Below are 72,089 nucleotides of genomic sequence, written 5' to 3' on the forward strand. Positions count from 1 at the left end.
GCCATAGACGTGGGTGAGAGCACTTGGGAAAAGAGTGTATGGTAAGGACAGGAGAGGTGAGAGGCCCCTGAGCAACGGGAGGCCAACAGGCGGCTCCGCCCAGGCTGGGTACTGTTGCTTTTTGATCTACAAGAGGCTGAAGTAAAGGAAACTGTGACAGCACTTGTCACCCTATAGCTACGTGTCTGTTTGTCTGTAAGTCCTTCAAGGGTGAAGGGTGGGGTCATAGCTTCTTTACCCCACAAAACCTCAACACCTAGCGCACTGGGCACCTGAAATGAGCCATGCACTCTACTGAGAGCGCTACATTCATCCTATCATTTAGTGCCCTTAAATGATATTATCCTCATTTAACAGAATGGGAGACTTGAACTCGGACAAGCTAGATTATTTGACCAAGCTCACATAGCTAGTAAATGGCAGGGTCACATTGGGAATCAAAGTCTATCAGACTGACAAGCATGGTTAGTGGAAGAGAAATTTTTCACAGTACCCTATGATATGTGTCATTTGTTGTACAGAAAATTTTTACTTGACAGTGCCCATTTTATCAATCTTTATGTTATGATTTATGCATTGTGTCCTATTTTAGTAATCTTTCCCTTCTCTGATGTCATAAAGATATTCTCTTGTCTCCAAAAGATTTTTATCTTTAGTGCACCTGGAATTTATTTTTGTAAATGAGGTAAAGCAAGAAACTAATTTTATTATTTTGTATGTGTTCATAGTAAAACTATCCCAGACCCATTTATCAAAGGTTCTTTTTAAAGAACTCACTTCCTCCACTGATTTATGATGCCACACCTGGCTTCCAACAACTGCATAGTAAAAGCCTATCTGGCAGGCACTGTTCAAATCCCTGGGGAAAATGTTGAAACCCAGAAGGTGCGTTAAATCTAGGCACAGTTGGGGAACCTGGAAGAATTTTAGTGCAACAGAACAGTTATATGCATTTTGCAAAATATCTTAGATCCATTTTTAAAACTATGTAGTATATAAATAGATACACATGCATTCTCATTTTGGGGGCTCATTTTAGGCAGTCTCAATTCTAGGAAGCCTTTTAAGAGCTCTCCAAGCTAGGCTAAGTTCTGCTTTTTTGGTTTTTGTTCGTGTGTTTTTTTTTTCTTTTTGGTGGTCTTTCAGCACCCTATGGAGTTTCTGCTATCTGCTATAGTGTTGATCACATTATATCCTTGCCTGTTCACATATTTTCCCCAGCAAGAAAAATGTCTTGAGTGCAGCTACCCCGCCTTATTGATCTCAGATCTGTGGACAGGAGCATTGGCTCTAGCCCATATTTGTTAAATAAATGCAACACTTAGTTATACCTGTTTAACTTCAGATGTGTGAAGTGCCTCACCAGGAAGAAAGTGTCTATTTGCCAAATGCAAACACACATGGAATTCAGAGAATGATGTAAAGACAAAACTTGTATCTCTCCCCATCAAGTGCCTTTTGTTTAAGGATGTGCCTCAGCAAAACAAGGGAGAGGAAATACATGAAATCCAGGCAACAGAGGGACTCTACCCCAGAGAGCAAGAAGGAGAACTCCCCAGGAGACAGCTGTGCATTTGGCCTAGCGGGCGTCTGTCTGGTCTGGAGCAGGAGGACAGAGGTCCTAAAGAGCTGCTTCTCTGTTGAAACAGAAAGAGAACATAAAAAGAAAAATAAAGTATCCAATATGAGGATGTTTGAAAGCAATAATCAAAGGATAGGTAGATGGAAGAGCTGATGAAGAGTTTGAAAGAAATTAAACAACTATTATAATGTAAACCCCGATTTTCAGTTGAACTAAAACTATGGGGAAGATTGGGGATGAGAGGGTGGTACAATTATGCTAAATACGTGAGCCCTGGCCAGGGGCTCAGTTGGTTGGGCATCATCAGCCCCTGCACCAAAAGGTTGTGCTTTCGATTCCTGGTCAGGGCACATACCCAGGTTGTGGGTTTGAACCCCCGTCAGGTGCATACGAGAGGCAACCAATCAATGTTTCTCTCTCTCTGTCTCTCCTTTCCTCTTTTTCTAAAATCAATAAGCATATCCTTGGGTGAGGATTTAAAAAATAATAATAATGCTAATTACTTGAATCATAAAAGAAAGACAATAGATGGTGTCTAAATTTGATATAAAAGAAAATAGTAAAATAAGCATATTGTTTAGAAATATGGAGGGAGCTGTCTGGTAAGACAGCTTAAAGAAGGTTGCTTTTGGATGTGAAGCCAAGGGATGGAGAAGGGCTTGCTGTGTCTCACTAGAAGCCTCACGGTACTCTCACCTCTCTCTCTGTCTCCCTTTTATAAAAAAAATTACATGTATGTATAGTTTGATGAAAAAAAAATGAAAACCAAGTGAGCCACTAATGTCTAAGGAGAAGAGTTCTTAGGTGAATCAGCTTCCCATGTAGTCAAGGGAAGCAGACAGGCAGAAAGCTTGCTCGTTTGGAGAGCTGCTTCCTCCCGCAGTGTTATTTTGGCCCCGGGAAACTGTTCTTCTGACACTCACTCCTTGTTGAGAAGTAGAATGAATGTCAAGTGACCACTCTGGGCTAATGACAGTGTCCCCTGTGACTGAGTGTCTAAGGCAATCATGCTTGATCTTGACAACAGCTCTTCAAAGTGGGTATTATTATTTCCATTTAACAGATGAAGAAGCAGATTCAGAGACGTTGCCTTGCCTAAGGTCAATCAGCTGGTTACCGGTGGAGCAGGGACTTGATTTGCTGACTCAGATTTGCTGACTCCAGAACACAGGCAAATCTGAAGAGCAAATGATCTCTAAAGTCCTGTCTAAATTCCTTTTCTGCACTGCCATCCACCCCATCGCGTCTGCCTGCAGCCCCTTCTCTGCCCATGTCCTTACATCCAAGCAAGAGCAGCCCCAGCCCGCCTCCCATCCAGCACTGCCTGGCCCCTCCTCTCCGGCTGACTCCTGCACTCATAGTCAACACTTTGATGGATATATATCCTCCCATTTCTCTTTCTATATAGATACAAATAGATGTCTTTTAAGAATAAATGATACCATATGGTACATATTGTCATAGCCTTTGTTGTTTTTCTCATCCGTCTTGTCCCTCCCCCCCATCAGTTCAGGTTGTTCTAGATCATTTATTTTTCACAGATGACCTACACTATTCCACAGTATAGATGGTCCTAATTTATTTAATCTCCTTTATATTTCTATAAGGTCATTTATCACTATTTATCATTCTAATTCTTTCAGCAACACTTTGGGCAGAGCTATCATTATCCAGGTTTGTAGAGATGGAGAACGAAGACTTAGGCAGTTAATTCTTAGGCATCAGCCAATAACCCGACAAGAGAAAGCTTGATGGGGAGTGTCCACTGTCCAGAAACAACACCCAAGACTCCAAAAAGCCCCCCTTTCTGGGCGTCGTCCTTCGCCGTAGCAATAGCCAGAGCGTACAAGGGCCCGGCCGCTTCGCCTGGGTTTGGCCAACCTCGCAGAGTCCTCTCCGTTGCACGCTCACCGTAGGATCCGCTGAGGCGCAGCTGTAATCACACCGTGGTTCGGCCTCTCCTCTGCCCAGTCCTGCTGCCCTCACTTCCTTACAGGGCTGCTTCCTACGAGCACTTTCCAATCCCTCTTCCCCACGCAGTCTCAGGCTCGAGTGAGTCTCAGGGAGCCTGGACTAAGATACCCCTGTCCTGGAATTCAGACGCATCCATTCTTTAAATAGTTCTCCCTGTACGCTCTCCCTGCCCTTGCTCATAGCATTTACCAATATGTGGTATATTATGTATTTGTTTATTTCTTCCTCTGTCCCCAGGGCAAACTGAGACTCTATTCTGTTCCCTGTTGTACCTCCCACACCTAAAATAGTGTCTGGCGCTATTTAACAATAAATAATTTATAAATTAACTGAATAAATGAACCCTTTGAGAATTGTGGCAGCAGCAGAGAGAAGTGGATAATATCATGCTCTTTAGTAGTAGACAGACTTTTCTAGCTCAACCCCATCACCAGGGACAACTTTGGGCAAGATTCTCAACCTTAATTTCCTCGTTGATCAAATGAGGCAAATAAGACCAACCTCACAGGGCTTTTGAGATCACCAATGAGATAAAGCATACAAAACCTAGAAGAGTACCCAAGGCAAAGCTACCTCTAAGCCCTGTTAGATGATGATTATAATTCTGAACAGACCTCTCAAAAAATGTAATTATAAAAATCACAATTCTAAATTATTTTCTAGACCATTGGGCTAAAATACTGGGGGAAAATACAATTAGGCAGTAATTACCTCTCCAACCTGCTGCAAGAATATTTTCCCTAATTACAATGTACATTTCATAAGCTGGTTCTGCAACATTCAGTGTAGGACACAAAAAACCCACCGGACAAATTGCCACCTTGTGCGCACTAGGCAGAGAGCCCTTCACCGAGCAGCTGGAGCTCTGGGGGCATATTAGCATCGTTTGCAGCAGCAATGGCAGGTGCACCCTGGGAAGCCTGGAAGGCTGGAGAGCTGGTTGTAAAGAGGTGATACACAAGGAAAAACATGGGAAGGTTTGGTTTCGAGTCCTTGCCACTCCATCTGCTGACCACACCATCTTGAACAGGGGACCCATCCATCCACCCACCCACCCATCCAACATTTACTAAGCACTTACTGTGTGAGAGCCGCTGTGCTAGACCTGGCGACAGGGGTGAGCGGTTCAGCTCCCAGGGAGCACGCCCTCTACTGGCAAAGAGAGGAAAGAACAATATTTTACCCAAGGAGCCGGCCCTGAGGTTCCCAACGTGCTGTGGGTCTTGGCCCTGCAATAGGACCAGGTCAGGTGAAACTTGCTGAGCAGCTGACGCTCAGTCAGCCAGGTGCCAAGAGTGGGAACAACATTCCAGGCAGAGAGGAGGACACCCGAGGAGGAAAGGAGCCTTGAGAGACGGGCCCACCACTGAACTAGGAAGAGCCCAGTGAGCCAGATACAGAATAATGCTAGTTAGGAAATGAGCAGTGATGAGTCCAGAAAGAAAAGCTGCGTTGAAAACAGAAGGAGCCACGATAAGCTAAGGAATTTGGAACTCGTCCTAACAATAATGGGACATCACATGGTTTAAAGGAGATGAGGGACACAAATCGGTGTTTGTAAAGACCATGCTGTCGGCATTGGGATGGGTGGTCTAGATGGAAAGGGAGCTAGAGCCGGGTAGGGTAGAAGTGAGACTGGCAAGACAGGAGGTCGAAATAGCACCCAGGCTAACACGTTAGCTCAGGAGAGGCGGCCAGGGCCTCAGCTGACCCAGGAGCAGTGGTTTGGACAGGACTGAGAAATATGGCATTGGGAGGCAAACCTCACAGGCCGATGGCAGGTGGGAAGGGAGGGGAAAGGGGGGAGGAGGGGAGGCTGTCCTGCAAGTTTCTGGCTGGGAGACTAGGTAAGGCAGGCACTGGAACTGGGGTTTAGGGTGGGGCTGAGTCCACTGGGTATTAGGGCTGTGTGAGTCAGAGAGGAGTCTGTGGCTGGGTTTACTGGATCTTTAACACCCCGCCCCCACTAAACTCAGAACTGGTTCCAGAATAGAGGGAAGAGCTGGGTCTGGGGAGCAGGAGTAGCAGGGTGTCAAGTGGCTCCAGCTTCCAGGGTCAGGGGCACCTGGGGCCTTGGGTCAGGCCTTGGTCCCTCTGGGAAGTCGGTCTTTCCCCATGTGCCCTGCGGTCGTAGCTCAAAGACAAATCGATCCCCTAAGAACAGAGCCACTTAAACTCGGGCTGTTCACCGTCGGACCTGTTCTGGTCTCCGAGTCCTTATCTCTGCCAGCGGTACCCCTGTCCCCCCTCCGAGTCAGGCACACGGCTACCTCACCTCACACCTGTTTGCAGTTTCCACATTCTTTCCAATCAGCTTCCAACATGTCCACCTTTTTGCTCCCCATTTTTTTCAAAATATAAAAAAAAATATGCTAATTGAAGGGAGTTTTAAAACAAGGGAAAACCTGGATGGACTGTGGGTTAAAGACAAAGGACAACGTGTGAGGTTAAACATCCCTCCCTGGAGCGTCAATAGAGCACAGCAAGGCGGTGGCGGCTGATTTGTACGGACAGATGTGACGATAGCAGATAAACAGGAGAGGCCTAACTTAGCAGACCTGGGAAAGGGGGGGAGAAGCCCCCCCACAGTGAGGGAAGGCAAGGAGTAACTCGACTTACCTCCTACCCCTGAAGGCTCAGAAATTTACAGCACCCGGCACACCTGGATGGGGGATGAAAATGGGGCAAGAAAGATGAGGATTGGTAAAAGTCTGTGTGAGAAGCAGGGACCCCTTGGTGCTATCCCACTTCCCCTGCAGGGAACTGGCCCTCCCCCACCCCGCTAGGTTGTGGCCTTTCTGTCTCTGGGGAGGGAAAAGCAGATCTCTTCAGAATTGGGGGAAAGTAGCTGATATTTTCCCTAACAAAGGTCAATCTTTCCTCAACTGAGCCTGTCATCTTTTTTTGCATCTATGATAACGTATCTTTGGAATATAAAAGGTATGTTATCAAAGAAATTTCCTTTTGTTCCAGATCCCTCAAAGCATAAGCAATGCACCGGAGCAGAGACCACAAATCCCCTCACGGTTAATGTTATCGTGCTAATTGTTGGCTGTTAGGATCCTATACCCACCTGGGTAGAAGTATACGCAGCCCGGCGGGCGTGGCTCAGCTGTTGCGCATTGACCTAGGATCCAGGAGGTCACAGTTCGATTCCTGGTTAGGGCACATGCCTGGGTTGTGGGCTCCATCCCGAGTGGGGGGCGTGCAGGAGGCAGCCGATCAATGACTCTCTCATCATTGATGTTTCTATCCCTCTCTCTTCCTCTCCCTTCCTCTAAGGAAAAACAGAAAATTAATACTTTTCCTCCCACCTTGTAAGTTCTTCTGGCTGGGCTAATCGTCAAATTAAAGGAGGAAATGAAGTTCTTAACCCATGGCATGGGGAATTCACATAGGCATGAAAATTCCACAGACCGTGAGGCACCCTTGGGTGTCTAAGACATTCTGGACAGAGGAGGAAGCAGGGGGTGGGGTGTAAGCGTTCAGGAGTGAGAGTGGGCGAGTTCAGGTAGTTGAGGAAGAGGGGAACACACAGGGCAGGACAGTCCTTGCTAGGTGACCCAGAAACAATGGGACACGCGCCATCTAGCTAGCTGGCCCCTGCCTGAAGCCCTCTTGTTTACTGTACTTAATTCGAATTAGACCAAGGGAACATCCTAAGATCTTCCTGAAGCAGGTTTCTCTGTCTGAATCAAAGGAAAAGGAGGAGGGTGAAAGGTTCTGAGTCTTGCTTCTTAATAAACAGCTTAAAATCAATATCCCAGAAAAGCAGCTTCAGGATGGCAAGACTTCGGTCCCTTCATCTCCCTTCGCTGGCTGTCCCGCTCCTGCTCTCCACTCAAGAGAGAGCCAGTGGCTGGGACTCCGGCTCCTCCTGCAGGGCCAGGGGGCTGGCTTCTGTGGGCGGGTCAGGAGCAAGGGCTCAGGCTCCCCTAAACCACGGGGCACAGGAGAATCATTTCTTTTTCTCCTGCGCAATGGAAAAAGCCCTCCAGCCCTGCAGAGGCCTGTTTCTTGTTTTGTTACTCTGGGTTGTTTTTCTCTCTCCTAAGGGGGTGAGGGTAACTCCATCTTGGGTCGAGAGAGGCAGGTGTGCCCCCAGCACACTTGTGCCCTCCGCTTGGCCCTGGGCAGAGAAGCCAGCTGGGCTGACTCCCTGGGAAGCTAGAGCACAGGATTTCTTTGGTTGCCCAGAGAAGGCTCCAGCTTCCAGGGTCAGGGGCGTGAGGTTCCCATGAGGTGTAATCCAGGAGCACTTGGCCTTGATGTGGACAAGTCACTTCTCATACCTGGGTATCAGTCCTTTCCACCCAAAAATCAGTCCTTTCCACCCAAAAGTGAGGGCATTGAACTCAGTTGTTCCTTAGGTTCCTCCCAGCTCCGAAACCAAATAGCATGAGAGTCTGGTGAGCTGGTATTAGAATCATATAGGTCTCCGTTTGAATTCTGTCTCTGCCATTTCTGGCTGCATGACCTTGGCGAAGTTACTTAACTACTCTAAGGCTAAGTTTAAAATGGGGACAATAAAACCTCTTGCAGGGTTGTTGTGAGGATTAGATATTATGTATAAAGCATTTGGTACTGTATGAATCTATAAATGGATGGATGCTATTCTTATAAATAGCTTCAAAAAATGGAAAATGGCTAACCTAGAGAGACCATGAAACAAGGAAATCCACCCTTTGATCACACAATGTCAAGGAACTAGACAACTGAATATTTTACAGTGACTACAAATTCAAGCGTATGTGTGATCTTTTCTGACTTGGTTAAACCAGGCAGCCTTACAGCTGAGATAATTGTGCTCATGTACTGTGACAGAGCGCCCTCCAGTGGCTGTAGATATTAACATTTTCATTAAGGTGGTTGAAGAACACTGTAGCTTTGTGGATTTAGAAGCAAGCAGCGAGGATTTGGAGGTTTGTTAATCTTAGATAAAGCTAATAAAGCTAATCTTAGATAAAGATAGTAAAGTGCCATTAATTATATCACTTCCAATAGTAATTCTTTAGTCAATTTTTGCATAAAATCATGTTCTGGGCATTTATCAGATCTTGCCATTCTAAAAGACAAAATTACATTTTAAATTAAAACATAAATTATATTGAACATTTGAATTGCACATAAAATCTTCAGAGTAGTTCTTTATGCCATGAAACTGGAAATAATTTGGAATCATTCAAAAGGGTGGTGCAATAGCAGAACTGGGGGTTTTCTAGCGGTTACCTTGCTACGAACTTGGCTGTGTAACTTTGGGCAAGTTGCTTATTTCTGTGGGCCTCAGTTTCCTCATATTAGAATATAGGACTCTAAGCCTGAACATTTCCAAGGTCCTTTCCAGCTCTAAGATTCTCTGATTTGAGGAGGGTAAATGATCCTTTTATACACACGCATGCATGCACATATATATACACATATATAATGTATATATATACATATACATGTATATATAGGGGCTCTGCTTTTAAAGAAACTTGATGTCAATTTTTTAAATGAACTTGGAGTCTCAAGCACAGAAGTTTAAGGTCTGTTTGAAGATGAGTTCCTAACATTTTACAAAACGCAGCCTGGCCAGCTGCAACAGAGCAGGCTAGGCACTAACAAAGGTTCTTGTTTCCCCTCCATAGTGAAGAGCTTTGCCGAGAAGCAGCTGCACAATCAGGACTCCATTTAACAGCCCCTTGGCATCTGGGTGGATCCTTACTAGTTCTTGCCAAAGGACTGTGAGCAAAAGCGATGTGGGTACTACTACTTCCAAGCCAAGGTACTTAAATATCAAGTGTGTGATCATCCATCCTTTCTCCTTCACCTTGTCCTCAAATGGATGACGCAAGATGGCCGAGCCACCTGTGCAAGAACCTGGGTATCTGAGCTACCTATTGTAGACTATCCGCCCAGGAGAGCCACCCGATCAGAACACCTGCAGTGGACTTTGTGTGAGGGAGCTTTTAGTGTCAAGGCACTGAAAATTAGGGGTGGTTTGTTGTAGCAGCTTGCTTTAATTATCCTAACATACTCTCCAACTCCACAATGCTGGACTCCAATCTGAGGCATTGCATAAAAGCAAACTGATCTCATAAAAGCAAATTTCTCTTTCTCCCCGGAGGGTGGGGTGGGGGTAAGATTAGTCTACTTATTATGTCTTGTGATTAAGAGTTGTTGTTCTGAAAAGGTCTTATCAAAATTTTGTTTCAACTATTACACTTTGTTACATAAACAGAGTCTGATGTAGACAATCTCTGGCTAGCAATAGGTATAGATGCCACAATTACTGCTGAGCATGTTTATCAGGTATTTGGGAGCCATAGAAAGCTCAACAATCACTGAAGTAGATAAGCAGTTTACTGCTTTCTGAAACTTTCCAATTCTTCTACATTTTGAGATGACCTTGTTAATGGGGAGGAAGTGGGAGAGAAATCAGTGGTTATATTCAGTAACAGGTATTAGTTATTAATTGATAAGAAGTTTTTGATTGCAGGAAAAATATGGAAGACAAAGCAAATTTTTTATTTAGCCACATCTTTGCAGATACTGACAATATTCTATTTAAGTTAGCATTCTATGGGAAGATAACTGAGAATCAGTGATGTAGAAACACATCAGCAACACTAAGCAAAACCCATTACAATACAAATAGGACTGTGAGACAATGCAGGTCTGGAGCCACAGGCTAAGTGTGTGATGCTAGCTTCAATCAGAAAATTATAGCAAATGCTTAATTAGTGAGAACCCGTAACAGCTGTACAGAGGAACAAACTTCCAATGAAATAAATGCCTTGTGGAATTAGAACTCTTAGGACTTTATTGTACTTTGCCACCTAAATTATCATTTAGGAACTTGAGTTCAAATTAGTTCTGTAAGCAAGATGTACACGGCTGTGTAACTATGAGGAAAATTAGCTTATATTGAAAACTTTTCTGCAGATACTAACAAAATTTAAAGGGTACATAGATCTTGATCTAGCAACTAAGCTTCTAGAAATCTATTCAGAGAAATATTAGCAGTGTGCAAAAAAAGGTCCATTTCGCATAGAAAAATAAGAACCTAAACTTCATCAATTAAAAATTGATCAGTTACGCAAATCTGTACTACAGAATGTGCCAGGTACCCCTTGCCAATAGATGTGTATGCGCAGCTGTAGAGGGAAGTCCTCAATGAAAGGAGATATATATATATATATATATGTGTGTATATATGTAATGACCCTGTTGTTCAGTTGTTCAGTGTTGTTTTTTAAATTGATGTTTGTATATGCTAAAAGACTAAAAAGGTAAAGACTAGAGTTAATTTTAATTTTAAGGTGAGATTTTTCTTACTTTACACTTAACTGTATCTTTAGTTGACTGAATGTGAATTACCTTCATAATTAGTATCTTCACACTCTAACCTTGGCCCAAAACTGTATTTCTCACTCCTTACATTCATGCCCCCAGGCTAAAGGCACTTTTTTCTGGAACATCTTCCCCCAAACGTCATCTACCCAACCCTGCCAGGCTATTTGAAGGTGCTTTCTTCCAAGAAATAAGTATCAATACTCACATTTTAGAGTCATTTCTCATTTGTCTAAACACCTATTACCAGTGAAGTCTTTTACAGGCATTTATCAATTCCAGTTTCTATCTTAGGGTTTATCCATGTCAGGTTTTATGTGCTTCCACTTACTAGGTAATAGGCTTCTTGTGAGAAGAGACCAAGATTTATTCATCTTTGTGTCCCCTACAATGTTCCACATAAAAGATGCTCAACCAAAGTATGCTAAATTAATGGGACATTTTTTGCCATTAATGTGTATGCTGCTAATAATTTAGAAAGAGACAAAATGATTCACCACTTTATTTTCAAAACTTTATTTATATAGAATCTTCAGAACATTTCCCTTTCATTTTTACCGCAAGATAAAATCCCACTGTTTAAAACCAGATATTTTATGTCACAGTTAAGCACTGGGAGGAGTTCAATCATTTTGAGAAAAAGCTTTCGTAATTGTATAAACATTAATATTTACAATATCCTTTAATATATATAGACAACATGGCATCATATTTAAATGTATAAAATAGCTTAAATTGTATTTTGTTATAGAACATTCCAAAATTCAAGCTACTAAAAGAAATCCATAAACGATAATATTTGGGGAAAACAGCAACAGGTTTATGTAAACTTATACATAATACACGATTTACATGTCAAATTCACAAATTTAAAGATATATGACTAATCTACTTAAATCATGCTAGACTCTAACTAAATACTATTTTACAATTCATAGGCTGAAACAAGTGTTCTTTTGTACCCTATGGAACAGGAATACAAACTATGAAATCATATTGAATATCCTTCTTAATTCCTAAGAGACTACTTTAGGAATCCTCAAAGATAGCAAGTCAGGCATTTTCCCCTAAAATTAAAGTCCTTATGAATATATTCATAAGTACATTCAAGAGAAAATAAAAACAAGATGTCATAAGTTAAATAGGGGGAGACCATATTTATTCTGTCTTGTTCCAGAAAGGACTTAAGATAACTTAAAAGATTCGGAAAATACCAGAAAGCACAAATTACAGGTTAAACAAATAAAAAAACTCAGAGTCTGGGGAAACAGCACACACAAAACCACTTAAGGGAAGGTCAGGGATTAAGTATGTTACATTCTTCTCCATAGCGATTTTCTGGAAATATCGCAAAGTCTGGCATTAATTTATAGGAAAATTATTGAACTACTGGTAAACCAGAAATGCAGATCAGATTTGTTCAGTTTGAACGACCCTGATGGAGCAGATGGTGATAAAAATGTGCTTTTTCTCTGTGCTTCAGTGAGGTTAGGTTTTTCCTAACGGCCATAATGTGACTCTAGATTTAGTCTCTAGCTATCAGTAAAGTGTACACCCCTCCCCCCACACGCACAAAATTTGGTATCCTGACTTAATTTCCACTGAGAAATCCACCAACTGGAATCTGCTGATGACTCGAAGATAGGGAGCCACACCTCGTGTGTTCAGGTGTCATATGGCTCTTATTTAGGTGCAGGGCAAAGCATCACGCCCAGGGCATCCTGACTGTATCAGTTCCTCCAGGTCCTCCAGCTCACCGTGTTAGGACCCAGCAAGATACACAAGCAGGTAAGCTGAAGAGCAGGGGGCCTGCCCAATCAGGTCAGCACGTTGAGGCCACAGTCCTGTGCTGCCCAGAGCTGCAGAGGTTCTGACCCCGCTTGAGTCTGCACGTCACAGACCCTACCCCACTCCTGTGGGGGAGAAAAGTGAGAGAGAGAAGCCTGGGGCAGCATTAATCAGCTTCTGGGAAATAAGAATGGTCTGTTCATCTCTATTCTTCAGGCCCTGCTTTCAACAAACGACAGAATGGACGATCTCACGCCTCTATGCTGACAGGTCACAAGCAGAGGGAGGGGATGAAGACAAGGCTTGAGGGAAATGAGGGAGGAAAGTCGGTAGGATATGCGGTAGGATATGAGTTTCAAAACTACAGACCAAGGATCAGAGCAAAATATCTACCCGAAGACTCAAACTGACTGCTGTCACCTATCTTTTTTTTTTTGAGGATGAATGGTCCCAGCAATACTCCTGAGTTTTAAGAACTAAGTTCAATCTATAATTCTAAAGCCGTGGGAACTGCAATGTGTTCTTAGCTGGGTGGCCAAGCTACTGTATGGTTTGTGAGGTGGGTTTTACAGGGGAGGGACAGCGACTGCCATTTTTCTAAGGACAGCCTTAGGGCCAACTTATCTATTAGGCACCATGCCTCAGGCCCACAATACTTTTAGAAGCCCATGAAAATGTTTTAATTTCCTTTAAATTCAGAAGGAAAAAAAACTTAAATTGAAGGACATGTTTATATATAACGTTAAATTCATTTTATACAAATGCAATTATAACGCATTAATTTTTAATGTAAAAAGAGGTTCAAGAAGACAGAAGTGTCAAAGGCCCACGAAAGTCATAATGCAGCTCTGAATATGGGGCCAATGAGCCGCGCTGGAATAATGGAGAGGGAAGGCGAGTCTGACCTTGCTGATCTTATCCCACTGATTTTTCTTTTTTTCAGTGTAAGTTGGGATTAGGTTTTTCAAGAGAGCTAAGTCTAACAGTGACGAAATACTAGTGTCAATTTCTACCAGCCAAGCTAGAAGAAGAAAAACAATTAAATTCATTATTTTATTATTTGTGCAATAGTAAGAACCAAATCAGGCTGAAGAGACTTGGATGCTCCAAGTCCTACCTCCAATACTGTGACATTACTTGAGGAGGCTTCCCTTGGAGACCCTGCCTCCTGAACTTCCTATACTACACTACCATTGGTTCCAGACTTCCTGTTTCTCCAAGGACCTGCCTGCTTCAACTACCCTCATAGCCCAAGGCTGGCAGGGATAGGAATGTGGGCACCTGCAAAAATATTTTAAGAATATGCTAAGAAAAAAAAAGGAAGCAGGGAGGATGAATGAGGGAGGAGCGGAGGAAATATCACAGCTTTTAATGTTCTAAAATTACACTATCCAAAAGAAAAAAATAGGGAAGGATTTATATTAAAATGTTAACTATGGTTTTCTAGATAGTAGGATTGAGATTTTTTTAATGCTTGTTTTTAAAAAATATTTTATTTAAAAAATTGTGCTCTCAAAGCTCTGAACACTGAGACTACACCTTTGAGTCCTCGTAGTGTGGCGTAGTAAATACAGTCACCCACTGGTGTGCAGAGGACCCAGATTGGAGAACAGAACTTCTAACAATCTCCACTATTTTCCATCACCTAAATTTATCAATAGGATCCGTTCCCAATGTACAATGGGGAAAATATGTCCAAAGGAAGAGCAGAAAGAAATGAATTACACCTTTTACAGAATTGTACATTTTTCTGCACCTGGAAAGAAATATTAAATCATAAAATTTAGACCCTTGGATTCCAGGTGAAGAGCTTGAGGTCCAGACAGGCTGTATGATTTTATCATTGTCACACAGCAAAGCTGGTAACAGAATTAGGGTAAGAACTCTCAGGTTTCCTTATTTTTGGTCCAGAGCTCTTACACTCCGTTCCCCAAAGTAAATTGCTTTTTAAGTTATGTTTCATTATTTATCCTAAATGCATAGAGAAAAATGGAAATAGTACCAGTTTTCTTTAAAAACATTTGCTCATTTGGGCACTGTACCATCCATCTCAAACTATAGAGTTCCAGCTGAGTAGTCCAACAATTAGAATGAAGCATAAGATTTCAGACCTGGAAGGATGCTAGGAAGGTAACTTAGACCTTAGATACACAGGAATTTAGGCCCAAAGAAGTTAAGCTTATCCACCAAAATCACAAGGTTAAGACCCAAGCCATCTAAAAGGGTTCACTGCTCCTCCCAATACTGCCTTATTCTTCCTTGGCTATAAATTATATCCAAAAAGGTAAAAATAAAGGATCACACTCAGATTAGATGTAATAAACCTGTTATTAATAAGATGCTTGGAGAATGGCTATAAATTAATTTGATGGTCAATAGAAATAAACTACAATCTATTAGGATAAATCAGGCAGCATGATTAAGTTTTATTTGAAAATGTATCTGAATGTAAATCACAATTTTGAGTTTTGTTTGAAAATGATGCAACATCTTTCAGTGTCTCAGGCTCATGCATCTGAAAAGAAATTCTAATTATCTGCAATTCTCTAGAGCAGGGGTTGGAAGGTAATGGCCAGCAATGATTTTGTGAGGCTTATGAGCTAAGAATGGTTTTACATTTTTCAAGGTTGTAAAAAAATATAAAACACGTCTGATAGACAGTATGTGTCTTGCAAAGCCTAAGTTATGGACTAACTGCCTCTTTACATAAAAAGTTTGCTGACTTCAGTTGTAGATTCAGAAAGTATATGAAACTGGGCGGCACATGTACTATGTGCTGGAAGGCTTTTTTGTTTTTAAAATTAAATCTCTGACTTACTTAAGCTTTATTGTAATTTGCTTCTTTCTACTGAGAGCAGGCAGTAGAAAAAGAATCTAGTTTGAGGTTTCTGATGATCTGTGTTGCAGTTAAATGAAGTTTCATCACATACATACTAATGTAAGTGGACAGAGTTAAAGTTAATTATTTTATATATCAGAAATCCATACAAAATGTTTCAGATAGCTGAGAAAATGGCATATCCTGTAGTTTTGTTGTTATAAAATAAAATGGAAGCAAATATCTATAATTAAAAAACTGATTTGATTCTCTCCTTTGAGTCTCTTCTCTATTGTTAAGACTTTCTCCTTATGCCTCCCCCTGGCCTCACATAGTATGTTGTTAGATTTACTAAACCAGTAGTTTTCAACCACATTAATTCCTCCGTGACCAACCATCCATATTTCATTTGCAACCATAAACAAATCGCACACCAAAACACATGGTAAGGGTGGAAGTGTTCCTAATGAGACATGAGATACCAAAAATGGAATGACTAGTTCGGGGGGAAATAAAAATTAGACACATTCCGCTTATCAACCTGAATACAACGGAAAAGCAGACAGCCCTCAGTCTGCTGCTCTGCTTGCTGGCGACCACTCTCAGGAGGGAGCACTGTGGCAGACCCCAGTTTACACACTCACTGTATGAAAACAAGTCCTTATCTCTTTTAGTCACATGATTTATGTAGCAAATTTTGTATTTTGTAAACGAGAGAAAAAATATCAAAGCTGTGCCACTGTTAAGTAAATTACAATAATTTCAAGGTTATAAATGACAGTAGGATCTACTGGGTCAAGATTAAAATGTCTTAGTTTAAAATCATTACATTAACAATTCCTTTGGACCCACAGTACAGTTCTCTTCAGCTACTCCATTCCCCTGCTTGCTTTTATAACTGGAAAGAAATAAGTTTTCTATTTGAGTCAAGAATTCTTCAGCAATGAAGCGATTTGTCACTTTGCTCAGAGTTTTCCTCAGACACTCCAAGAGCTAGTTGAAAAAGAAAAGTTTTATATTTAAATTCACGAAAAGTACAAGAAGATTTATATTACTATCCTTATTTAATAATAAATCTCACATTTTCCAATGAAAACATTCTTCTTAAATATGGCTGCAGATAAACTTGTGTGCAATACTTGTATAGCTAGAGTTCAGGAAGCCACTGCTGACTGCTTAGGTTAGTTCCTTTCTGATTTTTATAAGGAAACAGACCTGAGACTGTATGTGCACGCGTGACATGCTTTTTCTTTTGGACAAATTTGTGACTGTGCTCTCATTTAAAAAAAATTTTTTTCGTCCTCACCCAAGGATATGTTTTTATGGACATTTAGAGAGGAAGGGGGAGAGAGAGAGAGAGAAATGTCGATGTGAGAGAGAAACTGCATGGCCTGCCTCCCATATGCACCCTAGCTGGGGCGTGAACCCACAGCCTAGGTATGAACCCTGACCTGGAATGGAACCCACAACCTTTTGGTGCATGGGACAAAGCGCCAACCAACTGAGCCACCCGGCCAGGGCCTGTGCTCTTTTTTTGAGTAGCTACATTTACAAAGCAAAAAATCCCATTAAAAAAAAAAAAAATCTATGTACATACAAAGGACTCTATCATTTCAAAATTAGGATGCTAGAGTCTACTTCCTGGGAAATGTGCATATTAATCTTCCAACAAAGCAAGGATAAAGTGGCTATAATAGAAGGAGGTAAAAACATTAAAAAAGAAACTTAGCATCTTTACATTTTCTATTTCCAAACTGCTACAAAGAGAGAGAGAGAGAGAGACGTTGCCAGTCTACTGGTCTTAACTCATTACACTCATAAACAGAACTAGAAGTGAAATAAAAGAATTCAAGACTCTTATTTCCTACTGGAAAGTTAAGTAAGATGACCATTTAAACTTAATTGCTAGATTTATAATACCATTCTTAAAAATGATCAATTGTTAAAGCTAAATGGAAACATGGTGCTCTTGAATTTAATAAAATGAGAAAAATGTTCTCCATTGTGTACAATAATAACCTGCTAAGAAATTTATCAGCCAACATGGACAAATTTATTTTAAAATAGTATTGTTTCTATATGCAAGTGTGGGCAACAAAACATATTACTAATTATCTCCTAGAAATTAATTTTAAAAAGAAAAAAAAAGCACTAAAAGAAACAGAAAATGTATCCACAAAGCACTAGGCATCATGGGAAAACACTGAGATAAATAGCTTTAGAAACTGTGAACAAAGGAACCAATTAAAATGAAGGCAGCTTACTTTCTGCAAACAAGTCAGGTCAGAATCCCGGCGAAAGATTTTATCCATAGGGACACTGCTGTTGGAAGAAACAGGAAAACACACTGATGAAACAAGTACTATAAACTAATCAGTTCTGCAATAAACTATCCCTGATGCCATACATCACAATTTTATATGTAACTTGGGTTTTCTCTAAAACATAATTTAATGAGAAAGGCTGCAGATGTGCAACCATCTCAAACCACAGCACATACCTATGGGAGAGCCTGTATTTTTCTATGATCCATCTTGTCTTTTCAAATACTAATCCCCACTGAGGTTCTTCTAACATCTGTTGTACTTCGAATTTGTAAGGTACACCTAGAAAAGCATAAAGAAGTATATTTCAATCAACTATTTCTTAAATCTCTAATCTCCTTTTAATTACTTAAAATTTCCTTCACTGTTTTCACAACCATAGCATGGCAGACCAGCTGAACAGACTTTAACATAGTGGGCAGTCATTAAAAATATTTACTGCCTGGCTGAACTTGGTCCACCAAGCATATTAATGCCAAGCAATCAATATTAATAAAGAAAAGTATAAGTGCCATTTACATGACAATTCTATGCAAGGAGCTGTGAGAGGTAAAATGATCGCATAATTTATTATCCAAACTAAGAGACTTTTTGAGTGAAAGGGGTCATTATTAATAACTGAACCAGAACAACAGGCTTAAACTGAGACTGACCTAAGCAAACCAACACACATTCCATTCTAGTGATTGTTTTTTTTAAACACGGGTTATATTAAGGTTTTCAACAAAGTTATAAAGTAGATAGCGTTATTACTATTTAACAGGTAAGAAAATTGAGGCTGAGACAGGTTATACAATCTGTTTAGACTAATAAAATAGAAGAGGTTGAATTTTAAACCTTAGCACATTTGCCTGACTTCTGAGCCCACACTCATCCCACCTCCCTATAGGTGCTAACCTAAGACTAGACAGGGAATAGGATTAATTCTGGAGAGGCAGCACCTACACTTCAGTCAAACCTGTCATGCTAACTCTAGAGGAAAAGAGCCCAAGGGGTAGGCATCACGTACACTGCTAGAAAGAAAAACACGGAAGTATGAGCCTATTCCCCATGTAACTCTACATATTTATAGTGTATTAAAGGAAAAGCTCAGGTGATTCATTACTGTGGTGAATACTATAATAATAACCCTTATATAATGCTTACTATGTGCTAAGTTTAAAGTGCTTTATATATGTAAGGCTAGTTAAATGGAATAAGCTCTCAAAATTGTCATTTGTTTTCTTTTTTTGATGAGGATACTGAGCCACAAAGAGGTTGAATAACCTGTTCACGGGCATATATAGCTAGTAGGAGGTAGAGCCAGGACCTGAGCCCAGGCATTCTGGCCTGAGCTTATGTTCTTAACCTTTCCATTACATTGCCTCTCAACTGGGTTTTTGCCATCATAAGGCTTTTCAAGTAATCAAAAGCCAGCAAATCAGAAGGTGTCCATACTTCCTCACAATAAAACAGTTTGTCAATATGCTCTGAAAACACTCTCCCCTCCACCCCTTTTTTTTCCAAGTGTATGGAAGGAGGGACGGGAACAGCAGGCCTGATGCTAATTGATCTTTTTTTTTTCATTTCTCAATTCTCCTCCATTTCATTTCTCACCTCCAAAAACTTAAGAGTGACACATTATACCTATTAAGCAAACTCCTTTTGGTGATAATCCTTTGATATGCATTGATTACCTACTAAGAGCAGACAGTAGTTAAAATCATAACTACCTATTGAATACCCTAGCATTTGCTAAGCACTTTACACACATTATTGACAATCTTTACAACCCCCTATAAGCATAATAATTTTTTCTCATTTTACAGATGTGGCAGAGGAGGAGGAGAGAGGTAAAGTAATCTAACCGAAGTAAAATAACCAATAAATGCCAGAGCTGGAATCTAAATCCAGGTAAAAAACTCCTAATGAAAGTCAAAAATGAGAGTAAGAGAGAGAAATAAATGCATTTTCAGTCTGCGCTGATGGAAAACAATGAGAACACACACACACATACACAATATACAGTTCTATTTGGTATTAAGGTTTTTTTCTAAGTTAAAAAAATGGCACTAAAACCAATAAAAAATTTCCTTTTGTGATGAATATTTTTATCCATTAAAAAATCAGAAGAAAACTAATCACTAAGTATATTCCTATTACAAGTACAGAAAATGCTTAACCATTATTACAGACATTTTAAAGACGGAATTTGATAACATGTGAGAGAGAGAGAGGGAGAGAGAGAGAAACAGAGAGGGAAAGAAGGAAGAAGGGAGAAAGAATCCAGAAGAAGTACTGTAATACAAAGTATCCTATGGCTTCTAGAAATTCTTAATTCTTGAACCAGAGGGTTTCCAAGAGGAGCAAAGGACCTAAGATTAAAACCCAATAAGCAGTGTTAATAATGGTCAAGTCATTTAGCAGCAGCTCTAGCCATAGGAATTTTCCACAATAATGACAAACACTGAGTACCTGTGTGCTGTCTGCTGTGAAATCTAGTACTGCTCCCTCTCATTCTTTCAAGTGGTTCTCTCTCCTGTCTGGGGCAGTTTCTTCACACGCTCGTGTTGGTTTGTATCTTGATAAATACTAAAATTGTACATTCTACAATCTCCAGAGTTTGCTCTATGTGGCCTTCTGATCTCTGGCCCTCTGGCCTATAAATTTCGCTGCCTTGGTCTCCTTGGTCTCACCTCTATCACCTTAACTCAGAGTCTGCCTGGCTCTGGGTGGGTTTCTCCTCCTTGTGCCGTGCCTGGAAATTCTTCTAAGTCCGTAAGTTTGGTTAATTTGGGGCTATTTTTTCCAGTTTTTGCTTGTTTCAGGCAGGTCCTTGTTATTTCATTTTGGCCAGAAGTGGAATTCTAGGAACTAAATTTTAAATTTCATTTAATTCTAATTAATTTAAATAGTCATATGTAGCTAGTAACTACTGTATTGAACAGCATCAGAGCAGAGGTTCATTCCCAAAATCTATCAGATCATGAAATTAAGAAATTATTTAGATTGAGAACAAGTTAACTGTGATTCCTCCTTTTGTAACTTTTTGTAAAATTATACTGGCTAAAGAGCAATGTATATATGTACTAAAGGCATTTGAACTAAAGTTAATGTAAATATTATTCATCCAACAAATATCTACGAAGTGTGGATCATTTCTTAGGTGCAAGGCAATCAAATGCTACTAGAGATACACAGACAAAGATAGTTCCTGCTCTTTGGGGCTAACAGTTTAGTGAGACATGTTAAACAGATAAATTACCATTTACCAAGACAAGCTACCAAGACAAAGTGACCGGAAGACAGGAAACAAGTGTAGCAGATCCACAAAGAACAGAGCAACTAATAGTAAATGACATGGAGGTAGTGCTGGGAAGTCTTTATCAAAGACAGGGCATCTGAGTGACATCATTAAGAATAAAGAGAAATTAATAAACATTCACTTGGCACCTACTTTGTGCCAGGTTTGTGCTAGAAACTGAGGATAGAAAAATGAGTATAACATAATACCTACCTTCAAGGAGCTCATAAGCTAATGGGGAAGAATACAATGTGCAGTGACAGTGTCTAGAGATGACAGTAAACTAGAGCATTAAGAATAAAGAAGAGAGCCCGGGCGTGGCTCAGCGGTTGAGCGTCGACCTAGGATGTAGGCAATCAGGGTTCGATTCCCGGTCAGGGCACATGCCGGGTTGCGGGCTTGATCAATGATTCTCTGATCATTGATGTTTCTATCTCTCTCTCTCCCTTTCCTTTCCTCTCTCTGAAATCAATAAAGATATGTTTAAAAAAAAAAAAAAGAAGAGAGAATAAATATCCTAAAGGTGTAAGGGCTGCTACACTAATTCCCATCCAGAGTTAACTGGACCATGAGTAGATATAAATCCAAAGGAGCCAAGTCATATGATGGGCTAAACCAACCAAATTCTTTCTTATGATAGAATGGAAGCTAAGAGATATAAAAAGTTAGGCGTTGTTAAGCCTAAACTAAGAGGTCATGGAGAACTGGCAGTGGGGTGGTCATTTTACTTTTTTCTTTTTTTCATTTGTATGCCATCAGAGAAAGCCAGTCTGCATTCATTTTGCTTATTGCAGTATCTCCAGTAACTAACACACATTCTGCTCGGCCATAACTCTACTCCATGTTGTAATCATTTTGCCCAGTGGCCACGGTAACACAGTGGGGACTGGAATCTAGAAGGATATCATAAAAGGGAAAAGGGTGGTTGCACTATGTGACATGCAAATAGTGATTCCCCTGTTGCGGGCACAAACTTTTCCATCAAATAGTTTTGCATAGTTGTAAATTCTTTGATTTGTAAAATTCTAAGAAACAAAGATAGAAACAGGGTGAAGTTGTTTTTGTTGAAAACTTACGATAAGAACCATCTGGGCTAATTTCATCACTTATAACCAGGCAGGTAATCTGGGAATATGGTAAAGGATTGTTTCTATTATAGGGACTAACAATCATTCCAATGAACTTCGCACCACCTCTGGAGAAGTAGCTCTACAATGAAAAGTAAAGTACAATTAGTTTGAACTACATAAATTTAAAAGTCAGTATTTATCCACACTAACATTTTAAACATCTAATGAAAAGAAAAGGGAACAAAAAGATGTGTTAAAACTTCACACCCAAATAGCAACTAAATGAAATGTCTCATACATTCATTCTATACTCTAAATTTTTCAGGCCAAAATGTGTTCAACCCAACCTTTAAAAAATCTGTATTGCCAGGAATATATTTACTAATTATATTCACAACCCATCAGCTATAATCATTCTCAATATGGCAATAATTTACAAACAGCTGCCTACAGCAAAAACATTCACATATTAAACATAAAATTACAGAAGTAAAACTTTCTATTTCTCAGAGATGCAAAATATATATTATGTTCCTGATTATTTCAAGTATTCCCAGTCTCTATCCTAATTGTTCCCATCAACTTTTAAAGGCTCTGGGAGTAATTATCACTGTTACTTTGATGCCTTGTCTGTATTAAACAAAATAACTGATTTTCCAAATTTTTAAATAAACATGTATTACTCTTGTAATCAGGAAAAAATGCAAATTATTTCAAAACTCCAGATGTAAAGAATATAATATATGCAATACTTTGCTAGAAATGTTAAAATTACATTTATGTAATAAAAAGCAATGAGCAGGAAGACTGTGCAATCAATCATTTACAGAACGCATACACATAAGACCCATAAACATACCTGGTATTTGGCCTGAGTATCAATATCTCGTAGGGAAGGATTAGGATCGAAGGCAGGATGAGAATGGTACCATCCAATAACACTATAGCCTCTTACAGCCAAGGCTTCCGAGGCCTGTGTTTGTGAGACAGGGTCCATCTCACACTGCAGTCCTGTACTCAGACTATTACATGGCTCTGCTGCACAGACCTAAAAAGGATTAATCCTTGTATGATTACACTGACATTCTGTTAATTCTATTACTTTAATGTTTTAGTTCTTTCATACATAGATACAGAAACTTTTTAAAGCCAAGCCTTTTATTTTGATTAACTTGCAAATGAATAATACTCCAAAAGTGTGACTAGGTGAGGAACTCAGAATTCTCTTTTCTATTTAAACAAGGTCACAATAACTGTTCATTTTCCAGGTCAGCCCATGTAATACCTGTACAAACATACTCTTTCAGTGACCCCTATTATTTATGATAATAATTTCAACAGAATGATGCATACCAAGCTTCAACTATAAGGTTACACATGCTTCCTGGCCTCGTAGGATTTGTAGCTTTTTATTGGTGAAGGCAATGAGGAAGCAGGCCTGGCAGTGTTCCCTCTTTCTCAGTGGTAAAAGGAAACAGGTGCTCAATAAATAGAATGTTAAGTCACTTTGGGGAATATATAACATTCTACATTTGCATGTTCTCATTCATATCACAGGAGAAATCTGTATTTTAATTATACCCACTGAAATTTATAAAAATATTTGGTATGGCAGCAGGACAAAATACTTCTACAATCTTTAAAATTGAGAACTTACTTCAACTATCTTATTAACTTCTGAGTATCTTCCTCCTAACAAACCAATCACTTCTGCCATAGACACATGAGCATGCTAAAAAAGAAATACAAGATAGACTTAGCCCAAACAAATCACCAGACAAAAAAATCAGAATAAAACTCACATAACAAGTATGGTAATTATGCTTTGCTAATATAAAGTAACATGCTAGAGGAACCAGATGCTAGGCTCAGAGCACAGAGACTTAAGATTTCAGACCTATCTTCACTGCTGGCTGAGAAGCTTTGAACCAAACACTCAAACACTCCATGATGTCACTTTTTCACTTACAAAATAGATACCATTGCTTTCCCTATTAAGGAAAGATATAAGGATACAAAGTAAAAAATCACTCTAGAACCTCCTATAGGAAAAGACCATAAACACACAACTATGGAGTCTCAGTAGTTTAGTACAAACAAGGAAACTACAAATATGAGTAGTGTTTTGTCGCAGTTATCTAGAAGGCAGCAGACAAAGGATACTAGGAAATGAAAATATGGTTAATGATGATAAACAGTCTGCAAAAACTCACATTAATTTATTTTCTCTAAAATATGGAAACATGCAATGTTTGGCTTTTCTCCAAAAGAAAAGACTTATTTTTAGATTCCTTGTAAAAGAGGATAGTTAAGATCCAAAATACAGGTCTTCCATACTCTCTCTTATGCCTGCAATAAAAATACACAAGAATACAAATCAGAATAACTAAGTAAACACAATAGATTATCCTTACCAAATCCATTATTAAAAGTGCTTCTGAAGCCACTTTCACCTGAAATGGCTCCTGAAATATAAAAAAAACACAACAACAAAAAAAGTGGGGGAGCATAAAAATAGAGATTTTGTTCTCCCAACTGGAATGTCCACCCCCTTCTCCTTTACCTGCAACCTTCCATACCAAGGCCTTGCCACCAATCAAAACTCAGGGAGAACCAAACTTCAAAATAGATTTACTATTTAAAACTCTAGCAGAGAAAGTCCCTCTCCTTCCTCACCTGTAGTCCTCATCTGACCCTGAAAAGACCCTGACTCGCCCACTATTTCACACATATATATATGCCTTGCATACACTGAAAAAGAAGTGTTTCATGTCTGACAGGAGGGCATTATTTATGGTCATTCAGTGGTGCATAAGTAGTACCTGCTTTTCTTCACTGAAATAATTACAAGGTATCAGTTGGAAAGGATCAAATGAGCTGAAAAAGAAGAAAAATATTTATTTCTAATATAATCTCAACAAGATTAGGAAAATAACATTTATTTACAAATTTGAAAATGTGTATTAAAAACCGAAACCTACTGTCTGAGAGAAAAATATTCAAATGAGGAGAATTTCTTAAAACATTCCATATCCTTCTGAAAGCAACACTGCACTTTTGGACTTCATTTTTAAAAAGGGGGGGAGGGAACAATAGGACTTTTGGGAGAAAGTAATTCTGTTGTCTTAATTTCTTTTAATACCCAAAAAATAGAGCATTAAAAATAGCCACACATGTCCTACACTAAAAGTAGATTTCAAAAAGTTCAATGGAGATTAACCAATTCCCTGACATGAGACCTGAAAGAAATGTCAACAAAGATGTAAGTCTCTCAAAAACATTTCTGTTGGTATAATAATATGGTCAGCATAGGAACTCAATAAATATTTGTTGAATGAATAAATGACAGACAGTTCTGCTACAGAAATTAATGTATGTAGAAAGTTCTATAATAAACTCATATTTTAAAATGAAGAAAAAAATTTAAAAGAAAGATGTGAAGAGAGGCACCTAAGCAAATCCAGATACAAAGGCATGAGTAAATAAATCTAAGAGAAATGTTAGAAAGGCTTTGACCAGTAAAGAATTGAGGTCTGAAGGATATATTAAGAATAAAAAGGTTTTTTAAGCTATGTTCAGAGAAACAAACAAACAAACAAACATGTTCATGTTAACACAACTGAAAAAGAGCAGAATTATTTAGTTGAGTCTATTCTACCTGAGACTATTAGCTCCAGGAGAACACATATACTACCTTGTTTACTGAATGCTGTATTCCAAGGGCCTCGAACAGTGCCTGACATATTTTAGGCATTCAAAAAAATTTGTTGAATAAAGAAGAAAGATTTTCAAAGTAGAAAGTGCTTATCAACATGAATAAAAAGAAACTAAAGGCCAAGATAGATGAGAAAACAGCAAGAGCACATACGCATCCCAGAGCACAGAAGAACCATGTGAAACCACTGTCCCTGTTTTTGAGGAGCTGCAGAGAATGGGAAAATTACTGGAAGCCTCAGAGCTGGCAATTATTGGTCTTGTTTCAAAACATAAAATAAGCAGATTTTAGAAACAGAGGAATCAGATGTTGAGTATTAAAAAAATTCTAGAAAAAAATTTTCAATAGCTGATTAGTAAGCCTTCAGCAAGTGAAGAGTTGACTAAGAATAAAGGGTTCATGAAAATATAAACTGTGATAAGTAGATCTAAATTTCATTTTTAGATTATAAAAGAACAAAAAACACTTTGCTAACCATCAGCACGACCTAAAGACAGAACCAGTCATTTCATGAGGTTACCTGTTCATAATGTCTCAGTTAAATGACCACGTCAACAAGGCCCCTTTACAACATAGGTTAGATCCTATATTCACTGAACCCAAACAAATTTAAAACTTGTGCTCAAGGTCTCCCAAAATGATAATCAGTGAAGTAAAAAATTTCAAAAGTTTTACCTGTATTTTTTGACTTAATGTGAACAATATAATGCAGCTATTTTGAGTATTTTTCCACACATTTTCTAATCATTTGTGATAAGTTAAAGTATCACATTTATATAATGTTAACTATACCTTTTTGCTGGTCTTTGCACTTTTGAAGATTTAATAGGTTTGCATTTTTCCTCTTCTCTTCTTCTTGCCAGTTCCTCAGCAGAGAGATGCTAAAATATAAAACACCACTTGATCAAGGAGTCCATCAACCACTGATAGGTAGAATAAAAATACTCCTTTAAAACCATATTTAAGGGCATGTGAGAGCAAGACAAGGTTCATAGATATGTCTCCTTCTTGCTACTAACAAACAGAAATGCTGAATAATGTGTTGGAAAAAAAATTGTTCCAGCCCCGCCGGGCGTGGCTCAGGGGTTGAGCGTGGGCCTAGGATCAGGAGATCATGGTTCAATTCCCGGTCAGGGCACATGCCCGGGTTGCAGGCTCACAGCTGATCAATGACGACTCTCTCATCATTGATGTTTCAACTCTCTCCCTCTCCCTTCCTCTCTCTGAAATCAATAAATATATATTAAAAATAAATAAATAAAAATAAAAAATTGTTCCAAAATATACAGCCCTACCAAACTTCAAATTGACTCATTCTCTTAACTTCCTCATTTCAATTAATGGGACCCTGGTTAAAAACCTCAGGATCACCTGAATCCTTCCTCTTTTTTTTTTTTTTTTTTTTAATATATCTTTATTGATTTCAGAGAGAGGAAAGGAGGGGGAGAGAGAGAGATAGAAACATCAATGATGAGAGAGTCATTGATCGGCTGCAGCCCGCAACCCAGGCTGACCGGGAATCGAACCCTGATGGCCTGGATCCTAGGTCGATGCTCAACTGCTGAGCCATGCCTGGCTGGGCCCTTCCTTGTTCTTATTTCCCATTTCTAGTCAGCAAGTCCTACTGTATTGAGTTTTCTTTCACAACTGAGAGACATTCCAGTGGTCATGATAAAGAGCAGATTCCGGAGGTAAAATGCCTGGCTCTGCTGCTTACTAGCTGGGTGACCCCAGAAAAGTTACTAAAGCTTTCTTTGTTTTAGTTTCCTCATATTTAAAATGGGAATATAGAAGTAATAACAATGTCATGATGTTATTGTGAAGATTAAATGAGTTAATGATTGTAAAATACTGACAATAGTAGCTGATACATAGTAAGTCCTATGTAAATATAAATGTTTCATCCCATTTCTGCTACCAATCTTACACTCTAGCCCCAATGAGCTATGTGTTTTTCCATGTCTATACCTTTGTTTATACTGCTCCTCTACCCTGAAACACCATCATCTACATTTTGAGATTCTCCAGCTCATCTTCCTGCCACAGATGAAACATCACATCCTCTGTGAAACCTTCCCCAATCACATCCTTTGGGAGGACCTTATACTTCTTGGGACCAGTGTTATGTAACTTACCACGGGTTTTATCTTTCCTCCTAGAAATCTAAGTTACTTCCAGGTAGGAACCATGTATTACTATACTTGATCTTAGCCAAAAGGCCAAGAAGCGATGGAACCACATATTACCAACTGTTATGCCTAGAATAGTTCTCAGGTGTGAGATTAAGGGGAGTGGGTAAAAAAAAAAAGAGAACTTTTATCAAGTACATGATACATGCAAGGCTTACTGAGTACCTGCTACTAAGACCTTCGTACATCTTATTTATTTCACTGAATTCTCACAACAATCCTTTGAGGGAGGTATTATCCACTTTCATATTTTCCATTTGTATAGAGCATGAGCAGAGGGGAATTTTTGGATACCTCTGACAATCCAATATGGAGTCACTATCAGCCATGACAGTGATGTCAAGTGCTATGTCAAGACTGAGGTAATGGGATGTAACGGTAATGTCTTTAGGAGGGGCCTGGAATGACCAAAACCACAAGTCTGAATACCTGGATAAGGACTCCATCCAGACACTTTTAAGAGAGGGGGATCACCACCCTGGTGGGTAAGAACTCAGAGCTCTGACCAGCTAACACTTGAGCTTAGCTGTACCACAGGTCACCCTCAGAGCCCTGCTGGATTTCCACTTCTCCAGATGTGTGCCACCACTGTAGCTGCCTGGCTTAAAGCTGACACCCACCTCCAGTGACTAGGACTTTGAGACTGGCTCTCACTCTGCTTGCTTTTATAGCATAAGCTCTCCCTCTCTGTGGAGGAGGTGTCCCCTAATAAACCTGGCATATGGAAAGACACAAATGTGTGTGAGTGGCTCCTTTCAGGGATGCTCCCTTGCTCTCACACCATTCTACTGCACTGGTTGTTCATAATCAAATTATATATGTAGAATGCTTGTGGGTATATACATACACACATTCATTGCCTATTTTCTCTTTAGAAACATAGCTTTTATTAGTAGAAATAATACTTTAATATTTGTATTATGTCTAATGCTCGGGACATATTTTAATTGGTGTATGAGAATGTCATTCAACAATGATTACTGAAATGAACTGGGCATACCAACTTCCTGGCCCCTGGAAGATATTCTTGAGCTAGAGAGCAAATGTAGAAAAAGATAATCAAAGTTCTGAAAATGAGTCAAACTCCTAGTTAACTGCACCATCAACACCTTCTACTTTGCTATTAATTAGTGACTTCTAGACAAAACAATTAACATAGAAATGAGACATATATATGTATACATATTTCAAAAAGTGTAATATCTGTGACATTAAGATATACAAATAAGTACTGACAAAACAACTTTCACTAATGAGCCATTTGAAAAGGTCAAAGTTACCTCAAATGTTTGTCCTTCTAAGTCTTTTGCATCACACCAATTTCCCCACGGGTCTCGGACCCTACGCCTCCTTGTGCGCTGTGATGAGATTTAAAAAAATCATACATTACCAAGATTAACTTAGAGAAATTACAGCACATTCATAACAAAATCAAAATAATTTTCTAAAAAACAATTTCTCAATTAATATATTGTAATCCCTGATCAGCAATGCCTGACTAAAGTTTGTTTTATTAATCTTCAATAGTTAGCACTCTGCTTAGAAATAAAACTGATTATTTTCTGTATTCTACTTGCATTTCTTCTTTAATTTTCACTTTCTTTCACCATTTGGGAGCTAAAACACTCAAACAAAAAATATTTTTAAGACTGCCCTGGCCAGTGTGGCTCAGCTGGTTGAGCGAATGTCAATCCATGCACTGAAAAGTTGCCAGTTTGATTCCTGGTCAGGGCATGTACCCAGGTTTTGAGTTCGCAACCTGGGAGGCAACTGATTAATGTTCTTCTCTCACATCGATGTTTCTCTCTCTCTCTCTCAAAAATCAATAAAAACATTAAAAAAAATTTTTTTAAGAACACACCACAAGAGGGAGAATATTTAAAAGTAGAAGCAAAATAATTATATTTCAGCCTCAGAAAGGAAAATATTGCTTAGTTAATACAAATAGTAAAAAATTACAAAATTGGATAACTGGATTACTACTATCCAGTTTTGCAAACCTCAATACTAAAGTCTTTAAATGGACTAGCTGACAGAGGTCACTGTCTGACTAGCAACATGTCCAGCAACTATATTTGAAAACATCCTTTCTTAAAGAAAATTTAGGTAGAACTGGTTTACAGTCCAGATACTCTGAGAAAGATACCCATTTTATCATCTATATTTTTTTATCTCACCTATTACCAATTTAACCTATTTTATTGGTTCACAGCATGACTCTGCCTCATAGGAGACTTGCTGGATCACTTATTTTTGAAATAAGATTCATGAATCTTAAACTACTGTAAAACTCACTAACCTCAAGAATTAAAAAAATAAAGGCTAAAATATTTTGGATAGCTATTCCAAAAAGCTGAATCTTATGATAAAAATTTTAAACAAACAAAAATAACTAAAAGAGAAAAAAGAGCTTAACTGTACAGTTAAAAAAAAGTTAGATTTAGAAACCAAAACCAAGCAGTTTAAAGTCATTTTAGCAAAACATTATACTTCTGTGTAAAGGTTGCCAGTGAAATTTGAGGATTTTATCTGTTTGTTTTTGCCTTATAAACCTATGTGAAATTGAATGGAAACCAGAAAAGTGAATGGCAAGGTAAAATACAAGAGAAAATATGTTCTTACATTAAATGGCCACTTGTCAAACAGTTGAAGAAAAGTAGACATACCTTACTTTACGGGGTAAGGAGCAATTTGGAGAGATCATTTAGTGAGAGAGGCAACTGCTTACCATGGACTGCAGACGCTGGGCAAGTTGGTATGCTTCTGCTGTATCTTTTCTGTCTCTGATCCGTATTTTATCAACTGGTTGTGGCCTGTTATATACAGCCTGTTCTATTGGAATTCAGGAAAAACAAAACAATCTATTTTTTTAAGAATTCATTTGTTAAAAAGGAAGACACATCTACACTGACTATATAAACCAATTTCTAAGTTTCTTTATACCACAGCTTCTATTTTTCTATCCTATTCCACAATCACATATTTTATGTGCCACTTAGTTCTCACAAGAAAGCAGTGCTATTGTTTATTCATAAGGAAATCTCAATAAAGTGTGATACTTAGGAAACGGGTAATTTGTTTAATTTTTTATTAAGTCTACTTTGCTAACTTTGGAAGTCTAATATAGAAAACATGACTTCATTTTTCTTTTAGTGGCTGAGGAAGCTAAGTTTTCCTGAAAAGCGTGCTTTGGGCAAAGAAAGACACTAAAACAAAGACCTCAGGGCAGACTGTAAATTCTATCTACCTCTATATAAAATAAAATCACCTCTGACAGGAAGTTTTCTGGTTAGCTGTCTTTTCACAGACACAGACTACAGAATACTCTTCTCATGCCATGGGTTGCAAGGTTCTAATTACCTTATCACTTTGCAACTATGGCATTATCTTTCTTCAAAAACTTTGTGTCATGTTAATAAAAGGGTAAAATACATTTTAAAAAATACATACTCATAAACTTTTATATTTGAGAAAAAGTAGGGTGAAAAAACTCTTCCATGAAAAATATTTTGGCACTTTTATTCCATTTAAGCGTAGAGGCTCATAAATTATTTCCTTTATTTAAACACTGCTAGACAGTATTTCTTGCATGAATACAACATTTGCAAATTAAATGGGCTATTATTAGACTTTTCATAAAATAATTTTACTTTTACTTGACAAAGAACTGCATTCTTAAATTATTTCTACTCCTTAGACTGCATGTATTTCCTTTAAAAATAGCACCACCAATTTTCACTGTAGGTCAAAGGGAAATATAGTTTAATCAACATAAATCTGTTTTACAGCAAAATCTCAATACATTTATTCCAAAATGTTACAGAATGTTATATATATATATATACCTAAATCTACCTGAATTCTACCCATCAAAGAAATTAATGGGTGCCGTAAGGATAAAAATGTCAAGTAAAAGATGTTGTTGGGTTTTTATTTTTACCACATCCAAAATTGATTGCTCCTATCAATTCGAGGTATGTATGAATCCGTCCAATACAATTAACATCCCCACAGTTCTTCAGGCCAGGACGTACTGAGGTCTTATTTAAGTATTTCGGTTTGCATATCTCCCTAATTAAGAGATGGAAGTACAATTATTTTGGATAAATAAAAACATGAAAAAAGATTTCTGGGGAAAACTTTTAATAGTTGAAATATCTTAAAAATTTACCCCCTCTCAATATGTAAATGTGTAGTAAATACAACATTAATACATAACACCCAAGTGTACTTTTTTCTGAAATAAAATATCTTTAAGTGATACAATAACTTACAAGTATAGTGTGATTTTTACAAATATCATTTCTTTCCCAATATTAAATTCAATAGATTCCAGTTATCCCAGGAATTTTAAGTTAGAAGCTTATTTCTACAGATCCAAATTCAAGTCTGAATCTCTGACTAAAAAGGGCACTTTGATAATGTATTAAAAGTATGCAGTATTAGACTTCTTGAATTTTTAATATATCACTAAGTTCATCTACTTTTACTTTGTTGGGCAGTATCTATTCATTATAAACTACCTTACAAATACTTAAAAGTTTTAGAATAGTTTTTAATCATTATGCCAATAAATATTAAGTGCTTATTCTCAGTGGAAAACACAAACAGATATTATAGGGGATCCTAAAGGGATCAAGAAATGCACAAAGACTATGAAAAAAATGAGGTTTATACAATAAAACACGTATTTATTTAATATATTTAATGTACCATGGTAGATGGTACAAAATAAATATAAGAGTAATAGAAAATAAAAGTAGCAAACAATTACTGAGTGCTTATGCCAGATGGTGTACCCAAGAGTTACACACCCTTAATCCTCACCAACAACTCTACAAGAGATTTTATTATTCTCATTTTAGAGATGAGAAGCAAAAAGGTCACAGAAATTAAAGCACTTACTTAAGGAAGTGACAGTCAGGATGCAAACAGACGTTATAAATCAAGTATTCAAATAAATTATATAACATAGGTATTTCATATTCAATCTTTATTTTATCCTACAAATATTTATTTTGTATACTCTGAATCAGGCATTGTTCTAGGTACAAAGGACACAGAAATGAATAAAATAAAGTTCCTGACCTTACATTCTAATGGGGAAGACAGTCAATAAATTAGTAAATAGTATCTATTGTATTGTCAGGTGGCAGTAAATGCTAGGAAGAAAAAATGATACAGTGAGACAAATATGCATAGACTATTTTAGAGAGGGTATTTAGGGAAGGCTCTTTAAGGAAAAACCAAATTTGAAATCATAAATTCTATAGAATTTCAGGGAAGGTAAAAAGTAATTTGTGATGCAGGAGGGTTTCAAAAGTTCCATTGAAAAAGCTGAGATTTCAAATGTTTAGAAAGAAAAGAAACTACACAAATGAAGGCAAGAAAGCATAAATGAGCATGGTGTAACTGGCTACCAAAAAACTGTATAAGTCTAAAAACTGAATTGATGTAATTAACAATTAACCAAATCACAAGGCTTTAAGCAGAACTTAGTAATTTAGTACAGTGCTGAACAAAGGATAAAGCCTCTCAAAATATCTGTTCATGATATAATGATGACTCATTCATTCAATCTTTTCTCCCTAACAAAGAGAGAGGCTTCTGTATTCCAAGTATTGTTCTAAGCATTAGGGATTTAACAATGAACAAATAAGACAAAAAAATCTGTCCTTGTGTGGAGACCAACATTATCACTGGGGGGGGGTGGGGAGGGAGACAAGACACACACAAAAATATAATATTTTCAGTAGTAATAAGTTCTATGATGGTAAATTTAAAAACAGGGTAAGAGAATGAGAGAAATGATATATGAGAGTTATTTTAGATAGGGTGGTAAGAGAAGGCTTCTAATTTCCCTTGAGCAGACCTGAATGAGATAAAGAAGCAAAATTCATCAGGTTCTGGAGGTGAAGCATCCAAGACAGAATGAAAAGTCTAGGTCAAGGCCCTGAGCTGGAAGGGTGAAAAGGAGTCAAAACTACAAACCCTGGAAATCACCTTCACCTAGAGTGACCTGCAACAAGTTCCTTTTACCCTCTGAAACTCATTGTTCTCATCTGTAAAATGAGGACAGGTTGTCAAAAGGATTGGAGATGATTTAAACACAATGCATGGCATTTGGTAGGCATTCAATAATGATATTGGTTACTATTTTTACTAAATTTCCCTAAACAGGAAGTCGATTGTATGTGCTTTTATGAAAAGGATCTTTTAGCTACAAACAAATATAGCAGGCCTCTCTTTATTTTTAAAACATTAACTTTTCCTTCTATTTTTTTTAATACCATATCCAGTCCCTAACCACTCTCTCTTCTCTTTCCAAAGAGAACATCTGAGTTCCCGTTCAAACATTTCTTTTTGCTTTCTCACCTACTGAAACAGCAACACTTACTTATTAACTGGTTTCATGAACCAAGGCAAATAACATTAGGAAACTACTGCTATACAATTTATATTATCTATATAAATTATTCTGCCTCACAGATTCCAAAATTCAAAGTAACAAATGAAATTTGATTAAAGTAACAGTAAGTACTCACTGATGATTCATATAGGCGTTTTGGAGTTATTTTGAAATCATTCAATTTTGGCCATTTATCCTCTTATTTCCAAAATCAAAATTAGATAGCAATAGAGATCCAATTTATCTTTTTTAACAGTGTGAATTAGGCAATATGGAATAAGGGAAAAAGTGATTTATAGAGTCAAGACTTGCACTGAAGTCTGTAAGTAACTGGTTATATAATCAAAGGCAGGTCCCTAAACCTCTCCTGACCTCAGAATCATTTTATCAGATAGAGAAAATACCACCTCCTATTTTATAGGATTGTTGAGAAGTTAGACACAGAAAAGCTTTCCGTAAAGTACTATGCCAATGTCAGTTGTTCCTTATAAGTATTCTTCACTTTGATAATACCCTTACCCAGAACTTGTACTTGTAACAATCTCAACTGTCTGCAAGAACAAGAACAAAAATCTTTCTTTTAGAATATGGCTATCCTTAAAAGCAAAATCACTTAATACTGTGTGGGCAAAATGAAGGTTACTGATTTTAAAAACCCTATTTTCCTTTGGTAATCTTCCTAGGTTATAGCAGAAGCCCTCTGTAAAGATGGCCCTACACAATCCTGAAGCAGTAACAACAATTATGAATGTTTAATGAAGCCTTAAATTATTATGAAAAATTCAAATTACTTGCAGGGTACTTAGGCTAATAAGGTGGGAAGTTTTTTGTTATGCTCCCTATCCCTCACTAAATAATTTAAGTAAAAGGTACCAACAATTTAGAGGGTAATTCATATATCAAAAATTCCCGTTTCCTGAAGAAGCTGGATGAAGGAATGAACAGATTATGCCACAGGTTCAAAGTTGTAAGCATTTAAAGCAGCTACTCAGGAAAATGGTTTCTGCAATCTAGCCACATTTAATGACACTATCCTTCTGTGACAGTTTTCTTTCTTTGTATTTCAAAGTACAGGATAAGCTAGGAAAGATGTTATCCCCCTTTTCTGTATCTTCCTAACATTGTCCTAAGAAAGTGCTTCTTAAGGCAATCATCCATCCCTTTTTATTTCCAGGCCCAAATACTCTTAACGAACAGAGATGGATAAGATAGCTATAGATGACAATGTTTACCAAACCTTCCAAAAAGAGTTTCACTACGAGAAATTTTAAGTCTTGCCTATTGAAATATATTATGTTAAAGCTCTCTGGATCATTAGCATTGTAAAATACTAAATTCTGCATAAGCCTAATTAAAACACTCTAGGGTATCATAAGTTTTAAAACATAAGCCTAATTAAAACACTCTAGGGTATCATAAGTTTTAAAACAGCATCTATAATTCTTGCTTACCACTGATCCAATATGTAATTCCTAATTTTTAAATAGCGTTCTGGTGTTTTAGCTTGGCGCCCCTCAAAAAACTCAGGAATTGCTTGTTTTTCTTCTTCTTGAATAATATTTCTATCTATTTCTACTTCTTGCTCTGGTGGCTTAAGCTCTTCTTCCTCATGGTGCTCCTCCTCCATTTGGCAGGAAGAATGAAAACGCATTTCATGATCATTCAAATCTTTCTGAACTTCATAAGGCTCCGGAGATGGCAACAGCCTGGAATCATCTACTATTCCATTTCCATCATGCTTATCACAGTTTTTCATCAGTTTATTACATTTCTGATCATTTAATTCAACTGACTTTTTCTCACTGGTGCTCTGTTTTTCAGTCCAAAATTTAATTCCTGAGCTTGAAAGTGTTTCCATCTCACCTTGCTTTGAATTCTGAAGATATTCCTTGGGAGATTTAGAAATGGGATCCTCCTGGCTGTCAGAAGTAATAAATTCTCCTTGGTAGGTTTCATGACTTTTACTATTAGGGATGTCTAATAAAAGATCGCTGCTAGAATTCTCCAGGGGTGCTTGAGAAGTCAACTCATCTGCTTCATCTGTGATGTCTACTTCTTCATCGTCAGATAACTTTTCAATTTTTACAGCATTCAAGTTGGGATCAGCACGTCCCCGTAAACTTGATGGTGTCGATGCCTTTGTGCTTTTGTCTTCACTTTTAATCTGAAGATCACTGCTGCTCTTCTGATTCGGTGTTTCCTTTTCTGGACCATCTAATTTTACCTTATTAAAATCAAGATAAAACCCTCATAACATTATGATTTTAAAACTTAACCATTGGCACAAAAAACAGGATAAGTACAATGTTATTAAACTGAATATATCATTGGTATATTGTACCTTTATAGTGCTTTCCTTTAAAGTGTTTACTACATTTTAAATGAACAATTAATATTTTGTTCTATTTAACTATATGAAATTAAGTAGAATAATAATAATACTTATTTAAACAGGGACAATCATAACACAGAAGATATGCTTTGAGATTTTTGAAGATAAATATCTGTAGAGTACTTTATGGGTATAAAATACTTCCACTATAAAAATTTGGAACATTAAGACTTTAATGCCTGAATTAAAAACTACTTTTTCTTACTCATTTTATTTACTTAAAATATTATTGACTAGGATAGTTATATTCGGCTTACCTTATTTTTAAAGTACTGTCTCGCATAGCTCTTCACTTGTAAAATAGTTCGACTTCCAATTAGCTTTGCGATTTTGGTCCACCTTCGGCCAAATTTAGCCTATATTATCAAAATGGAAAAGAAATGGCTTCTGTTGAACTTACTTGTTAATATTCTAAGCGACTGCAACAATAAAAATAAAAAAAATAAAAAAAGCAAACTAAAAGAACAGCCCACCTTTATTTATTTTCTAAAGCACAGAATAAAGCCTCATATATAGCTACGACTTAAAATCAAGGCCCACATTCTTCTTTTGGAATTTGGACTTAATGACAACTGACCAAAATGGTTTAGAAATTAGTTTTCTTTTCATAGCTATCTAAATAAAGATACATCACTTTTACGTATCCTTAACCATATGTATTCATATTGCACATTATGATGTTCCAAATCTTAAGGTAACTTTAAAAAAGTATCTGAAAGGGAGGCAGGTTGCATTTTCATTTATACAATCAATTGAGTATGTTCTGACACTAATTTAAAAACACCTTTTAACCCAGATTCCATGTGTTACAATATCCATTATATGCCCCATAGCAGATACTATAACTCTACACAGGTATCATGGTGAACTGACTTACAAGAGTGAATCACAAATGAAGAGAGCTGCAACCAACGCCTCCCTACACCTCTCTACTGTCGAAGGCTGTCCACTTGCTAACACTGAGGCTGTGGGGAGAAAAACTAAGAACTTGAGGGAGCTCTGGTGTATTCTGAAGTACAGAAAGGAATAAATATAATTTTAAAGCTAAAAGGGATTTTTAGGTATCAAGTCTATCATTTGATACATACATAAACCTCCTTTATAATATCTCTAACACAAGATACTCTCTACTTCCCAAAGTAGCTCAACAATTCTAATTTTTTAGAATTCTTAAAGCTATGGAAAACAAACCAACAAAAAAACCACGCCACAACTCAGGGAAGTTGACCTCAGGGCAGATTTACAGGCCAGGCAGTCATGACTTATGGTAGCAAGTCATCTTCAAAGACGCAACCCAAATGATAAACCTTAATTTATACACTTATTTCTGGTATTCATTAGAAAATCTGATATATGGATAATTTCTTAAAACTGAAAGTACTTCAGGGTAAATTACTAGTAAGTATAAATTAATTATTTATATTGCTCTTAACAAACACCTAGCAGAGATCAACTTACTGAAGAATTCGTTATCTTTATTGTGGGATAAAGTCAAATAGGTAGCCTGGCAGCATGGAGCACTTTTGGAGACAGGAAAGATCCTGATAAAGTATAACCAGTAGGAACTCTAAGGGCTTGGGCACTATGAAACTTAGGGAGGGGACACTAACAACAGGAGCAAAGAAAACATTCATCAATTTTAAAATACAGCAAAGGGAGAGCCCTATGCCCAAGAAAGGAAAGGAGAAATCTTCCTTCATCATTCAGTATCGCAATTCCCTTCTCTCAAACCTGAGAAAATTCAGTCTATAAGCAAACTATATCAAAAGATCAAAAAAGTTAACATATAACCAATAGCTCCATTTATTTTGTGGGAAAATATTCTAAGTTTAAAATATGTTTATGTATCTAAATAGATAAATAAATATGTATATAAATAAATACACATTTGCTTATACAGAAATAAGTATCTCTGGAAGGATACACAAAAAACATGAAAATGGTTGCCTCAGACATAAAGAACTGAAGGCTGAGACAAGAGTTAGACTTGACACCCTATAATTTTAGGTACCTTTCAAATTTTGAACCATGCAGATGTAGCTCTTACAACTACTACCAATGTCAACAATAACCTAAAAATTCACAGCCCCAGTCTTCCATAAGGGGCAAAACACCAAAGTTGTCAGCAATCTTAAATAAATGGCTAGTTAAAGTTAGATTATGTAAATGATAATCATGCAACAGACTGAAATACCAAAATATAAAACATAACAGCACAGGAGAAAAATCTCAGGAAGAGATAAAACCCTCAAGGACAGTTTAGGTGATTATATAAAAACATCACAGAATATATAAATGTCATGGTAATGACTAAATATAAAAATGCAAGCACATTTTATTTCCCATCATCTGCAGAAACATTATCAATAATATTTCAAGTAGTATTCATGAATCCTACGTAATTATATAAATATTCTACATATGTCATATAAATATATAATTTCAAAATTAATTTAGTGTAACACTGGGTAATATGTACCTTAAAGGAAACAATAAAACCTATCCCCAGTAGTTAAAATGGTGTGCATATTTTTCCATTATGTAACTTGTAGACATTTATATAGGTGTCAGTGAAACATTCATGTAAAAAAACATGTTTTGTCTTCAATTACATTGAAGTATTTAAATTATATGCACAATGCCAAATACCTGAATAAAAAAGAACTCAACCCAGACAGTTCCATATACACAAGTTTTTTTTCTAAGAGAAAACATCAAATAACTAAATAATTTTGCCTTTTAAGCCAGGTAGTTTACAGAGAAAGCTCAATTTGGGATTTTATTAGTATAAAAAAAAGGTAAAAACTATCCAAAAATTAATTCAAATCTATTTTAATATTTTAGCAACCTAAATGAGTTAAATTCTCTTGCACTACACTATAAACATCATCACTCTAACTATAGAAAAACTATAGATATGATCACTGTAATTAAAAAGAAATTTCTGGTCTCTACAAATTAATTTAACCTTATCATTCTATCAATACTTGCTTCTAGAATTATTTTACTATAAATCAAAAATTGCTCTATTTACCAGCCCTTGTTCAAACAGTTCTTTTTCTTCTATCGTCCACTTTACTGAGAAACTGGCTGGTTTTGTAGGAGATTGTACCCTGAGGGGGAAAAAAAGGAATTGCAAAAAAAATTTCTGAAATGGAACATCCCATATTTATGCAGCTAAAGGTTAATAGATAGCCATGAACTAAATTCAATACTCTGAGTCTAGGAATTTTTAAAAAAAAAGGAAAGGAAGGCTGCAGCCTCTACGTGAGGGGGCAGATTTACCCTGTCTCATATACGTCTCTAGCTCAGGATGAGAGGAGCCCCAAAAGACATAATCCTTGGGTCTGAGTGAAGATAACACTAAAAGACATCAAAGGAAGTCAGTGTGAAAATAAACAAATAGGGTTCCTTATACTGGACACACAACAGCAGACAATAATACATTTCCAAATCCTGAAAGGCATGTAAAAGTTTAAACTGACTCTAGAAATATTATCTCTATGAATCTTCCATGTAAATATCAAGCCAGAAAAGTAAAAAAACAAACAAAAACCCTATGGTATTATATTTATTGCTTTTGAAATTGCAGTATCTTAAGAAATTAAAATAAAAGAGTGATGAGGCTCACTAATTTAATTCAAGCAAATCATTAATCTTTTCATTAACTTCTTTTTCTGTTGTTTATTCAGCAAAATGCTAAAGTCAAAGTCTGTTCAGTGCTCAGACTCTTGGCAGTTGCAAATCTGTAAGCCTTACCCTTTAAGGGACTATAAACATGCAAGTTTATAAACACTAAATAAAACAATTAATACCTAGTTTCTTTAATTTTTGAAAGCTACAAATTCAAATTAAATTTTGGTTTGAAGTGATTGAAAATTAACTGACAGGGCAATAGAAGTCAATTCCTAACATATTAAATAGCAGATTTTAAAAGTATCCCCACAAATCCCTAGGAAACCATTTTTTCCATAATCTGATGGAACCCAAAGAGAAATTCCAGAAAATGGCATCAAACAGTTACCTTGGGGCATTCCAATATGTGTACAAGAAATTTTGATTTTATAATTTTGTATAACTCAAGATCAAGAGAGCTTTCCCACAGGCCAACTATAATTTTTGTTTAATTTCCCCATAATTTTTAACTAATAAAAAAGGTTTTAAAGTATAAAACATAAGTACATACATGATTTTTGCTGTTTTCTGCAGACTGCACCACATGAAAAAAGAAAATAAGGAAGCATGTGAAGTTTCTAAAAATACTGTTCATACTTTTAATAGTATGATAAATTGATTTTTTACCTCTTCATGTATTTCTTATCATCTTCCTTTTGATCAAGCCAGAATTTTTCTGGAAGTGATTTTTTAGATAAATAATACCTGTGTAGTTATTAAGGAAACTTTAAAACCAACAAAGTCATCATTTTTGTGTGTCTTCTATAAAAGTAGGCACTCATATTATATACTCATGAAAGTCACACTAGAATCCTAGCTAAACCAATTCCTTTCAAAACCCTTTTCAGCTCTGTAAAAAAAAATTTGGTTAAATTATTTACACCTCACAGGGTTGTTATATGGATTAAATATTACATGTTAAATCTCACAACACAGTGCCTACATAAAATGTGTTACATAAATGCTAGTTTTTCTTCTCTTCCCTTTTAGAAGTGGCTAAGAGAAAAAATATCCTCAATGTTTTACTTAATTCTTTTTTTCCTAAAACATATGGGAAAGTAACAGATGAATCTGATTGGCTGTCCAGGGTAATTTAGGAAAACCAATTGTCTTCATATTTCTCAAGGTAACAGAGAAGAGCTCAGGGATGTGTTCTCTATCCTAATAAAAATAACAATTAGGTCAAATCTACTAGAAAGTCTCCTTCTCAAACATCTTACAACTGGCCTCTGCAATAACTCAGATTAATCAAAATATTCTTCACTAACAATTACTGACTATTTATAGTGTATGTTAGGGACTATGCTAGGTATTAGGTACTGAGGACAAAGATACAAGGAAACATTATCCCTGTCCATCAAGAGCTGACATAGCTTTTACTCTCATTATTTCTGTTTCCAAATCTGGAAGTGAACTGTGTGACTAAAGGACTCATTAATCTAGAATTGCACTGTTCAATACATTAGCCAATAGCCATGTTTAACTATTAAATACTTGAAATGTGGCTAGCACGAACTGAGGTATATTTTAAGTATAAAATATACAATGAATTTCAGAGTATGAAACGATGAATGTGAAAGGTCTCAATAATGTTTTTATATTAAATGTTGAGATAACATTTTAAATATACTGGGTTAAATAAAATATTAAAATTAATTTCAACTGTTTTAAATGAGGCTACTAGAAAATTTTAAACTATATATGTGACTCACACTATTTTTCTATTAGAAGCAATGATATAGATTATAACTGTAATGTCTGGGGAAAGAATAAGAAAGCCTAAAAAAGGTTAACCTATGAAAATTAAAGGTACATAGACATTCTGAAATCAACATAGCAGCAATAACTGGTAATAAAAGGAATAAAAAAATTAATGCTTAAAAGGAAGTAGAAATCCATGAAAAATAGATGAAAGAATGAAAAAACAAACCACTACTCATTAAACTATTATTAAAACTCTTTATAAATCATAAAATCAGAAATCATTTTATTCAATCCTCTCATTTTACATATAAGAAAATCGAGTCTCAAAGACATTAAGTTGCCAACATCACATACAGATGAAAGAAACAAGGACAAGAAGCCAGTGGCTGAACCACGGATAAGGATCCACAATTTCGGGGGGGGGGGGGGGACACTTTATCCTTTTGTATTTGTTTTGTGCTTTTTACTTAGATTCCTTTCACATAACAAATGGTAGAGTAAGAAGTGAGAAAAACGTTTACATATTCTAGTTCTAATCTTGGACAAATCAACATCTCTGGATTTCACGTTATATAACTGAAAATGGAGAACTGGATTAAATGATCTTAGACTAAAGGTTCTAGCTATCTTAAAACATTCTATAATTCCGAATCAGTATTCAGACAGTATAAAGAATTTGTTGACAATAGAAACTCAAAAACATTGAATCGTATTTCAGACTTAGCAATGAAACAGAACCAAAGGAATAAAATGCAGCTTTTTGCACAGGTAGGTAACATATTATATAGTAGCAGTGTGGGGCCAAATATAATCCATCTAGTAATTAATAGTGGTCTCTTCTGTAATTTTTGCATTTAGAGGTTTTTAACCCTGAAATCTTCCCTCATAATCATTAAAGGATACTCTTCTTCCAACAACATTTTCTCAATGACAGCTCTGTTCTCTTCACTGATGGTGCTATCCAGAGTCCAAGGCTATTAAAAAAGAGAAGAACATATTTTTCTTTTTATTTACTACCTTTTGAAATTATCTTCTATATTTTGTTAAATGAAAACACATAATGATATGATTACCAAGAATAACAGCTATCATTTACTGAGCACAGACATCTCTTTGATTCCCAAGATAACTCTATGAGATAGGCATTACTACTTCACAGATGCATCCCTAGCACTGCTAAGCACTTCAAGTGGGAGAGCGGAGACTTGACACACCAGTCTGCTAGACTCTAAGGCTCAAGCTCCTATCCATGATAAATAATACCTATCATACAGATCACCACGTTATTCCAGCTCGAAACCCAAGAATCATCCTGGATTCTTTTTCTCTCAGTCCCATATCCAAACTACCAAGAAGCTCTACATCTAAAATATAATTAAATCTGTCTACTTCTTTTGATTCTGACATAACCTCAGGCCAAGCTACCACCAAATCTTGCTTAGATTACTCAAATGTGTCCTAACTGATCTCTTGATTCTACTCGTGCTTCCTACAAATACGACAGAGCTCTCATCTGCCTTTCCAATTTCGTAACAGCTGTCACCCCTACCTCCTTACCATATTCTAAACACTGGCTTCCAACCAGAGCCTTTGTGCTACTATTCTTTCTGCCTAGAATGTTTCTCCTCAACTCTTCACATATTTACCTCCCTCTTTCTATTATTTTTCAACTTAAAAGTCACCTCCTCAATTTCCCATACTGACAACTTAAAGTAGGTTCCCCATCCTATTACTCTCAGTAAGCATCTAATGTCCTTCAGGACTTATATTTAGTCTGTCTACTTGTTTAATACCTGACTATCCTTTAGACTATAAGCCCCTTGAGAGCAGTACCATGTCTGCCTTGATTATAGTTGGAACCCCCAAATCTGGCCTAGTGTCTGGCACATAGTACGTACTCAATAAATAACTGTTAAATGAGGAAATGAACCCTGCAATGATCCCCATTTTTCAGATGATCAAACTGAGGTTCACAAATCTGGAAAGTGGTAGAGCAAGGATTTATATGCAAATCCAGCTGGAATCACAGTTGTTATTCAAAAGGCCATTTTTCAAAGTCAAAAGAAATAAGAATAAGTTTCTGCTATTTTTACAGTAAGAAAAAATGTTTCAATATAGTACCTCTGTGATTGCTGAGAACTAGCACCAAAAAAACAAACAAAAAAAGGTACTCTGAGAAATGAGTAATAGCTTAATGTACTTGATATTTTCATAAAATACTTACAATAAGACCATTCTCAGTTCTCCATGATGAATCAAGATAGTGATCTTGTAAAACAGATGCTGTATTTTCATCACTTCTGTAATAATTAAGAAAATGGGTATGAAAGTGATATTATACCAGTTAAGATATACAATTTACACAGCAGTGTACATACCTGGACACCTAGCTAAATCTCCATAGGTACCACAAATTAACATTTTTAAACCTGAGTTCACCTTTCCTTTCAAATTTGCTACTCTTCCATCATCACCTAACTCAGTCTATGGCATCTCTATCCCCCTAGAGGCCCAAGCCAGAAATCTGCACCTGTCCTTATTTCCTCACAATGCACATTCGATTTGTTGCCAATTCTGTTGCCTTTCCCTTTTCCAAATCCAATTCTTACACTATATCCACACTAACCTTTGAGGTCCTGTAGTTTCAGACCTTATAATTTTCCCTGGTTAATTGCAAGGGATAGGTTAATAAGTCGTCCACCTTCCCTCCGTTATCTTTTCCACTTACCTCCATCTGACATATACAGCCAGTTTACCGTCTGTCTTATCTAATGTTAGTTCTATGATAGCAAGGACTTAGTTTTGGTAACTAATGTATACCCAGGGGTTGGTATGCAAAAAGGTGCTCCATCAGTACTTCTTGAATGACTGAATGGACGAGGTAGGTGAGGCATGGACCATACAGGTTTCTAGGAGTTAAGAAATGAAGACTATCATAAAGCGAACTGGGGACTGAAGAAAATAACATGATCAGATCTGGATGTAAGAAAGAATGTTCTAACTTCAGGAAAGAGTAAAAGGAGCCAAAGAGACAAGGAGCAGTTAAGAGGAAGTGATTATATAAATACTAGAAAAAGGCAACAGTAACTTAGACCTAGGGAACAAGCAGTCTGAATAGGAAGAAATGAATACATTTGAGAGGATACTCAGAATCAACAGACCCTTCATAATTGATAGAAGTGGAAGGAGAGAGGTAAGGAAAAGGGTGCACACAGGTCTCTTCCTTGGGTGACTCGATGGATGGTGCCATTTATTGAACTAGGGCACCCAGAGAGGCAGGTTTGGTGGGGAATGTTTACAAGCTGAGATTGAGAGGCTTGTGGAATATCCAAATGCGAAGAAATTCAGAAAGTTGGATAAACGGGGCTCAGGAGAGATTTGGGTTGGCAGCAAATTTGGGAAACATCAACAGGTATTATTAGATGAACTTATGAAACTGCCATTTTTATAGGTCAAAAATGGTGAAACATTGGCAAACTTTCATATTGTCCAACCCAACGGACAGAAGTTTAAGTCTTGAGAGATGATCACCGGGGACTGTGTGGTTACTGAGTAGAAGTCTTATGACAAAACCACTTGAACACTATGATTTAAGAGAGAAGCAGAATACACGGAAGAATGGGAAGGAATGATAGAAGTAGAAGGGAAATCAAAAAGTTTCAATGTCATCTTCTAACTATGGTACCTAGCACTTAGCAAGCTCCTTGACTTACAATGGAGTTATCCCTATAAACCCATCATGAGTTGAAAATGTGTCAAAAATGCATTTAATACACCTAACCTAACAAACATCACAGCTTCGCCTAGCATACCTTAAACATGCTCAGAATACATTATCCAAAAAATAATGGCAACACAGTTCACTGTATCTTGTTTATCCTTGTGATCCAGTGTCTGACTAGGAGTTGTGGCTTGCTGCCACTGCTCAGCATCTTAAAAGAGTATTGTACCTCCATATCACTAGCCTGGGAAATGATCAAAATTCAAAAATTGAACTACGATTTCTATTGAATATGTATTGCTTTTGTACCATCGTAAAGTTGAAAAATCACATCAGGGGGCACTACCCTCAGAATATAATGGTACTGAATTGGTAAGGCAATGGCTCTGACCACCAGGAACTAGTAACATTTGCAATCCTTCCTGCATAAGACTTAAGATGATCATAGGTGCCACCAGTAGACCTAAGGCTCAAACAGAGTAAGAAGGAAGAGAAAGGAAAAAATAAAGAGAGAAGGGAGAAAAATTAAATACAATCAGAAAAATAAAGAAGAACCTATGGAAAAGGGGTAGAGCCAATACTCTCAGATGGTCTTCAGTATTTCCAAGGTCAACTTATTTCTCTCGGGACTGCAGATGAGTATCCTAGCCCACTTATCTCACAGACTTATTTATTTATTTATTTTATTTTATTGATTTCAGAGAGAGGAAGGAAGAGGGAGAGAAAGGTAGAAACATCAATGATGAGAGTCACCGATTGGCTGCCTCCTGCATGACCCCTGCTGGGGATCGAGCCCACAACCCAGGCATGTACCCTGACTGGGAATAAAACTGTGATGGCTTGGTTCAGAGGTCAATGCTCAACCACTGAGCCACACCCACCAGGCTCATAGACTTCTTGTGAAAAGTAAATTAAATCATTCATGCAAAAGTGCTTGGTCAAGATTAACTTGACCTACACAAATGTGAAAAATAATTGTTATTAAAAGCTCCCTATTCATTTTGTTTAGCTTTAGACTGCTCTGCCTAAAGATTTTGGGGAAAAAGACTATATATGAATTTAATTATTCCGCACATTTTTACAATGCCTTAGCGTTCACAAGCACTTTAAACCCTTTATCTTAGTCCCTCAAGGACAGGGTTAGTATTTTCCACCATTTACAGAGACCCTCATATCAGGTTGGACCATATGAAATTGCCTCATTATAGGTAAAAAGTAGTCTAAAATTGAAAATTTCACATGGTTCAACCTAATACAGTTCTAATAAAGCTGTTCATAGTTACAAGCAATATAGCTCGCTGAGTTTGGAACTGAAGTCCTGATTCCTCATCAGTCTAGGCGTCTGCCATTACTAAAAGGGGATTCTGGAAGCACAGTTTTAAAATGGCATGTATCAATGTCTTACTCGTAAAGCAAGGAGTCAAAAGGCTAGATCTCTCAGGCCAGATAGACATTGCTGTTTAAAAACCACACTGGCCTGTTATGCAGGAATCGGTATTTAACAAATGTTGACTCTTCTCCAGGTCCTCACCATACCATCCCCGAGGGTTACCGGATGGTAAAGAACACATTAAGGTACACCTACCATATGAAAAAAATGCATCCCATAATTATTTCATTTGCTCCTCACAGTAGCCGTATACGGTACACATGACTGTCAGCTTACACATGAGCTGTCAGAGGATGAGACAAGTTAAATGTCTGGCCCAAGGTCACACTGCGAGTAACAGGACGGGCCAGCAATGCAGGAGAACCCAGAGCTGTCCAACTCAAGTCCTACCCTGTTCCTAAAAGCCAAGCTGCCTCTCTGGAAGTTTTTCACAACTATCCCCAGGTGGAAGAGGAAACCTGTAGCCAGTAGGAATGAAACGACACGCCCAAGGTCAAACGGCTTGCAAATAATGGAAAAGGACCCCTGAGCTCAGGTCCCGTCCCGGGGCCGCGCTGGTTCTAGTTATTGTCACGCGGGTGCAAAGGGCAGATTATGGCGAGATTCTGAGGTGGAGGCAATGGAAGAAGGGATCCAATTGCAACGTGTTAGGCGAAATCGGCGCCCCCACAGCATCCTGGTAAAAAGTGAACGAGCCGCCCCACACTAGCCCCGGAAACCCCGCCGCTGGGCTCAGGAGCAGCCAGCTGGCGGGATGGGCGCGGCCCTTCTCCGGCTTCCAGGACACCCGTTCCCAAAGGATGTTCTTCCGCTTCCCTGTCCCTTGACACACCCGCAGCCTTTTAAGGGGACTCTCTGTGCATCCGCGCCCCCCCGCGTCCCTGCAAGACCCGGCCTTTCCGCCTCACCCTGGCTGTACCGCAGCTGCCACCACGTCCCCTTCGATATCCACATCCGCCTCTTCCGCCGCCATGATGGGGCCTGACCCCATCCGTCCTCCCGCGAGATCCCGCGAGAGGTGGCAGCCTGGGGGCGGGGCCTGCGCGTCACGGGGCGGGGTTGAAGCCTCGGGCAGCCCTCCCGAGCCCCGGCTTTCAGAGCGAGGAGGTGAGCGGCCCGGGCGCTGGGCCTTCTGGCTCTTGTTGCGCTTTAACGACCTTGGGCGGTGGTTCGGACTTGGGTTTTGTAGAGATTATGCTTTTGGACAAATTCTTTGGCCCCTCACGTGCCTCATTTGTAAAATGAAGATAATAGTAAATATTTTTCTCAAGTGCTAAAAAGGCCAAGCCAGACTCGCTTTGAACTGTGAAGGCAGCTAGTGAAGGACCCTTCCCTGCTGGTGTCTCTTTTCATTTGTTCTTTCTTTTCTTTTCCTTTCCTTTTTTTTTCTTGCCTCGTCTTGTCTTTTTTCTTTTCGTCCTCCCTCCCCCCCTTCTTTCCTTCCTTAATTTTATTTAGAGAAAGATCATTCAGCACTTGTGTGAAGTGCTGAACAACTTGTATCTTACAATTCAAAAACCATTTAAGAGTATAACATGATTGCCTATTTTATTTTGTAGAGGTCTTTCCAATGAATTAAACAGTAACCTGGGTGAGGTGGGGAGGACTGGTATCAGGGGCACTTCACAGGTGGGAAGCTGAGGCTGGGAAAGCTGAAGCCACTCTCGGAGGAGACACAGCCGGTCGCAGAAAAAGCTGGGATCAGAATCCAGGGTGGGTGTGTTTTTTGACTCTTTTATGGAGTGTTCGCCTTCTACAAATTACGTTGTTAGGAACTGTGAAAGATAAACACCATTTCTCTCAAAGAATTTATGTCCTCTCAAGAAATGAGACATTGGCCTTGTGTATTCTTCTATTTTAGCATTTCTCACTCACATTACTGTAACTGTCTGTTCACTTGTCTGCCTCTGCCTCAGGACTGAATTACTTACGGACAAAGGCTGTACCTGCTAGTCTACACTACTAACATTCAGCATGGTGCCTGGCACATAGTGGGTACTCAATAAATATTAAACTGATAAACGAATCAATCAATTAATGGAATGAATACACTTCCCATACTATTCTCAGTTTGTTCCATCGCACTTTTGTCTGTGCTCAGGGCATAAGATTAGCTATGAATATGATGGCAGAAGGTGGGGAGAGGTTTGTAACAAGGGAGATCCAGCGCTCAGAAACGGAACGTTGTTCCATCCTTAGGCTACCCCGGGGGTGCTGTTTCTGTTGTTAAAGGGCTTATCCAATGGCCAGTCCCAATGGTAACTGAAATGCCTGGCACAGAGTAGGTATTCTAAAATGTTTGTTGAATTTAGTTTAAAGCAAGGTTAAAAAGATGTACATGGCCATATAGTCAAAAGAAAATATAGACTAGAGATGCCTTTCATGGATCTTTATGTAACAGGCTGAGATGGGAACCCTGGCAGTACTGTATGGATACACACGATATCAAATGCCTTCTAGATCATAACACAAAATACTATGTAAACAATTACTCTTGCAACACTACACTGGAGGCTTCCTGGCCCAGTGCCAGGCATCTGTAGAACTAAAATATATGTGGAAGGAAGGAAAGGCCTGCATAAATTCAAATATGCCCCAAGGCCTTTAGAGTAGTCTGAAGCCTCCCTATTCATACCCAACATGATGCTACTGGTTAGCTGGCTTTATGTGAAACAGGTTCATAAGCTTCTAGGCTCAACCCCACCTGCCAGGATAGGACTATAACCTCACAGTCAGATGAACTGACCTATTTAAAATTTCCTCTTCTAGAGTTCTGCAACTCTGCAACTTGTTTAAAGACTTGTTTTCTCACCAAGCAGTTTGGAAACAGAATGAAGAATTCAGAATTCATATTTCATAATTACTTCTACTGCACTCAGTAGTGAGGAAATGACATTGAACAAGACAAACTCAATCTCTGCCCTCATAAAGTCTATCAAACATGCAATTCCAAGATGATATAATAATTTCTGTGATAGAGGAGTTATAGGCTGTTGTGGGATCACAAAGGAGGGGCACTTATCCCAGAATGAACCTTCTTCTGTACCACATTTTTGAGGATGATATTGATCAGTCAAAATCTGAGAGCAATGCTCTAGACTCCAGATGATACAAAATAGAAGATCCTGTTCTCTAAATCGGAGAGAGAACCAGTGGAAAAACATTGGAAGGAATAGTGCAGTGCTTGGTATTCACAAAGAGCCAGGAATAGTGCCTATTCCCACTGGCCAGATTGGAAAAACCTGATGATTCATGGGGCATTGGGTAGATAACTCAGAAGGGTATTGTCTAAGTAGCTGAGAATAATTAGCTCTAGGTGGAACACTGCTCTGGTACTGCCTGACAAATCTTAAAAGACAAGACCTGAAAGGATAAAACTGTTTGCAGGTTAACTTAACTGTATGTCTGCTTTTCCCTCACTCCCCCAAAAGCTCAAGAATATTTATAGGAATACAAAAATATCCAGCACCAAACAAGACAAAGTTCACATCCAATTTGTTTGACATCCAATTCCTAGGCATGCAAAGAAGTAGGAAAATATGACTTATGATAAGGAAAATAAATCAATCGGAAGCCACCCAGTACTGACACATATGTTAAAATTAGCACACTAAAATAGTTATTATAGCTGTATTCTATGTATTTGAAAAGTTAAGTAGAGACATGGAAAATATAAAAAGAATGAAACTGAATTTCTACAATGCCTGTAATGAAAAATACACTGGGTTGGATTAATGGGAAATTAGACATCACAGAAGAAAGGATTTGTGAACTTAAACACGTAAAGGAACTATCCAAAAAACAAAAAAAAAACCAAAAAACCATACAGAGAAATTTAAAATTTAAGAAATAAAAAAATCAGTGGGCTCTAGGACAACTCCAAGTTTCCTAATACATGCTCAAATGGAGTTCTGAAAAGTAGGGAGTAGGGATCAGGAAAAATATTTGAAGAAATAGTGATTGAAGAATTTTCCAACTTCAAGGCAAACTAGAAACTTATAGGTCCAAGAAGCTCAAGGAACCCCAGACAGAAAAAAACATAAAGAAAACAGCACTAAGGCCCATTATAATTGCTCAAAAATGGTGATAAGAGGGAAACTCTCCAAAGAATAAAGGCATGTTAGCTACAGAGAGAAAAGATAAGAATGACAAGGAACTTCTTGTTGGAAACAACCAAAGCAAGAAGATGTTAAATCAACATTTTTAAATGGCTAAAAGGAAAAAAAAAATCAGTCAAGTTAGAGAATTGTACACCTAGTAAAAATATCTTTCAAAAATGAAGCCCAAATTATGTCCTTTTAAGATACAAAATCTGAAGGAACTCGTCACCAATCTATTTTTACTGTGAGAAATGTCAAAGGACACCCTTCAGGCACAGGGAACTATCAGGTGGGAATCTGGATCTGCACAAAAGAACAAGCACATGGAATGGTAACTACATGGTAAAAATGTAAGATTTTTTCTTAGCATTTAAATCTCTTTAAATAAGAACTTACTGTTTAAAGAAAAATATGTGAGCTTTATAACATGTGTAGAAGTTAAATGTGTGACAACAGTAATGTAAAGTCCAGAAGTGGAGAAATGCAAGTATATGACTGTCAGATTATTATACATACATGAAGTAGTACTTGAATGTTATCACTGTGATATATTTAAAGATGTATAATATAAACCCTAAGGTAATCATTAAAATAACAAAACAAAGTTTGAACCTTAACAGTGAAAATGTATTCATATATTATATGTACAATTTTTTTAAAAAGTAATAACAGAGGGGTTGCTAATTTACTGAAGGATATAGAACAAGAAATTGATGGAGCAGGAATTCAAACCAAAGCCAGCTTCAAAGCTTCTATTGTTTTTCCCCACACCAGACTGTCCTCTAGTTTATATATGTATCAAATATGAATGTTTTCAGTTCTTGAGGCTACAGATAATTGACCCTCAAGGGTTGTAAATAAAGAACACCGAACTATCTTTAGAGTGAAGTGGTGAATTCACCTCATCAGAGCAGAGATATCCAAGGAAACTTAAAGAAATGGAATGACACTTAGGCGTGAGTGAATTCATACATCTAAATTCACAGTAGTAAATGCTACTTTCCAACCGATGTCCAGGAAGAAGGAAGTCGGAGTATTACAGGTTTCTAGTTCTGGTGGGGATAGAGAAAGATTCTAATATTTTCCATCCCATTAGCCAGACCACCCACACCATGGTAAGGTGAGTGCCAGGAGAGGAGGCACTTTGTCTTTTTCATTTTTTTATTCCTGTGGCCCAGAACAGTGCTGGCTGTGTAGCATGCACCCAACAAACATTTGTTGAATTAATGGTAGCAAAAGGCCATGACTAATAGCATGAAGCTGGTACATTAGAAACACATAACACTCCTTGTTCTAATTCCACACTCAGAAAGCAACCTTCAGATTTTGTGAATTATATTCCCACAGAAACAAGAGAATGGATTGATCACACTGATGTGAGTTTCATAGACATGTGACAATCACAATTTTCAATGCAAGGAACAATTTGACAGGCTAGTGGCCACGTCAGTCTTGCAAACCTCTCGGGTAGTGTGAGTCAACTTGTTGGGGTGTGACCACGCCACACATTGAGAAGACAAGCCAGTTTATAGACTTTTCAGTGTGCTCCAGGCAGCCTTCTACTTGTCCCAAGCAGTCTTCCCACTGTCATATATGCTCACATCACTTTTGCCTAATTTTGTACAAAATGACCAAATTTAACTGAGTTTTGCTATAATTTCATTTCAGGTGACCATACTTTCCCCATCAAAAGGAACTTTTATATTTATTCTGAAACCTTCCTTTAAAATTTAATTATGTATTTAGAAATATATAATCTGTGTTCATTTATTATGGTGCTTTTCTTTCCTGTAAACTGGATGATTGTCAGAGTAATTTTAGATGGAAAGGGAGGAAGATGTGTTACAGACTGAGAGGGTGGACCTGTCATAGCCCAGATAGTGTGTAAGGCAGGATCTCTTTTGGATCAATCTATATTTACTACAAGAAATGTTAAAGAATATTCTTCAGGAGGAAGAAAATTATATCAAATGGAAATCTGGATTTGCCTAAAAAGAAGGAAGAGCACAGGGAATACCTCCCAGGAATCCTGCAGGGTAAATATTATTACCCCCATTTTAGAGGTGAGAAAACCAAGATTCAAAGAGTTACAGTCACAGAGCTGAGTACCAGACCTGGGATTCCAAGCCAAATCTTTCTCACTCCATATTTAGTCTGTTATATTCTCATATTACAACAGAAAGAATAGGGTATTTATCAATACTGTGTGAACTGCTATTTTCTCATTTGGTTGAAGAATAAATCACAATCACAGTAAATCACAGAAAAAAATAATTTCCTCATTTCTTTGAGGTGCTCAAGTCTAGAAATGAGTAGAAAGTGTAGTTTGAAGGTTGGAAATTTGTCTTGGTTTTAAAAATTTCTGTTTCCCCATGAACACACTTTATTTCCTTTGTTGACTCTGAAACAGAACTAGCAGGAGGTGCCATACCTGTAAATCCTCACGAAGGTTGTTAGAGGAACACTGAGTCAATAAAGCATCTGTCTCATATTTCAACTACATTGTGCTTAAATCCATTGGAGAGGCAGCTTATTCATTTTGTTTTTCCCCACTTCTGGTGGTGAAAAAAATTACTGCATTTTTATTGAAAAAGCAAAGTATAATTGCAATATTAATCCATAAAAAGCTGGCATGTTAGCATTCATGCTAATTAGCTCAGATTTGCAAAGTGCTTTGAAAGCAGGAAGTGTCATACAACTGCTCACTAATGTTATTACTCTGTTATGATCCAAACTGTCAGCTAAATGATTGCCAGGGATTCAGAAGAGCTCCCATTTTAAAAATAAAATGGCCAGTGATCAGAGAGGAAAACTACTTTATCTACATAGAGGTGAGATAATAGATGAATGCAGACGTAGACTTATAGGCTACACTTGGCAGGCACTGGATATGGCTTGAATTGTTCCAGGAAAGCAAGCTGCATTTTATTTTATTTTCCCTCCCCAATTCCCTGAAATCACATAAGGTAGCTACTGAAAAAGCTGTTCTCAATATGTTATAAGGAAAGTCTGCCAATATACTTTTTACATTTTAATTACAGTAATGCTACATCCATCTGACAGTATTCGGAAGGGGAAGAAAAGATGCCAACATTAATGAGCTCCTACTGTGTGCCAGGCATTTTACATATATTATTTCTTTACAGCCCTTTGAGGTAAGGAATTGTTATTTCCACTTACAGATGTAGTAACCAAGGTCCAGAATACTTAAACAATTTAGCCGAGGAAATGTAGCTTGTCATCTTTTCATGACATCATGCTGTCTTAGGTTGGGCACTAATAGCATCATTCAGAATTGCATCTTTTCTCAGCAACCCCCCGGTGGAAGAATTGTGCCACTTTCTCAATAGCTATGGGAGGATGGGTGTGGTTGGGCAGGGTTGGGTCACATGCCACCCCGGAAGCCATGTGGACTCAGATCTACCAGAACTACATGGCATAGGGAGGAGTGGTGGCCCCCAAGCAAAATCAGTGCTCTGTTTCCGGAGAGGAGAGATGGGTGCTGGGCAGGCGAACAGCAGATGCTGTTGCAGGGCCCTCTGCTCCCTCGGGCCTTCAGTGCACTCTGTTAGCCGCTGCAGGCTCATGCTAGAATGGCACTGGGGAAAGTCACTCAACCTCCTGGCACTCCCGCTTCTTCATTTGTAAAATGACCTAAGAAATAATCTTTTCCAAAAGTAAAATTCTTTGATTGTGCTCGTATTCATCGCACAGACATTTATCGAACATTGTTACGGGCAAAAGAGGGGTGTAGAGTGTTGGAATCTCATGGGCTTTTAAATGGCTGGTGAGTTAAGTATAAACCACAGAGAAAATATTCCCTCTGCCTGGAATCCATACCTCATCTCCCATTCTCCGCCCATCCACATTCTCAGGGGTACTCTGCCTCTCTCCCTCCCTCCCTTCCTGCCTCCCCTCCTCCCTCCCCTCCTCCCTGCCTCCCCGCCTCCCTCCCTGCCTGCCTCCCTGCCTCCTTCCCTTCTGAAAGGGCTGGCTCTGATTTAGCTCTAACTTACCATTGCCATTTTGGAACTCTGGCTCCAAGTTGCCAGATCTAATTTTTCTTTTAAGAGAAGCCAGAAGTCAAGATTTAATTTGTGAAAACCAATTCAATTTTTAAAAACACACTATTGAACCCAAACAAACAGGTGAGCTCCATCTGACCTACAGTTTGTGACTGCTGCCCTAAACCCTTCTCTCAAGCCACACGGAATGCTTCAGTCTTCTTATTTTTCACATGTCTTTCTATCCCACTAAAACACTTCTTAAGGGGAGGGAACATGCTTCTGTTCTTTATTCCACAGCATCCCACGCAATGCCCGCTACACAGTAAGCACTTAATAATTGTTGAAACAATGAACAAATCAACTGGAAAGTATAAGTCCAAAATATTTTTAAAAACAGAAAATATACTTTATAATTACAATCAATAGGTATTTTAAGTGAATATATATGTATATGTATATATTATATATGAGTCTTAAAAAGCAATTGAATTATGATTTTTTAAAAAATTTTATTTATTTTTTTTCACTTTTTATTTTTATTTATTTATTTTAAATATATCTTTATTGATTTCAGAGAGAGGAGAGGAGAGGGAGAGAAAGAGATAGAAACGTCAATGATGAGCGAGTCACTGATCGAGCCCGCAACCTGGGCATGTGCCCTGACCGGGAATCGAACCCTGATCGCCTGGATCCCAGGTCAACGCTCAACCACTGAGCCACGCCCGGCCGGGCTATTTTTTTCACTTTTTAAATTTATCTTTATTGTTGAGAGTATTACAGGTATACCATTTTCCCCTGCAACTGACCCCCTCCACTTCACTCCCACCCCCTCCCCAGGCCTTCACCCTGTTATTGACTGTGTCCATGGGTTATGCATATATGCATATAACTTCTTTGGTTAATCTCTTCCCATCATCCACCCCCGCTTCCCTCTTTCCTCTGAAATATGATCATCTGTTGCATGTGTCAAAGTCTCTGGATCTATTTAGTTCATCAGATTCTTTTGTTCCTTAGCTTCTTCTTAAAGAAGACCCTTCAACATTTCCTGTAGTGCTGGCCTGGTGGTGATGAACTCCTTTAGCTTTTTCTTATCTGTGAAGCTCTTATCTGACCTTCAATTCTAAATGATAGCTTTGCTGGGTAGAGCAATCTTGGTTGTAGTTCCATGTTTTTCATTACTTTGAATATTTCTTGCCACTCCCTTCTGGCCTGCAAGGTTTCCTTTGAGAAATCAGCTGACAGTCATATGGGTGCTCCCTTGTAGGTAACTAATTGCTTTTCTCTTGCTGCTTTTAAGATTCTCTCTTTGTCTTTAACCTTTGGCATTTTAATTATGATGTGTCTTATTGTGGGCCTCTTTGGATTCTCTTGTTTGGGACCCTCTGTGCTTTCTGGACTTGAAAGTCGATTTCTTTCCCCAGGTAGGGGAATTTTTCTGTAATTATTTTTTCAAATAGGTTTTCAATTCCTTGGTCTCTTTCTGTCTCTTCTGGCACCCCAATAATACGAATGTTGGGCCTCTTGAAGTTGTCCCAGAGGCTCCTTATACTATCTTCATATTTCTGGATTCTTTTTTCTTTTTGCTCTTCTGGTTGGGTGTTTTTTGTTTCCTCATGTTCCAAATTGCTGATTTGATTCTCAGAGTCCTCTACTCTGCTGTTGATTCCCTGTAAATTATTCTTCATTTCAGTTCCTGTAGCCTTCATTTCAAATTGGTACTTTATTATGTTATTGATTTTCTCAGTTATTTCCCTAACCATCTGCTTAAACATCCTTATAACCAAAATTCTGAACTCTGTATCTGTTAGCTTGCTTGGATCTATTTCATTTAGTTCCAGTTCTAGAGATTTCTTCTGTTCTTTTCTTTGTGACATGTTTCTTTGCCTCCGCATTTTGGCTGCTTCCAGGAGTTTGTTTCTATGTATTAGGTAGAGCTGCTATGTCTCCTGGAATTTGTAGAGTGGCTTTGTGTAGTAGGTGTCCTGTAGGGTCCAGTGGCTCAGTCTCCCCAGTCACCTGAGCTGGGCCTTCTAGGTGCTCCCCTGTGTGGGCTGTGTGCACTGTCCTGTTGTAGTTGAGCCTTGGTTGCTGTTGGCGTCCCTGGGAGGAACTGACCCCCAGGCCAATCAGCTGAGGACCAGCTGCAACTACAGCCAAAGAGCTGCTGTGCTAGAGACACCCCTATGGAGCAGGATTTACTTCAATGGAGCTTTGGTTCACCAAGTGTGCCCCTTGAGTGTGTCACTCGTGGCTGTGGTTGGGTTGTAATCCAGTGTGTTTGAGTCTGACCACCAAGTGCACTGTCTCTGGGGCCTCCCAGGAGGTACAAAGTCAGCCTGTGCCAGTGCCTTGCCCAGGGCCACCAGCATGAGCTACACAGCAAACCATAGTTGGCTGCTCCTTGTGCTGGGCTTGGAGGTGTCCAGGAGAGGCCAAGCTATGAGCCAATGCAGGCTGCCGCTAGTGCCAGGCCTGGGGCCGCTTATCAAGCTGTATGGGGCCCGCTGCTGCTTATTTGAGAGATTTTAGGAAAGTCCTAAGCATGAGGCTCGAGAGGCCACTTGCACAGAAAAGCCCCTGGAAATGGCCTGGATGAGCGGCAGGTGGGGAGGGGCGGGGCCTCCGGGAATCACGGGGCGGGGCCAAAGGTGGGAGTCAGGTGCTGGTGATTCAAACATGGTGCCTGCCTGCGGGCTGTGTGCTGGGAGGACTCGCCAAAGGAGCCATGGCCTCCGCCAGCCCATCTGCCTGGGAGGAAGCCGCCCCTCCAGCTCTCGCCCGGATTCCAGGCAGGTTAGTTCCTCCCCGAGTGTCCCGGGTCCTTTCAGGCTGCTGCCCGGCGCTGGGCTCAGAGGGAGCATCCGAGTGAGTCCGTGCGCGGGCCCTTAAGAGGAGCTGCTGGGGCTCCCGCAGCCTCCGCGACCCTCAGGGACAGTCCCCGCGGGTTTCACAGCCCAGAGCTGTGGGGACGTCTCTTCCCGGCCCTGGAGCCCTGGGCTGGGGGCCTGCTGTGGGGCTGGGACTCCCTCCCTCCTCCTGGGAAACTCGCCACCGAGATTCCCTTCCGAGTTTCAACCGCGGCACCGGCTGTGGGCCCGCGGTGGCCGCGTCTCTGATTCAGCCCCGATCCGCCCAGTCTCGGTGCTTCTTCAGCTCCCTGGCTGTGGGGCTTCTGTGCAGCCGGATCTCAGGAGGCTCTGAGAAATGGTGGTTCTGTGTTTTAGTTGTGATTTTGATGTGGTTGCGGGAGGCGGCGGGCGCAGCTGTTACCTATGCCGCCGTCTTGTTTTTCCTCCTGAATTATGATTCTGACCAAAAAAGTGCACAGCTCAATATAGAAAGGAAAAATTATAAACCTAAGCAGATTCCCAGAGTCGCTCCCCATTACCGAGGGACAGACATGTGAAGTTCTATGGCCTGCTTATTTACTAAAAGTCTGTGCTTTCGGGGGGAAATAAGAGAAGGCAGAAGGCAAATAACGAAGTTGAGGGGAAAAGTTCATTCTGTACTGATTCTAAAGGACTGTGTAAGATCCTGTGCCGACTCTCATTGCTGTAGCTCACACATGATAGAATACATGTGCACAAAGTCCAGCCCGGGGTCCTTCTCCTCCCTGTCTTGAAGCTCCCTTTCTACATGAAAAGTCAGCTTTAGTGTTATCTCCTTGTTAACATCTCCCTGACCATCCACACCCGTCTCCTCCTTCCTGATCTTACAGCCATTGTGCATGCTTGCGGCAGAGTGCCCATCGCTCTGGCCTGCTGTGGCCTGCCTGTGCCCACACCAGCCTGGACCTCCTGAGGACAGGGATTGTGTCTAAGTAATCCATGCTCACACTTAGTAGGTGCCCAATCAATGTTTGGAGAATGGGTGAATGACATGTCCTCTACATTGTGAAGCATATTGTTGTCTACTGAGCTTCAAGATAGTTCAATTCAAGAAGTATTCATTGAACACCTACTATGTGCCAGACACTCTTTTGAGGATATGCCAATGAATAAAAAAGATAACATTTCCTACCCTGGTGCAACTCACATCCTAGCAGAAGGGGAGAGAAAAATAAGGAGTAAACATAATAAATTAATTTTATATTTGTTAGAGGTCATTGAGTGCTATGGAAAAACAAAAAAGTATAGCACCCAAGAGTTCAGAGTGGTAGAAGGCTACAGGTTTTAAATAAGGGCTCAGGGTAGGCCTTATTGGAAAGGTGGCATTTGAGTACGGTCTTGCAAAGCTGAGGGCATTGCCAAACTGATGTCAGGAGAAAGTGTTCAGGTGGCAGAAACAGCCAATGCAAAGGCTCCAGGCAGGAGTGTGCCTGGTGGAGGCCAGCATGGTGAAGGGAAGTGAGCAAAGGAGATAGCAATGGGACAGGAGGCCAGATGGTCACAGGACCACATTTTGTAGAGCTTCAGGTGTCATTGTAAAAACATTAGTTTTTATTCAGAATGTATTGAGGAGTCATTGCAGGGATCTAGTGAAGGTAAAGATAGATTTTAGCAATATGAGTTCACTGAAATTTCCTTAGGATTATATACTGAGTGGTTGATTATATGATATATGTGATGGTTCCTTTTTTGGTCATGTTTCTAAAGGAAAAAATCCTGCCAAATATAACTGATGTTTTTGTTAAAATAATTCCTTTTCCCCAGGATCATGGATGATCCCATCTTTGTCTATGTTGACTTATTTTCAGTTTATCTGACTTATTTCCCCTTTTTTTGCATCATAAGGTCTCATTTAAACAGTCATATCAACTGTTTGAGAAATAGACTGGCTGCCATAACAATTCCCATTAATTAAAAATGTGTGTTTTTACTCCATGGAGGGGTCCTTAGTCTATATGCTGGTTACGGTGTGGCTTCGGTAGCCACTGAGGTGAACAAGGTCTTGTCACCACCAATAAGAAGTTCATACTCAGTATAGAAACGGATCATTACAAACCAGCAGGACAAATGCCATTAGGCAGCGGTCTGTGCCTGGCACCATGGAGGTCGGATGGGGCAGGGTTAATTCTGTGCATGTTAGGAAAGCCACGTCTTGTGAACTGCCCCTCATCTTCTTAAGCCACCTTTTATTCCAGCTATTGCCATGGCTACCGACGTCACAGAGGTATAACCTAACAGCACCACACACAGGGTATATGGAGTTTGTGAGGAGAAGAAAATTACTGCCAGGAAGTTGATTGAGAAATACCTATCAGGTATACTAAGTTGAGAATATTGAAAAAAGTGTCCCATCAAAGTTTCATCATAAACATCCACATCGATCTTCATCTCTGGGAAATCATGGCCCATAGACTGGAGCATAACTTTGAACTATGCAATCAAGACAAAATTGACTATTTGGGTGAAAGACCAGATCCTGGGAAACAAAGCTGCTTTTAGTGTGTATATTACTTGCAGTTATGTAAAACAAATTTACAACCATCTTACTGTGACAGAAACAAGAGGATCCTGAAAAATTTCAAGGAAGTAGAAGGAAATGAATTGTGTATTATCCATTATTATTAATTAAAGTTACATAAAATGGCAGGGCATTTTCATTGTTTTATTATTATGAACAAGCAATATTATAAATGTTTTTGTATAATTACTCCTACCTTATTTTTACCAATTATGACTTAAGTTCTTCAGCTACAAATTCTCTTCCAGGGAGGAGTGGTACTTTTATGTTTGAAAGGGAATTTTGGACCTCCTTATTTTAGCACTGTCTATGTTCTGTCTTATTTATTACTTACCATATTTTATCAAACCTGAACTTCATTGTAATAGATAGAAAATTATCTTACTGTTTTTATGTGCCATTAAGAAAGAAAAAGTGCTGCCAATTACATTTTGACATAGTGTCAACTATAAGACGCATCCTAATTTCTGAGATTTGCAAAAATATGCAGCTTAAAATTGGTGCCTTCAGTTTCATTCCCCCCATATGATTGTGAGCTATGGGGTTGGGGAGGAATTTAACTTGTTCGACTTTGATCCTTTCTAATACTGGTATAATTCTTGGTACATGTGTGGTTGATACGTGTTCAACAAATGTTTGTTGAATTAAGCAGAGCAGATCTTTATCTATCTTTACACACTTTGACATAGCTTTTAAAAGCCTATTTCAGAGACTAAAGAGATGGTTGCCAGAGGGGAGAGGGATGGGGAGATGACAGAAAAAGGTGAAGGGGAACATTGTCAGTAATATTGTAATAAGTTTGCATGGTGACAAGTAATTACTAAAATTAGTAGAGTGATCACATTATAAGGTATAAAAATGTTGAAACACTGTATTGTACACCTGAAGCTAATACAATGAATATACTATTGTATACCAACTATACTTAAATAAAATAAAATAAAAGCCTATCTCAGACATAGACCATTTTATTAGATGAGAATTTCACCATCTATCTCAGAACCCTGCATAGTATAATGAAATGGACCTACTACTATTCAGCATCAACAAAAATATCATATTACCATCTTTCTGTTTATACCAACTCGACAACTTTAAGTGTGTGAAGATTTTCCACAGTGTGTTTTATGTATGTTTGTCTCTAGGCCACAGATCATATTCTATCACATTTGTAAGAAAACCTAGGACCTCTTTTAAATCAATCATTGTTTAGGCAAATGTGATAGTAAAAATAATTTTGAAAGCACAGCTATTGTGTTAATTATTTACATGTGAGAGTGTGTTTGCAAGGCCACATGCTGCCCCTAACTCTTCTAACCCTTTGAAAGGATTTACTTTGAAAGGAAAGAAAAAAATTGGACATCAAGGAATTATTCATATACATTTTCTGTGGTTTTCATTTAAGACAGGAAGGGATTTTTCAAGGTTTTCCACGCTTTTATTTGATTTAATTTCATGCTCACTGGAGCCCATTTCCATCACAGTCACTGACACCTTGAACTTGCTGGGATTTTCCTCTGTTAAGCAGCCCAGATGATATTCAGTAAGATTCTTGGCCTCTAAGCCCCATGTCTTGGAAACAGACCTCACTGCATTAGTGAAGATTCCAGGGCATTCTTCTTACTGATCCTACTAAGCCTTTGAAAATATACTATGACCACTAGGGTTTTCAGCCTGAGTCTGGTCCTGGCATGAAAGGAGCCGGAGACCTTGGAAGGCTCTGATGCCTGGGGTGCAGTGGTTACACCTCATTAGCTCCAGAGCATGGGCCTCCTTCCCCCCTTGCCTGTGTGGTCTACATCTTCTCATCCTGGCCTGGGGCCTAGACTGCCTGGGCCTTTGGATGGCAACACAGAATCTCTGAGGTGCTTCCCAGGAGAGTAGAGACAGACACACACCCAAATTTTACTCCTGCTGCAGGAATATCTTTATTTATATTTTGTCTGTTCTGGCACATTCTAACTTAAGAGCTTAGGTGGAGTGTGTGAATAGACAAGGGGGTGTTTGCTGTAGTGAACTGCGAAGGGTGGAGTAGAAAATCAACAGGAGGGAATTTTGGCTTTGCATTATGTAGCAGGGTACACGTGAAAGTCCTTGTTTTCATTGAGTCTCATCTGTAGTGGTGAGAGGGGATCCCTACGTCCGAGGGAAAGATGAAAGGATATGAAACAAAATGCAATAAAGATAATGTAAGTGGAAAGGCCTAGCCCAGTGTCTGGTGTATGGTAGTTACCTAACAAATGTTACTCCCTTGGGCAACAGTTCTTGGCTATGCCATACACACCACATCTGGTTTTGACCATAACATCTGCTATAGGTTTGTGTTCAAAACAGCCTCTCCCTCAGATGGGCACAAGCCCTGTGAAGTGTCGCTAAGAAGGCCACTGGGAACCAGGCCTTTACTGTCCCCCAAGGAGGAGAGAGCTCTGTGACCTCTGGTCATCGTGACCATTTGTTGTCAGTTGCAGTCTGAGATGAATGCCATGGTCTTGCTGCTCACTTTGTATCTGAGATCATGTGACCCTGCCCTCTTCCTCCCACTAAATGAGTAGGGCAGACAGACTCTGAAGCTGCAGTATGATTTAAAAAAAGAAAATCTGAGGTCTAACAATTCCCCTTCAGGCTGTGTAAGCAGGAAGGTTTAAAATCACACAAGAATGATTTAAGAGAAAAAAATGACACTCCCTTCTGTTCCCGGCAAACACAAGCAGCTGACGCTTTGCTGGCCTGATTTTCTTAAAGGCTTTTACTTACAGAAGGATCCATTACCCAGAGAGAATATCTGTGTCAGGAATCTGCACTGGGAAAGGGACCCGCAGCAGCTCTGGAGTTCAGGCGGCCGAGAGCTCAGATGCCTGCCTGGGGTGTGCTCGCCTCCAGAGAGGCCCAGCTTTCCCGGTGCCTTTTCCTTTTTGGCCTGGCCCGTGCTCCACCTGAGAACTCGGAGGTGAAGAAATCAGCTTTGTGTTTGTTTCCTTCCCTTCAGACCATATACCCCAGCGAAAGGGTAGGGCCTCTGCTGATGACCCCTTGTTTTCTCTCTTTCTAAATTTTCCCTGAGCTTTTTCTTGGACCCTTTCTCTACCTTCCCTCCCACCCCCACCCCACCCCTCAACTCTGCCCCTCCTCTTTGGGTAAAATCTGAAGCGGTGTCAATGCAGAGGCCACAGCTCTCTGTCTTCATCTCTCCTGAGCTGTATGACCTGGAGCAAGTCCCTTAACAATTCTGAGGGTTTTTTTTAAATTTTTTACATCTAGAAAATGGGGGAAACATTTCTCACTTATCGAATGAGGGATGAAGGTGTGAGATAAAACAAAGAGGTGTGCTGAGGCCAGATCATAGGGGCCTTGGAAGGATCAGGGAAGACTTTTAATGATATTCTGAAGGCAATGGAAAACGATTTATGGGCTGTAAGCAGGAAAGGGACAGGATCTAGCATATTTTTCTAAAAGCTCACTTTGAGTATTGGATGGTTAATGGATTGTGTGTGTGTGTGTGTGTGTGTGTGTGTGTGTGTGTGTGTATTGGGGGAAGTATTGTGAAAGTGGGGGAGATCAGGGATCCAGATGGGAAGTGATAGTTATTTAGACACGAGTAGTGGCAATAGAGAGAAGTATATGAAATTGAGATCTATTTTGGAGATATAAGCAACAGGATTTGGTGACAGATTGGCTGTGGGGGTGAGACAGAGGGAGACAACAAGAATAACTCCTCAGTTTGGGGCTTGAGCGAGGCAAGGGATGCGGCGCTGTGTGCGGAGGTGTGGGGACTGGCGCAGGGGCGGCCTGCGGAAGGGCCGTGGTCGGTCAGCTCGGCCTGCTCCAGGACGCCCGTTGGCAGAGCATCGGCAACATTTCCTGCCCTGGTGAGGCGCTGATATATCTTCAACATGTTGGACAAACAATATATTGCTGCACGTTAAACTTCCTTTTCCATGAGAAGAAGGTGAGGACAGCACTGTGTTTGCTCTATTTTTCTCTGCAGCCAACATGGTTGTAGTAAATTCCCACACAGTGAGACCATGGCCCCAGCCGAGAGTGAGCTGTGCCACGTGGGATCACAGAGTTGAGGGCAGTGATGGCCCCTGGAGGTGTATTTAAGGAATAGCTAGAGTACTCCTTGCTGGGAAAGGTAAACAAGGCCTCCAGCCTCACATAGGGAATTGGACTTGATGGTCTTTGTGGCCCCTCCAGACTTGGGGTTCTATGATTCAGGGGGTCAGCCAGGAGAAGGAACACGGAAAGCTCAAGCTGGAAAGAATTAAAGAGGCTCCTGGAATGAAACAAGCTACTAAGTGGTCTGTAAGATTTCCCTCATGTCCTCAAAGCAAAAAATTTATTCCTTTAGGGCAGCCTGAATTTAGAGCCACCTCTGTAGGCTTATTGTTTTTCCTGTATCAAAATGCGAATTCACAAATAAAGGTTAAAGATTTGCAGTCATATAACATTTTTGGAGTCTAAATTTAGGGTGAGGGCAAGGAGGAACACAAAGTTTGGGGCTTGAAAGTGGGAGTTGTAGAGCCAGACAGACTGAAGTCTGAATACTTTTAGTTTGTAGTCATGTACCAGCTGTGTGATGTTTAACCACTGACTTAACCTCTCTGGGCCTCACTTTTCCCTCATGTAAAATAGAGGAATTTGTAGTTCCTGCTCCATAGGATTGAAGACCAACTGAAATCATGGATCCTGGCACAGAGTAAGTGCTCAATTAATGTTAGCCTATGAGCACTTGAGGTTCACATGAGCTGTTTTAGAAACATTTTAAAAAATATAGAAAAGTTTGAAAAAAACACATTTTTATCACTTAGAACAGAATTAACGTTTTAAATCCCCTTTCTACGTGTTTTTTTGTTCTGTACATTTGTATTAGATGGTTATGACTGTACTGAACTTTGTCTGCTGTCTTAGTCTGCCTGGGCTGGTTTAAACAACAGACATTGATTTCTCACTGTTCTGGAGGCTGGGAAGTTCAAGATCAAGGTGCTGGCAGATTTGGCGCTTGGTGAGAGGCACTTCCTGCCCTGCAGACAGCTACTTTTTCACTCATGTGGCCTTTCTTTCCTCAGTGCACATTCCTGAGGAGAGAGAGGGATCCATTTCTTTCTCTTCCTCCCCTTATAAAGGAACTAACCCCGTCTTAAGGGTCCCCCTCCTATGACCTAATTAAACCTAATCATCTGCCAAAGGGGTGATCATGCCAGGGGCCCACTGCAAATATCACTGCTGATTCTCACAAAGACCTTACAAGGTAAGCGTTATCATCTTTGTTTTCCTAGTGAGGAAGCTGAAGCCCAGAGATTAAGTAACTTGTTTGTCAGTAGGTGGCAGAGTTAAAAAATAAGACCCAAGAATGCCTGAATCCAAAGCTTTTGTTTCTGCTACACTACACTGTCATTCATCTATTAAGAATCTTTTATTTTATGGAGGAGAAAATTGAACATACCTTAACTGCCTGTGATTTTAATCACTTTATGACAGTTTCACTGGCCCAAAATTTGCTCTTATCCAATATTTAATGAGTTGATATTGAACAAAACCCATACTATACCTTATGGAATGCCCTATAAGATGGGAAAGACTCCTTTCAACCCAGAGCTCACCATGTACCACATTGCTGGCAATTGGATTTCATAGAAGTCCCTCCCTCGCCATGCTCCCAGGGGTTCCACTTCGAACCCTAAGTTTCTCTCACTCTACCCCAGAATCAAATCCCAAGTCCTTCTGTTTGAATAAAGTTCTACATTCATGGTTCTTAACTCTATAGCATCCACTTTTAATAACAAGCAATTTAAGTCCCTATTTAAAAACCCTGAAATGGAACTCATACTACTGACCCCTAAAACTCAAAAACAGCAATAAAGGAGAAACAAAGGAAGGTATCTATAAACAAAGGAAGGTAACTTTAACAGGATGTGTGTTTTAATAAGTAGATGCTTGAACACACCTACATTTTAAGATGTACACTGTCAGTGGTTCTCAAACTGTGATGGACAGTTTTTAAAAAATAATTTACTACAGACTGATACTTTTGTAAAATAGAATAAAACTGTTGCTGTATTGCGCAATTGCTTTAAGGGTCACTCTCACGTTTTGTACGTAACCCAGGGGGCCGATAACAGTTTGTAGATTAGAGCTTGTCTGTGGATCCCACTTTGAATGGCGCTGCTTTAGATCAATTAATGTTAACAGCCATGTCAGGTAGGTGTTATTCGGGGTCCTCATTTTAAAAGTGAGGAAATGGAGGCACTGAAAGGTTAAGTAACTTGCCCAGAGCTCAGATTCAGACCCAGGTGTTTTGGCACACTGCCAACGCAGGACTCCCAAGTCCTCCCCTTTACAGATACAGAATAAGAATTTAGTGCCTCCAGGGCATGCACAGGCTATCAGGACAAACAGAGACAAACAACAAGTTGTTTTCTTATCCTAATAAAACTTTTACCATCAAGTAAAAATTTAGGGGCAAGAAAATTGCCTTTGGCTCCACAATCCCTCTCCAGGCAGCTTTTCAGGAATTCTCTCGTTTTTTCCTTAACATGAATAGCACAAACCTTGGAACCACCCAAATCTTCAGTTCTTCATGCTGACTCTTAACCAGCTCTCATTTGGAAAGGCCCGGGGGGCGGGAGAAATGGCACTTCTCATTCCCAAGTTCAACATCTTTCTGAGCAACATTTGTGCCCCTCCTGAAGGAGGGTGCAGGGGACGTGATGAGAAATTAATTGGTGCATCTGTTCTCCTGTCTGCTCGTGAGCAGCCTGTGATCACAAACAACTCATTTAGGGGCACATCAATTTCTCCCCAAGAGTTACCACCCCCACACCATTTGTGGACCGCACACTCTGGTGCGTGAGTCATCTCCTCGAATGAGTGACTGTTGACTCACAGCTTCGGAGAGCTTCCTATTAAAACAGCAGTTGCCCTAAAGCCTTGGAAAGAGAGCAAAACAACTTTGGAAGGAAATGAACACCATCCCTTTGTCAACGGAGAGGCTGTTACAGCTGGAAATGGGCCTCGCTACCCTATCAGCAGCAGCATTCAATATTCTGCTGCTCCCGAGGCCCAGACCTACCATTCCCGGGCAGCTTCCAGAGTCTTTCCAGCAGTGCAATTCACACGCTCCAAGAACTAATTATTTAGAAGAGACATTTATTGAGCACTTATTATATGTCAGGCCTTATATAAAATAATCTGCATATACTGTTACATTTTATTCTCAAAACAAACACTAATATAAAATAGATGACACTGATTTCCATTTTACCACTGATTTAAACTGAAGCACAGAGTAGTTAAGAACGTGTTAAAGTCAGAGGGCTGGGAAGTGGAAAAACCGAAGCAATTGGGCTCCAGAGTGCTTGTGCTCAAGTGCTGAGCCGTAGTGAATATTGAACATTCTGTGTTGGGGCAGGAGCCTAATCGTCCATCTGAGCATTCTTCAACAGGGATTGAACACCTGCTTTGGCCTTAGTTATGCTACAGAGTGATTCAAAGAGCACGTGTCATGCCTGGCCTATGGCCCTCAACCTTTCATAGCATCAGTATTTTCATCTTGTGGTGGGGATCTGATGTCTCCTTACTGAGTGAGGGAAAGATTTAAGGAGATAACAACATATCAAAAGCACCACCTATAGGCCTGGCCCGTGGTAGACACCCAATACCCATCCTCCCCCAGATACACAAAAATTCAAAGAATGTAGAGTTGTGTGAACAAGAGAGACACATAATGAATATTTACAAGGTGGTTAGAACTTTAAAGGAAACAGATGTTAGGACAATGCAAATAAAAATTGTGATGAGGTTGTAAATTTTATATGTCTTATTTAATTTAGCCATGATAATCCTATGAATTAGGTATTATTTTGCCCACTTAATAGGTGAAGACATTCTGTATGCATGGTACTGAGGAGAAAAGCCCACTCTGTGAAATATAGAGTTGTTGGAGGCATAATTATAACACTGTTTACTGAGCATCTACCGTGTGCCAGGTATTAATATACTCTATTGAGGTCTCACAATAGGAATTATTATTCACAGTTTTCAAGGAGGAAACTGAAACTAGAGTTCAGGAAACTTTCCTAAAGATTGAAATCTAGTATGTCTCAAAAATTATTTTGTATTAAAGGATGAGCTTATTGATGCTGAGTTCGCCATGTGAAAGTCAAGTTGTATATAAACAGGCTTGGTATCACCTTGAAGCTTGTTTCAAGGTTCCCATAATTTCCTTCCCTTTATTTACATTTTATTTTATTTAGGCCTCCAGATTGTAATGACAAAAGTACAATTCAAGTATTTCTGGGTTTCTTCTGGAAAACAGGCTTGAGAGTGAAGGTGGCAGCTAACATATCTGTGAACTCACAGGCCAACAGGTTGGCACTGGCTGAAATGCATCACAAGGTACCTTTCGTGAGTCGACTAGATGGACTCAAGTACAAAGCTGAAGGTGTGGTTTTGGTGGAAGGATGAGGCGTTCCACCCTTTCAGTCAGTTCCCCACAGCCTTGCCATGAATTCCTCACTGATCTCCGAATAACAGAGTGTGAATAATGAGAGTTTTCAAGTTTTCTGAGTCTCACTGCCCAGCTTTGTTCAACCCAAAATTTGGACCCCTGAGCACAGTGATGCACAAGCTTAGTGAACATGTATGACTCAGACAAAACTCAGAAATTGGGTGGTTAAAGTTCTGGTGATCAGGTATATACCTGAGATTTCCTGCCGTCAGATATGCTTGCTATCCAACCTATGACCATGTTTCCATGTGGGCAGCAGCTTGAGACATTAGGCAAAGCCAGGCGTGAGGCTTGGTGCCATTACCAGTATGGACTGCCTGTAGAAATAGGGTTCACAGCCATGGAAAATGATGGCGAGATTTGGTGAAATGCTTTTTCTTTCCTGTTTTACTTATCATCTAATAAACCAAAAGTTTATGAGAAAAGACTCTTTGGATGCCCTCCCACTGTGTGTGTGAGAGACTGGATTTGAACCCAGGTGTGACTCTCAGTGCCTATGTTCATCTTACATAGCTCTTACAATGTGATATTTAAGCTTAGTTGTGATAAGTGTGGAGACATTTTCCAGATGGGCTAAGAGGCAAAGGGTACTATAAACAGAGGGGACCACCGGATATGATAAATTCCAAGCATCTTATCCTTGATTTCTGTAGGATCTATTCATGCCTGGCTTGCCATTCTCTTTTCTTTAATGGTTCCCTTGAAACTCTACTCACCAACCACACCACACCATTTAAGATAATAGTTACTGCAGTCTTCAGGATTCAGTGAAAAAACAAAAACCAGTGTAGGAATCAATTTTATCCAGGAAATTAGATGCTTACAAAGCTGTTAGAAGATGTGGGAGAACAAAGGTTAGGGAAGCCACTGGCAGTGTTCAGTGAGTCAGGAAGTGGGGGAATTGCAGGAAACTACCGCTAATAACCTAGGCTGTCTGCAAGCAGCAAAACGGGTGATTTACGAGAATGCCTGGAAGTTGCAGACACCGAAACAAATCTTACGCCTACCACCTGCCAAAGACCAAGACAATGGCTTTTGCTTCTCTCCTGCCTTTCAAATATTACATGTATGCCCCAACCCTGACCCTGTCATGTGTTGAACTGTCAAACTCCCCTCTCCCCTGAAATTTTTATGTTGAAGTCCTAACCCCCAGGACCTTAGAAGGTGATTGTGTTTGAAGATGGGGCCTTTAAGGAGGTAATTAAGGTAAAATGAGGTTATATGGGTGGGAATTAATACAATATGACTGGTGTCCTTTTATAAGAACAGATTAGGACACACATACATAGAGGGAAGACCATGTGAAGGCACAGGGCAAAGGTGACCGGCACTTCACAAGCCCAGGGGAGAGGCCTCCGAAGAAATCAATTCTGCTGGTTTCTTTATCTTGGACTTCCAGCTTCCAGGACTGAGAAAATAAGTGTATGTCCTTTAAGCCACCCAGTCTATGGCAGTCCTAGCAAACTAACACACTCTAGGAATAGGAATTTTATATGACATCGTTGCTAGGCTTCCAACCCTCAGGTTATAAGGGAGAACTCAGAAGGCAAAACGGAGCTGATTTGCCAAGAGACAACCTGACACACCGGGCCTCTAAATGGCACTAAGCACCTTGCACATGTTATTTAATTTAAGCCTCATATCTACTAATTTAATGTAATGCTCACAGCCACATTATGAGATAAGTAGTAAAAAGGGGCTTGGAGAAGTTGCCTTCCCAAGGTCACCTAGCAGTGGGAGCCTGGGTCTGACCTCTTAGGAGGAGCTCTCTTTCCCTATACCTAGCATGACTGCATGTGCACTTTCCTCGTTGGTCCACCCAGGGAACATCTATTGGTCTTTAAATCTAAACTTCCTGTGTTCCTTTCTATCAGCTCTCCTACTCTCTATCCAATGCCAGCCTCCTTTCTCCCCACAGAGCACTCTATTTCCTCCTTAATTTTCCCAAACCCTTATTCTGTATGGATTTCTATCACCACATTACCAAAATAGTACCAAAAATTGGAAGTGGCCAATGATAGGAGAATGAATAAGTAAACTTAGCATAATATAATAATAATGATGATAATTATTATTTATATAATTCAACATATGATTGTAATGAAGAGTTTATAATAATTTTAAATAAAGATTTCTTTTGAATAATCTTAAGTGAAAAAGCAGGATTTGGTGTGATCATATGTACTTAAAAATAAAATCCATAACAGAAGGAAAAATGGAAATATATTTTGCTGTGGTTACCTTTGGTTGATTGTTTTTTCCCTCACTCTTATTGCTTATATTTTGCTTCAGAATTAGCTACAATGAAAATGAATTTGTTTTATAATGGGTTTTTGAAAATACATCCTGTATGAAAGGTTTTTGCTGTCAGTCCCCACTGTTGAGAAGCAGTCTCTGACCTGGAGAGAAAGGGCCATCGTACCACTGAAGCATTGAGAAGGCAGAGACTCAGGAAAGGAAGCCAAAGACCAAGGGACTTTAGGTCCTTGTTTTTCCACTGACTCCAGAGGACAGGGTAGGTGGCAGTGTCGGAGGGCCTTCCTAGAGCAGACTGGGCAATGTCAATAAATCCACGGTGCCTGAGGTTTGAAGGGAAGTAGGCAGCTAACTCCATCTTGAATCCTCTCTAAAACCCATCAGTAGCCTTCTAGACTCTTCTTACATGTGCCTAGCAGTAAGAAGTTTACACATTTGAGCCAGC

General features: G+C 39.0%; 1 protein-coding gene across 3 annotated transcripts; it reads right to left on the reverse strand.

Moving 5' to 3' along the window:
* Positions 1-13,115: 13,115 nt before the first annotated feature.
* MYSM1 (Myb like, SWIRM and MPN domains 1) lies at positions 13,116-48,376 on the reverse strand. Of its 3 annotated transcripts, none has more exons than XM_081146030.1 (20): positions 48,278-48,376; positions 44,483-44,558; positions 43,162-43,232; positions 41,182-41,259; positions 41,066-41,089; positions 39,914-39,992; positions 37,137-37,235; positions 35,939-36,711; positions 32,019-32,149; positions 30,807-30,910; positions 29,359-29,436; positions 26,682-26,770; positions 24,997-25,051; positions 24,589-24,639; positions 23,832-23,906; positions 23,034-23,222; positions 22,181-22,313; positions 17,998-18,103; positions 17,762-17,819; positions 13,116-16,490 (listed from the first exon to the last, which is right to left on the reverse strand). In XM_081146030.1, the coding sequence occupies exons 1-20, from the start codon at positions 48,358-48,360 to the stop codon at positions 16,323-16,325; spliced, it is 2,520 nt and encodes an 839-aa protein (XP_081002156.1). In that variant the 5' UTR covers positions 48,361-48,376; the 3' UTR covers positions 13,116-16,322. The 3 variants fall into 3 exon arrangements, with proteins under 3 accessions (XP_081002156.1, XP_081002158.1, XP_081002157.1); XM_081146031.1 differs by having other exon boundaries at positions 13,620-16,490; positions 17,762-17,816; XM_081146032.1 differs by lacking the exon at positions 24,589-24,639.
* Between the last annotated feature and the right edge of the window lie 23,713 nt (positions 48,377-72,089).

This window comes from Miniopterus schreibersii, assembly GCF_964146895.1.
Source record: "Miniopterus schreibersii genome assembly, chromosome: 8".
NCBI lineage: Eukaryota > Metazoa > Chordata > Mammalia > Chiroptera > Miniopteridae > Miniopterus > Miniopterus schreibersii.

Coding starts and splice junctions, on each gene's coding strand:
- MYSM1 (XM_081146030.1), bottom strand. CDS start 48,360: ATGGGGTCAGGCCCCATCATGGCGGCGGAAGAGGCGGATGTGGATATC. Junction 30,911..32,018: donor AGCAATCAATTTTGGATGTG/GTAAAAATAAAA, acceptor GAATTCCAATAG/AACAGGCTGTATATAACAGG. Junction 22,314..23,033: donor ATACTCAGGCCAAATACCAG/GTATGTTTATGG, acceptor TTTTCATTGTAG/AGCTACTTCTCCAGAGGTGG.